At 47.3% G+C, this 72,089-nt stretch overlaps 1 long non-coding RNA gene across 2 annotated transcripts; it reads left to right on the top strand.

The window, feature by feature from the left end:
• The first annotated feature begins 23,435 nt into the window (after nt 1-23,435).
• LOC144095023 (uncharacterized) lies at nt 23,436-51,360 on the top strand. 2 transcript variants are annotated; one of them, XR_013306671.1, is made up of 2 exons: nt 23,436-23,525; nt 51,075-51,360. It is a non-coding gene; the product is annotated as an uncharacterized LOC144095023 (long non-coding RNA). The 2 variants fall into 2 exon arrangements; XR_013306670.1 differs by having other exon boundaries at nt 51,072-51,360.
• Nucleotides 51,361-72,089: the final 20,729 nt, after the last annotated feature.

Below are 72,089 nucleotides of genomic sequence, written 5' to 3'. Positions count from 1 at the left end.
TAAATACATGCAGTGGCGAACAGTAGAACTCACAACACATCGCAAGCATGCAGCTAGAGAAACAAGCCATGACAGTGCATATATATGGGTATAATGAATTGCACATAACAGGCTTCGAGGTTACACTGTTTAGCTTTATTTTCCAGCTGCTCCAGATTTACTCAGTTTCTACTTAAGCAAGGAAATCTGATGTGAAGGAAAGTGTATTAGCAGCGGAACACCATCAATACCTGTTGGATTAAATAAAAGTTTGTTTCCTATGCCAAATTTAAGCCAGAGATGGTTGCTAATTTCAAATCTTTCCAGTGCACGTGCCACAGTGAACAAAACAGAGCCATGAAACACGACCCATACAGAGAGCTGCTAAGACTAATAACCACAAGCACAGACGTCTTAGCACAGGTGCGAGATGAATCCATCGCATAACAAACCTGCCATGTTGAAGTTTCTCAGCATCATGACAGACTTCATGTACTAGCAATTTCATTTCAACCTATTGAACAACCAAGTATAATATCAACTTACCGCAGGCACGAACATTGCTTCAACAGACTTTGGTTGGCAAACAATTTTTCCCAGCAGCTTTAAAATCCGGACAGTGCGTATGTCGGCAACCACAAAGCGGAATCATAATATTTTGACCGGTGAAATAATATGTACTGTTTAAACATAAAAGAACCCAGAGTAACAAAAGGACATCTAGCAGTCCTCATGTAATAACAGAAAAATGATCTGCTGTGTTGAAACTGATTGCAGTAAAGAATTAATTCCCACTATTTTTTACAGAATAGAAAACCAAACACTGCCATGGAGTCCAATCCGAAAATATGACTACAGCAACAAGAATGTTTTCAAAAATAGAAGTGGGACCCTTGATAGCTCAGTTAGAATGCTGCACTACGTGTTACGTATAAGTCATGAGTTAAGTCCCACCAGTGGCATTTAGTTTTTGGATAGAGTTGCAAGATTATCATCTAAGATGATTATACAACTAATTTCCAATTTCAATCAATACTGCTGTACATATAAAGAAAGAACACAGCACTTTGCTTGCCTTAGCTACAATTTTTGGTTGGTTTATGGGGTTTAACCTCCCAAAGAGCATAAGGCTATGAGGGACGCCGTAGTGGAGGGCTCCGGAAATTTTGACCATGTGAGGTTCTTTAATGTGCATTGATATCGCACAGCACACGGGCCTCTAGAATTTCGCCTCCGAAATTCTACCACCGCGGCCGGAATCGAACCCGCGTCTTTCGGGTCAGCAGCCGAGCGTCATAACCACTGAGGCACCATGGTGGCTTTCGCCTTTTTTTTCGTGTGTACATTTAACTGGCTCGCATTAACCAGTGCAACTGTCTGCTCAGCAACACAACGTCTTATAAGGCAGTAGTTTTTTCCTAGCATCTGCGCCAGTGCAAGCACATGTATCTATAGGACAGCCATACACAGCTTTCCGAGAAGCTTCGCGGATGAAAAATTTTAGTGAAAAAAATTGACAGCTATTTCTCTAACGAGCACGCACGAAATCACATGACAGGATAGGTGCCTACTGAAACTCTTTGTTGAGGTGCGCACACTATTCATTACAAGCCGCATGCCCATGCATGACATAAAAAAGTGGACAAGCAAAAGAAAGCGAGCTTGTTACCACAGCTGGAAATGTGAACATGCAAGCCTACCACCACCAGCAAAGTAAAGCAAACTCTACAAGAACACAGCAGATTGAAAATAGCTGACAGGGTAAACAGATTTCTTACAGAAGCAAGACGTTTAGAATCAATGTGTCTATAAGGCTTACAATAGGTTCAATACTGCTATAGTTCACTTAGTTGCAATACAATTACAATTTGAAAAAAGGAACGAAAAGTCTGGCACACTAGCAATCTCTTCAGTAACTCGCCAAAGGCAAAAAGAAGCACGAACACTCACGGTTGAATTTGAAGGTTACTCTGGCATCAGCCCTGTCAGTACTCAGTTTATTGAGCTTTCTCCACCGAGAAAATATGGCCATAGGTGCTTTCGACACTGCTTACGTTTTAATGCAGTAGGTCCAAAACACTAACATATCATAGGCCGGAACACAGGCTAAAACACTCACGTTTCTGGTGTCTCAGGCGCTCAGCAGCATTTTCAGCTTCATGTGCAGGCAATAACTCCTTTCTTTTCACACCAAGGCTGCTCCTCAGGATCAAGCCCATCACAGTCTGAATGCCAGCTTCGTTGGGTTTAGTTCCATACTTTTCGATCGTTGCCGCCGCGGTGGCTGAGTGGTTATGGCGCTCGGCTGCTGGCCCGAAAGACGTGGGTTCGATCCCAGCCGCGGCGGTCGAATTCGACGGAGGCAAAATTCTAGAGGCCCGTGTACTGTGCGACGTCAGTGCACGTTAAGGAACCGCAGGTGGTCGAAATTTCTTGAACCCTTCACTACGGCGTCTCTCATAGCCTGGGTCGCTTTGGGACGTCAAACCCCCTAAACTAATCTTTATACTCATTACATTAAATTTATTAGAAGCTGAAACACTGCCAAATATTTTGCGCAGACGTGCTGTAACTGCAAAAATTGTCATCTGAAAAGAATTCATTTAAATAAGTACCTGCATGCAGTTGTGGCTGCAACCTCGCAGCTACGAAAAATGTCTAGGGGTAACCTAATGCGACAATCCGCAAACCTGTACAATGCAAGGTATAAAAACTAATTTTCCCACTGTAATTTGAAAGATACTAGCTGCACACACAATTCTATTGTCCTGAGACTATGTCCACTGCAAATCAAGGGCTTCTACCAACAACCTCTTAGTAATGCCCACCCTGCGCCAGCTGGTGCCACTTGATCATCGCAAACGAATCTCATCCTTCCACCTATCTGTTTTCAACTCTCTACTGTGTCTGCCTTCTCTTGGAATCCACTTCGTTACTCCATGAGAGCATTGGCTATTCACTCTGTGTTACATGCCCGGTCCATGTCCATTTCTTATTTTTGTTAGAATATAGTCAACTCTTGTTTGTTCAGATACCCGCACAGCCCACTTCCTGTTCCTTAATATTGCGCCTAGCATTTATAGTGCCGTAGCAGTGCTAACCGCATTCCCGGATTTCAGCCATATGAGTATGAATGTATGTTTTTTCTGAATCCTGAAAGGGGAAAGTTTAGGAAAAGAAAGGTGCACGAGTGCCAAGAGTATGTGTGGTGAAGCGCATGTTAAACTGCGTTTCTCAAGCTCTGCTCGAGATATTGTAGTCTTCATCTCATTAAGCCGTTGATATGCGTCCATGCTCAGAGAGCGTGAAAAATTAACGGGTTCCTGAAAAAGGGTTTCAGAAACCGGCTTTCAAATACCTGCACATTGTAGACTAAATGCCACTGAGCGTGTACGCTGTGTACAAATATTTAGAAGTGAGCCGGTTATTTATAAACAATATTTAGAAATCCCCGCTTTCGCGCCTTGCGGCGACCGTGGTGCCATGCGTTCGCGCAGAAACCGGGCTGGCTGCATTATGCCGCACTTTCTACATCAAACAGCTAGTTCACTTTTTATTGGCTTGCGAAGACCCAGAGGAAAAAAGCGGGGTCCACGGCCTGCATAAGACCCTTGCGTGTCTCCATTTTCACACCCTCCTGTATTGCCTACCATGGTGGAAGAGGGGGCAGGGAAAAAAAAAGTTAACTCTTTCTTGGGCGGAGGGCGGTGCCTTCTCCTTACGGTGTACGAGTTAAAAAGGAAAACACGGAGCCTGTTTATATCGTCCATATCTCTGGTGTTGTTTTACAGCACCGCAAGGGACAAAGGACAAGACAAGTGCACAGGCCCAGCGCCGTGTCCGTGCACTTGTCTCGTCCTTTGGCCCTTGCGCTGCTGTAAAACAATGTTACACTAACTTGCCCAAGCTTCTACAATCTCTGGTGTTGGGTGACTACGTGATGAGCAAAGAAAAATTCTCGAAGCATTTGACAGCGGCAAGTTCCACAGCAGCGTACCCATCGTCACAAAATGCATTGCTACGATGAATCTCAGATATGCGCAGTGGGCAACTTCCTCTGAGCGGGCCGCTGAGCTGTCAGCAGGCTCAGAGATACGCAGCAAAAATGAACGTTGACGCTTTTAGAGCGTCTGAAGAATGGTTCGCACGCTTCAAAGAAAGACAGGGATTGGTCTTCAGGAACGTGTGTGGTGAGAAGGCAGCGGTAGATGAACGTTGCATCACTGATTGGAAGTCGACCGAGCTTCACCGATACCTGGCTCGTTACGAACCTGCCACCGTCTTCAACGCCGGTGAAACGCCACTTTTTTTTCAAGGCCTTGCCGAGCAAAACGATCACGTTCAAGGGTGACCCGTGAGTTGGAGGCAAGAGTAGCAAACAAAGGGTAACTGCGCTCCTTGCCACAAATATATTGGGCACGGAGCGCCTACAACTTCTTGTAATACGCAAATCAAATCACCCTAGGTACTTTAAGAACATTCGCTGTCTGCCCCTAGAGTACAGAGCAAATAGAAAGGTATGGCTGACCACGGATACTATTGAAACTTAGCTGCTGCAGCTCAACCGCCCCCTCTCCAACAAAAGCCACAATGTTTTGTTTGTCGTGGATAACTGCAGCCCACACACCAATGTGACGGGGCTGGAACGCATCGAGCTTGCAATCCTGCCGCCAAACACAACGGCTGCTCTCCATCTACAGCCGCTGGACAAGGGCATTATCCAGCACGTGAAGACCAAGTACAGACGGCATGTGATGAAAAGGATGCTACTCTGCAAGCAAGCAGAGCGAGAATACGGCATAGACGTCCTCAGCGCGGTTCATATCTTAGCACATGTCTGAAGCAGCACGTCGACAGATGTCGTTGCGAACTCCTTCAGACACAGCAGGTTTCTCCGCCCTGACGGCTGTGATGTAGATGTGCCTCCCGTGGACGCTGAAAGGATGGGTGACGAAGCGACGGATGACAGGAGCTTGGTGTCTCTCCTGCCTGCTGATGTGCGGCTTGCCGACTACATTGCTATTGACGATGGTGTTGCTGGCCAGCCGACTGACGATGATATCTTATCGGAAGTGCTCGACGTGGAGGAAAATTAGTGTTCCGATGAGGACAATCGAGATCAGCCGCCGCGACGTCGCACTGTGCAGGAGGCCGCCGAGGCTCTAGCCGTTCTAGAGGAATTCTGCGTACTAGAATACCGCGACAGTGAGCGTGCGCACCACCACCTGATGAGGTTTAAAAAGATCGTTCTAGCACCGATTCCGGCGACGAAGCAAACGAGAATAATTCAGTTTTTCAAGCAATAAAGATAAATTTATGCTGCGTACATTTTTTCTCGTTTTCATGGTACATTCGAAAATCCGAAATTCGGTTAACTCGGACATTTTTCCCAGTCCTGTGAGACCCGGGTTAACGAGGTTTTTTTGTAGGCCTACAGGAAATGAAAGGCATGGCAGAGTATATGTTTTTGCCAGACATTCGCTACGCCAAAGTGCAGCCTACATATGTCTGAATAGGTAGTGGTTTGCCACAGCAAGAGAAAGCGGTGCTACTACACGACATTGACCACCTTTACTAAACCGTCAGTAAATCCTCATTTACATAATGGCTACTGAGCAGTAATTTGTTTATTTATTTAAGATACCCTCAGGGTACAGATGTACGTTACAGAGGGGAGGGGCGGATACAGTTTATACAATGTAAAGACAGAGTTTAGATAAAATGTATGCAAAGTGAAGTTAGCACATGAAGAAAAAAAATAAAACAAAAGAATAAAGAATGGCAAGGTACAAATTGTAATTTCTAAGGCGGCATTGGTGTCAAAAATATAACAGAAATATAAAAATGCAACATGGAGAATAGTACACAATGAAGATAGACAATTAAAAGGCATTTAACACTAGGCAAAAAAGAAAATTTCCAACGCGGATTTAAAGTTTCCTTCTCCAGTTATACCTGTTAATGATGCAGAGAAGTTATTACAATCATTACATGCTCAGGGAAGAAACGAGTTAGAATGTGCAACCGTGTTTTAGTGTGGAATGTTGACCTTTTGATTGTGGTTACGGCGATATGAAATGTATGATGGGGGTTGAATCCAAAAGGAGCGCAATGTTGAGTTATGGTGGTATATTTTATGAAAGAGTGAGAGGCGAGATAGCTTTCTAAGATCTGATAATAACGGGAGATGCAAGTATGCTTTCATATTAGTAACGCTGGCTGTCCTTTGAAAGTTATACAACATGAACTGGGCTGAGCGATTTTGCACTGCCTCAAGGGAATGTATGAGGGTTACTTGGCCACGATCCAAAAACGATGATGATGAACGTCCCTAAAAACTCCACAAATGTCGTAACACATTATATGGACCATATACTGCACCTGCGAAATCGTAATATCCCGCCACTCATATCCCTAACTGCCCCAAAAAAAGTTGACTTAAAATCTTAGCTGACGCAACACCCTACCTCCTCACTGGATAGCGTCACGGTATATGCGCATACAAAGCAATAAACGCGCAAGAATACAATTTCAAAGCCAGCAGTCAGAGTGAAATGATGATAAAATGCACTATAACGGCGCCCTCACGTTAAGCTTCACTGACGAGCGTGAAATTGAACAGCCAGTGTTTCGGTAGTTTTGAATTTTTTGAAGTTTGAGCAAACGTTAGTCCTGAAAAGCGACCGGCAGCGCAAGCGGGCCAGGTAAACAGCACACAGTTCGAATTTTATTTACCGGAACTAAGTTACAAATTAATTAAATTTTTATACGTAGATTTGCCAGGAATGACCACAAGCACAGTGCGCACACTACCAGTCATGCTCGCCCGTCATACGCAGCAGGTATAACTTTGGTTGGGTGTGGTGTTGCTAAGAGTGGCATGACGGCGCCCCTCGTCAATCGCACCTTTCAGAGCGGCACACAGCGACGCAGCTGCGCCGAACACTCTAAATCTGTCTTGCACACGTCCGCGTGCATGCTGGTGGTCTGGCGCAGCACGGAGCGCAAAATATGCGCATAAATTTTTTCACAAACCCACGTAATAAGTTTGAACTGCGCAAACTGCACGAGTGAATCTCGTAACTCAAAGGTGAAAAATGAAACACTGACCAGAATTTGACCGAATATACATCACTCCAGTTGGTTTGGGGCGCTGGAAGTGTTATTTCTGGGTACCTTAGAAGAGCTTCCAAACATTTGCCTATTCGCTACCACCCTTAACAGTGGAATCATTTCTAGAAAAGAACACACAACTGAAACATTATCTCTACTACAAATGACAGGCTTAATTTGAGAGACACGGGACAGGCCTTTGCCCTGCAGTGCGTGTAAAAAGGCTGGTGAGGATGATGACCACACCAGACGTTTTGACAGCAGTAGTCAAAATGCTCAAAGCAGTTCGAAGGTTCCTCCAAGAGTGCGAATTAAATGCTACAGCTTTGGACATTTCTTTTGTTCATTAAAGAGGTAAAAATTGAGTCTTGTCGTAATGCTGTAGTAGTAAAGTATAAATAAAACCAGCAGATCTTTAGTTTTTGTTGAAGTACAGCTTTGCTACAATGCACTCATTCACTAGAGCCAGCTAAAACTTGAGAAAGAGGCTAGTATCTCTCTTAGTGGACCGCCCAACCAATGCTGACCTATTGTGAACTCATAATCACCTTGCATAGCCCAGCATAGCATCACAGGTGGCTGGTAGGTGTGACAGCTGACTGTAACACCATAACAGCAGAACAATTAGTTGGGAGGTCTTCTTTCAGATGCATTTGCCATTTTCTCCTAGAGACGTCAGACTTTACGCAAGCACACTTTCTATGAACAGCGGAATAATAAAGCATGTCCGCATAAAATTAACAAAAGATGTGAATGAAATGAAGAAGTGCCTGCTCAGTTGCTGACGATGTTATAAATATAATGAAAACAAGAACCAGTAACAATTTTTCCCTGCCGCTTACATGGCCACTCCCACAGGTGTCTACTAGCTGCGGGTAGCGCGCCACGTGGTCATGCTCTACATTCTGGTAGAACATTCTTGAAGGGTACCTGCAAAAATTGTCGTGATATCCTTGCATAACTGACCTGAATGAGAGCAGAAAAATGTAGAGGTGTGCATTACTCAATATAAGCTTGCTTACAGTGTATGTGCAGTCATTTCTTGAAAAAGGATATCGACTATCCTTGTAGTGACGTAGGTGCCTAGGGGACTGTCACCTACCAAGGCAGCATTCAGAGAGCCGAGGTCAGGAAAAGGCTCTCCCATCGTCGTCTCCTTCACTAATAGGAGCAACAGCAGGAAGCCAACCATGAAAAGCTAGTGAGATAAAAAGGTAACAACGTTCCAGCGGCTCAGTCTAACAGCAGTAAGAGGCCCATTTGCAGCATCCAAAATATCTTGAACTAAGACTGTTTGCGTAGTTCATTTACTGGTTTCTCTGGCCGGGGGGGGGGGGGGGGGGAGGGGGAGACAAAAACAAACCAGTAAATTACACAAATCGCAGCACCTGTACGTCTTGGTTTTTAGTTTGTTGTGCGATAGCATAAGAAGCTCAATGGCACTAATGGTGGTGCGTACCACACCGCCAGCCATGCAGGCCGGCAGGCAGCAGTTCTTTAAGCTACTGAAATAATTTTTTTCCACTGGTTGTCTGTTACTGATAACACACATTTGTAACTGCTAATTCTCTATATTGATCTAAATCTTATTACATATGTAAGCATGCACTGTTCATGTTAATAACAGAAATACAATATACTCTGGCTTGCATTTATGGGCAGAGAAATTTTTTCAAATAAACAACATATTGTCGCCGATAAACGTAGGGCGGCACGAAAAAGTTTTTTTTTTAATCCGAAGGCCAGAAGCCCAGCAGCGCGCGTTCAAACGGGAACGTCCTCTTCTTCGCTCCCACACGAGCCCAGTAACGCCGCTCGGCCGCATGGCGGCGCTCGCAGAATGTGAGTAGTGTGGCATTGCCCCCCTCTTTTCAAGAGACATCACCTCGATGCCTCCGGCAAGGGGGATAAAGAGTGCGGAGACACCGAAAGTGCGATGGCGTGTGGTGGCAGCACTGAATGTGAACTCTGGGAGGGGCAAACGGGCGTAATACGGTTTCATGCGGGACACGTGGACGACTTCAGACTTGGCCGGGCGAGAAGACCGGACAACTCCTTGCGGGTACACTTCATAGCTCACATCGCTGAGTTGACGTAACACCTCGTAGGGACCGAAGTAGCGCCGCAGAAGCTTTTCAGAGCGACCGCGCACACGTATAGGGCTCCATACCCATACGTGCTCGCCGGGTTGGTAAATCACCTCCCTGTGGCGGAGGTTGTAACGCCGGGCGTCAGTTGTCTGCTGGTGGCGAATGCGTCGTCGAGCAAGGTGGCGAGTGGCTTCTGCATCGCGAACGAATTGGTCAGCGCCTGGGACAGACGAGGGGGTACAATCCGGGAGCAGCATGGCGTCAAGCATGGTCAGGGCATCTCGGCCATACACCGAACAGAAGGGGGTGAGGCGCGTCGTTTCTTGAAGGGCGGTGTTGTACGCAAGCGTGATGTAGGGAAGTATTTCGTCCCAGTTGCGATGGTCAGCGTCGACATACATAGACATCATATCTGTGATGGTCTTGTTCAGCCTCTCATTAAGTCCATTCGTTTGAGGATGGTAAGCAGTCGTTTTTTTATGACTGGTGCCACTAAGACGGAGGACCTCGTGTGTAAGAGCCGACGTAAACGCGGTTCCCCGGTCAGTTAATACAACCACGGGGGCGCCGTGGCGAAGCACGATGTGGTGAACAAAGAACTGTGCAATTTCAGCCGCGGTGCCACGGGGAAGAGCCTTGGTTTCACAATAGCGGCTTAGGTAGTCCGTGGCAACAACAATATACCGGTTTCCCATGGAGGACACCGGGAGTGGGCCCAGTAAGTCCATGCCGACTTGTTGGAATGGGATTTGCGGTGGATCAATTGGCTTCAGAAGGCCGGCCGGTTTTGTCGGTGGTACCTTCCGTCGTTGACACTCACGGCAGGTTCGAACGTAGCGTTATACGACCGCAGCAAGCCATGGCCAGTAGTACTTGTGGCGGAGGCGTCCCAATGCTCTGGAAAAACCGAGGTGGCCAGAAGAAAGGTCGTCGTGGCATGCAGCGAGAACTTCCTTACGAAGCACGGTTTGGACAACGAGGAGATACGCAGTGTCGGTCAGACCGTAGTTTTTCTTGTAGAGGACTCCATCTATTAAGCAAAACGACAAAAGTCCGCGCGAGAAGAGTCTGGGCGGAGACGGAGCGGTTCCTTCGAGGCACTCGATTAGAGGCAGCAGTTCGCAGTCGGCCCTCTGGTGGTGGGCAAGGTCGGATGTGGTTACAGCGCCGAGAAAAGCAGAATCGTCGTCGGACTCATCTGGTGGGCACGGAAGAGGAGCTCGGGAGAGACAGTCTGCATCGCTATGTTGCCGACCCGACTTATACACGATGGTGACGTCGAACTCTTGCAACCGAAGGCTCCACCGTGCAAGTCGCCCCGATGGATCTTTGATGTTCGCAAGCCAGCACAAGGAGTGATGATCTCTGACGACTCGAAACGGGCGGCAGTACAGGTATGGACGAAATTTTGCAATTGCCCACACAACAGCGAGAAACTCCTTTTCCGTTGTGGAATAATTCACTTCGGAACGGGACAATGTGCGACTTGCGTATGCGATCACGCGTTCCACACCGTCTTGCCACTGCACAATCACCGCACCGAGGCCCACATTGCTGGCATCTGTGTGCAGTTCCGTGTCTGCCTGCTCGTCGAAGTGGGCAAGGATAGGCGTAGATTGGAGGCGGGCCTTAAGCTCTATGAAAGCATTTTCCTGATCTTGGCCCCAGAAAAAGGGTTCGGAGTCTTTTGTCAGGCGAGTCAGCGGCTCTGCGAGCTTGGAGAAGTTTTGAACGAACCTCCGATAATAGGCGCAAAGCCCCAGGAAACGCCGCAAGCTTCATTTATCTGTTGGCTGGGCAAATGCAGCAACGGCGGCGGTCTTTTCTTGGTCAGGGCTAACGCCCTGAGCAGTCACAATGTGGCCAAGAAACTTGAGCTCCCGAAATGCGAAGTGGCACTTTTCAGGCTTGAGAGACAGACCCGCAGAACGAATTGCTTCGAAGACGGCACGCAAACGTTTCAGGTGCTCCTCGAACGTGTCGGCGAAAATCACGACGTCGTCGAGATAGACAAGGCAGGACTGCCACTTCAGGTCAGTTAGTACGGTGTCCATCATACGTTGGAACGTAGCAGGGGCTGAACACAAGCCGAAAATAAGCACCTTAAATTCGTAGTCTGTCAGGAGTAACGAAGGCGGTCTTTTCTCGGTCACGTTCGTCGACCTCGATTTGCCAATAACCGCTACGAAGGTCGAGTGACGAAAAGTAGGTAGCATGGCGGAGGCGGTCTAATGAGTCATCAATGCGCGGCAGTGGATAGACATCTTTTTTGGTAACGTTATTGAGGCGTCTATAATCTACACAGAACCGTAGGCTGCCGTCCTTCTTTGCGACGAGAACAACAGGTGACGCCCAGGGGCTCGTCGATGGTTGTATGACGTCGTCGTGGAGCATTTCGGCAACTTGGCTGCGAATAGCATCGCGCCTCTTCGACGAAACACGATAAGGACGCTGACATAGCGGTCTCGGGTCAATGTCGACGATAATACGGTGCTTAGTTATTGGCGTCTGGCGAACCTTGGATGTTGATGCAAAACAGTCGCGGAAAGAGTCAATAAGGCTTTCCACGCGGCGTTTCTGATAGGTCAGAAGGTCAGGGTTCACGTCGATCCTAATGGCTGTTGCAGTGTCCTGTTCAGCTATTTCGGGAGCCGTTGTTGATAAGGCACATTGGCCGGCATGTTCGCCATGTTCTTCAAAATGGGCAATCACCGTGTTTTTCGTCAAATGTTGGGGTTCACAACTAAAGTTGATCACTAAGAGCGTGGTACGCGCGTGAACAAGGTCGACAAGGGCGCGAGCAACGCAAACTTGCCGAGACAGTAGCAGCGACATATTCGCTTCGGCAATGCCCCGAGTACCGGAGCTGGTATCACACTGGACTGTGACAAACTTGCTTGCTCTCGGCGGTATCGTTGTGTGGTCATCAGAGATGCGTAATGGGGCTCTGTGCGGCTCGGGGTCGGTATCAACGGCTCGCTGTGTCGAAAACGATACCAATTGCTCGTGCAGGTTGATGACCGCCCCATGCTCTTTAAGGAAGTCCATGCCGAGAATCAGTTCTTTAGAGCACTCTCGTAGCACGGCGAAGGAGCCAGTGAAAGTTGCACCGTGGATCTTTATACGGCTGGTGCAGACGCTAAGCGGCGTTACCACATGGCAACCAGCTGTGCGTATCTGCGGCCCATGCCAAGGTGTTAGAACCTTTCTGAGGGTTGCGGCTAGGTTACTACTCATGACAGAAAAGTCGGCTCCGGTATCGACGAGTGCAGATACGTCATAGCCATCGGCGGCAACAAGAATTTCGGCGGCGGAAACAATTGTTTGACAATTTGTCGGCGAGGTTTTTGGTGCCGTCGTCGATGGGGTCGTCGCTGAGGTAGTCGGAGAGGTCGGCGGTGGGATCGTCTTTAAGGTCGGCGGGTGGGGTCGTCGCATAAAATCGTCGGATGGAGGCTGTTCACTGTCTGCGGCAGCGGCGGTCCAACCCCCAGAGGACGCCGTCTTCAGTTTTCCCGACGTGGGGACGTACCTCTGAACTGGCCAGAGGATGACGGGCGGCCGGGCGAAGAGAATCGCCTTGGGGATGGCGATCGGGCCTGGCGTCGCTGCGAGGTCGAAGATTGCACGTTTTCAGCAGAGTACTGTTCGATATCCCGTGGTCTTTCACCGTAGCGTGGTCGAGGTGAGTCAGGTGAAAACCCCCTTAAACCCATCCTGCGGTAAGGGCAGTGGCGGAGGATATGGCCAGGCTCTCCGCAGTGGTAACAGAGCGACCGATTGTTTGGCGTACGCCAAACGTGCGCTTTGCTCACGGGGGGCCTGAACTCCTGCGGCACGGAGGGTGCTGTTGCGATTGGCTCCTGCAGGTATTGCACAGGAGCGATGGGGGAAAAGGCTCGCATCGCTGGCCCGGGACATCGTAGCGCCTCGCTGTACGTCATAACAGAGGGCGCCGGGTGTGGAGCTGGGGGTGGCTGCACAACTCGTCGGATTTCTTCGCGGACCACGTCCGTAAAGGCAGCGACGCTGACCTGTGGAGCTTCAAAGCGAAGTTTCGCCAGTTCCTCGCGCACCAGGCTTCTTACAATTTCCCGAAGGTCCTCGGCGGGCAGCGACGTAGGCATGTACTGGGACTGGGAAGAGGCTGCTACAGTAGCCTGACGTCCGTAGTGGGCGCCCCGTTCCTGTAAAGAGCGCTGATACCCATTGCCTCCTTGGTGAAGTCGGACACTGTTCGTGGCGGGTCACGGACCAGTCCGGCAAACAGCTGCTCTTTTACGCCACGCATTAGATGTCGTACCTACTGGGCTTCAGGCATAGCAGGGTCGGCCTGGTTGAACAGTCGCGTCATGTCCTCGATGAACATCGCGACGCCATCGTTCGGCTGCTGTGATCTCGGGTGCAGGGCGATTTCCCCTTTCTCTTTTCTTTCGCTGCTGGTAAATGTCGCTAGCAGCTCTCGACGAAAAGCCTCCCAGGTGGTAAAGGAAGCTTCGTGGTTCTCAAACCACGTTTTGGCCGAGTCCTGCAGCGCAAAGTAGACGTTGCGCAGCTTGCGCTCGCCGTCCCACTCATTGAAACCCGCCACTCGGTCAAAGCTCGCCAACCAGTCTTCGACGTCCTCAAACCTGTCCCCGTGGGACGGTGGCGGCGATCGAGGTGCGTGAAGGACAAATGGCGGGGCACTCCCGGAGTGCTGACTGGTCTGGCTAGCCGCGGTGGATGTCATGGCCCTTACCGGCGCTGTCAGTTGGGCGAACTCGGGTTGTAGGCCTCGCAGGCGGCGGCTCGCTTTGTGGAAGGGTGTTGTGTCCAAGCGTCGCTGATCAGCGTCTGAGTTGCCCTCGGGTGAGCGTTCATGGAACGATACCCAGCACCTCCACCAAAATGTCGCCGACAAACGTAGGGCGGCACGAAAAACGATTTTTTTTAATCCGAAGGCCAGAAACCCAGCAGTGCGCGTTCGAACGGGAACGTCCTCTTCTTCGCTCCCACACGAGCCCAGTAACGCTGCACGGCCGCATGGCGGCGCTCGCAGAATGTGAGTAGTGTGGCAATATCAACAGCTATTACAATGCTACACTGCACTCAGTTCTGCATCGTCTATTCCTTGCATATCTGATAGCAACGGAGAAGTTCTGCTCCGCTCATTCCGGGAGCAGCCTGTGCATGCGAAGTGTGCACCTGCGGAACCGGTCAAATCATTAATGAAATGGCGCAGTTTAATCCTGTGCACCAAGTTCACCATGCATATCCACACTAACACCATATGGCTAGAGATTTCGAATGTCCAGTGAAACACTGAATCTCTTCAATTTTATTTTATTTTTGGGGGTGCCTTGACAAACCTTTAGCAATATCAGGCTAAAGTAATTTTCTAACCACTGACACTTCTCTGGCCAACCAGCCTGAAAGTGGAAACCGTTTATTCCGCGCATCAGCCAAAGCTACAGCATATGGACACTAGAAGACATCTGCGCTCCTCGCAGAGAAATTGCTTCTGCTGACCACTGCAAACACAAGGCCACGGCATCCAATGCGTGTCTTCGCTTAAGAACAAAAACATTGTATCAATGGTTTGAAGCAGCTTCTTATGTGCTGCGTGCTTATGTAAGCTCTCGAAGCTATAGGTTGTATGCACGACGGACATCGAGAGTGGCAGGCAGGCAACCGCCACTATGCATTCTGGGCAATGCACCATTTTGAAGCAATACCACGCAGTCAGGCAAAAGAGCTCTTGAGGTCCGCTTTAAAAGTAGTGCTTACACTAAAACCACGAAGAAGGCAAAGCAGGCGAACAACCTCAGCGGCCTTGGATTCTTCGGAATTCCGTCGTTAACAATCTTGACGGCCTTGCTGCTCGTATCGACTGTGTGAAGGCCGATATAGTTTTTGGGACTGAATCGTGGCTAGACCCTTCTATTAGCGATAGTAAAGTGTTTCTCGATGACTTCACTGCGCATCGAAAAGACAGATCCCCTGTGAATGACGGCGTCTTTCTTCTAGTTGGACTCTCATTAAACTCATGTGAACTATGTATAGCTCATGACGCTGTGGATTCAGTATGCTGCAAAATTACTTTGCAAGACAGGTGTTCATTTGCAGCCGGTGCCTTTTATTGGCCACGAAACTCGACCGTCGACACGCTTCAGATTTTATGTGCTATCGTTGCCGAGCCCTCTATTCACACTTATTTCCTCCGCCAATTACGTGGCACACACACCGCCGTTATTTATCCTACACAATATTTTACCAGCAAAGAAAATTTTAGAGTACAACTTTCTACTTCTTATGAAAGACATGACCTCCGACCATAGTGAATCCCTCCTCTATCTTGCATACTTACAAAAAATGGACCAACTCAGATATACACGTCAAAGAATAATGAACGGTTCCTCAGATTGGCACGAACTATGGGAGGCAAATGGTGCATTTCTTACTTCCTAACACACTTAATTGATAGGAATGGTGGTGTGAAAGTGCCGGCTATAATAGAAATGTTTTTATGAGAAATTTTCTCAGTCGTATGGAGGATAATGACAGTTTTTTTCCTTAAATATTGTTTGTTGTGCATTCTTGAAAATCCTTACTGTGTCTCCTTATAACGAAAAAATTTCGCCTCTCTTTCTCTCTTATTTCATAGTGAACAACTTTATTTGTATTCATGCCTGTTACTTAAAAGTACCTACTAACGTTGTGTTCTAGACGTCTCATCATGATTTCATAGATTGTTCTTCTTGCCTGTCATAATATATGATGTACACTTTAAGTTAATTGCGAAAAAAATTATTGTTTCGTCTCTATTACATTGCGAAAGTGCATGGCTTATCCAAATTCACCCTGTGCTTTATTATGTTTATGAATTTCTGTATGCTCTCTGCTGCCTGATAATGGTCCCTGGGCCTAGTCTAGCTACTCTGAAGTAGCTTTTTGCCTAAGGGCCTTTTTCTCTTTTAGAGAAAAAAAGAATGTGTGTGTTGTGTGTATGTGTGCATGCATGTATGTATGTAGGTTACTAACTTCCCTGACCTAAAGTGGCGCGACAGCTCTTGTGAGCACACAGCTGGTGGAAGCTTAAACTTGGAGATGAAAAGTATTACTGTTCTTTTGGTCTAATCCAGTATGTAATTGATCCAACTAGTGAAACTTGCATATTAGATTTAGTTTTTGTAACTCGCCAAATTTTCTGGATTTCGTACATGTCATTCTGGGAATAAGCGACCATTACGATGTAGTCGCAAGTATTAAAGCAAGAATTATTTATTTATTTATTTCAAAATACTGCAGGCAGCAGTGCTGCCCAGTCAGGCGAGGGTTACAAAAGGTAAGCTAGCAAAGAACGCTCAATGGTAATAATGGTAGTACATTCAACAACCGAAGCAGGCAGGCGATTCCATTGTTCGATTGGCGCATGGGAAAAAAGATTTTTGAAACTGCTTAGTCCTGGCATTGTATGGCCTTATCACTTTTCTGTGGTTCAGCCTTGATGATATTTGTGGTGCACAAAGTAAATACGAATCACGTGGCAAACCTGTTTTGTTATGGTTTTATGTTGTTATGTTTTGTTTGGGAATTTACATTCTATACTGACCATCAGCCCTTGCTGGGAATCCTTGGCCAGGATAAACCAACGCCTACTTTGGCCGCACTGCGCATGCAGCGTTGGGCCATGATACTCGTTGCCTACAATCATCGGCTCAGGTATCGCAAGGGCAAGAACCTGGAAGTAGCGGACGCGCTGTCCAGATTACCGCAGGCAGAGAAGGCAACTGATCTCGGAAGAATGCTTAGCAGTATTCGAGAGCCTGCCGTTAAATGCTGCGGAAGTTGCTAAGGCCACAAAGCGGAACCTGACATTGAGCCGTGTGTCTGAGTACACACTGAATGGTTGGCCAAATCAATACCCTGAAGAAATGAAGGCATATCACGTGCGCTGTTATGAGTTGTCTCTTGATCAAGGGTGCTTAACATGGGGCACTCGACAAGTAATACCGGATCAGCTGCGGGAACGTGTATTGGACTTGCTTCATGACGAACATCCAGGCAGCACACGCATGAAAATGCTAGCTAGAAGCTTTGTATGGTGGCCTGGTATGGATCAAGCTGTCGAGATGTACGCCCGAAAGTGCAAAATCTGTCAGGCAGTTCAACCAGCTGCTCAACCCGTGCCGCTCCATCCGTGGAGCTACCCGTCGAGGTGTTGGGAGCGGGTTCACGTTGATTTTGCTTGCAAACATTCTGGTGTGTTCCTTGTTTTAGTTGATTCTTTTTCCAAATGGGTGGAAGTTTGGCCGATGTTATCATCGTCTACCACGAAGACAATTGAGAAATTAAGCAATGTGTTTGCGGCCTACGGGCTGCCTGAAACGTTGGTCAGCGACAACGGGCCGCAGTTCACATCTACAGAATTCTCGGATTTCCTGGATAGCAATGGTGTGAAGCATGTCCGTACCCCGCCATATCACCCCGCGTCCAATGGCGCGGCTGAGCGCACCGTGCAGACGGTCAAACGAGCGCTGTTAAAGCAGGTCATGGAACGCGACGTCACTCGCGTGCGTTCGCTTCAGGAGTGTATTGATAGTTTTCTTTTTGCCTACAGAAATACGCCAAGTTGTGTGACGGGGCAAACACCGGCGCAGTTGTTTCTAAAGCGTCAACCGCGCACGAAGCTTTCTTTGCTCAAGCCCAGCTTTGTCGGGGACATGCAGCAAAAACAAATTGACATGAAAAAGAAGCGTGACGTGGCGCGTTGTGCTGAGCGCGTGTTTTGCGAAGGTGATCGCGTGTACGTGAAAACGGTACGCGGGGAACATGCCTCTTGGGAGGCAGGTGTGGTGCACCAAGTTGTGAGTGCTGTGACGTATATTGTGGAAGTGCACGGGCACCTTCGATTCACCCACGCTGACCATCTACGGCCACACCATGCGGACCCTGCGGCAGCCTCAGAGCGACCATTTGCAACAGAAACACTGAATGGACGGTCGCCACTCAGCGGTCCTCTGCTTGATGAGGGGGCACAATCATCTCAACTGTCAGCAGGAGAACAGAATCCGACCCCTCTTCCACCGCCTCTAGTGGATGACGCAGTTCCAACCTCTGCTAGTGCAGACCTGCCACCGCAGCAAAGCCCAGGGCGGCTACCAGCATCAGAGCCGACGCCATCCACTGCGAGGGAGGAGCCACCACTTCGTAGAGGCACTCGTTTGCGCAAGCAACCGGACTGGTTCACACATGAGAACTTTAAGTAGAGCCTGTGGGGGGGAAGAAATGTGGTAGCGCGACGCTGTGCTGTGACGTTATCGCGGCCTGTGACGAACCATGATTCCGTGCTCTGTTATCACGCCGCTCGGGCCTATATATATATATATATCCTGTGTGCGTTTGAATAAACGTTCTTCGCTCGTCGTCCACGTCTGGCGTCAGTCATATCACATTGAATCTTCAGATCAGAATTGTGAGAATAAGCTTTCAAAACTGTTAAGCGAACATCAAAGACAAAAGTATTTGGAATGTTGTCTACCATTTGTAAAGCCAGAAAACATTTGGTTTGGCATTGACACTAAAGGAAAAAAGAGATTTGAGATTTGTTGAGAATAAGCTTTCAAAACTGTTAAGCGAACATGAAAGATAAACGTATATGGAATGCCGCCTGCCTTTCGTAAGACGAGAAACATTTGTCTTGGCATGGACACTAAAGGAAAAAAAGTGCCGTTCACTTATGTTTCCTTACTCAAAGTCCTAGAAAATTCACTGGAAAACTCTTCTGGCGAGAGTAAGCCTGTCAATACGCCACACTCTAGAGAATACCTGGTCAACATGTTTTATGCAACAGCTTTAAAAAACCACTTGTACTTCCATGGTGATTCTAAGATGCTGTTTATACAGCTCTATACTGATCAGTCTGAGGTGTGTGACCTGCACGGCAGAAGAAGGGGAAAACAGAAATTAATGGCTGTATATTACAAAGTGTTGAATACTTCTATGGACATATAAAAACTTTCATCCATGCATTTAGCAGTCCTGGCTGAGGAAAATCTTGTTGCAAAGTATGGCCAAACGAAAACACTGGAACATCTTGCAAAAGATGTAGCACAACTAGAAACACATGGTTTACTGTAAATGGGGAAACCTGAGAGGGTCGGTGTTTATTGTAACGGGAGATAATCTTCCCCTGTACCGTTTCGGTTGTTTCAGATGTATTTTACGCCATGGCAGAATATGTCGTCACTGCATGGCACTCCACCACGAGATTGGCATCAAACGTAGGTCATATGACTTCCAGGAACGAACCCCAGCTTCGCACAACTACCACTTAAGCTTGCTTTCTCGTGGCGTCAGCAGCTTGCCTCTCTATGGGGTGCGCACTGAATGGGCTGTGCATTTTGTGGCTTCAGACCAACGGAACATCTTCCACCAGACTTGATGCAAGATCTGCATGAAGGGGTTATATTTCTGTTGCTGAAGGAAATTATTTCCTCATTTCTCAAGGAGTGCACTTTCAGCGTAGAGCTGGTAAACAGTGTCATTGCGTCGTATGTTTACAGTAAATGAAAAGTCTAATAAGCCAGAGGAAGTGTCAGCAAGTATGATGCGAAAAAATGGGGCATTCAAAGGAAGTGCCACTAAGCTATATTGTTTGTTTCGGAACATGCCCTTCTATGTAGGGGAGCGCATACCAAGAGACAACAAACTGTGGAAACTGTACCTTTTGTTCAGAAATATTGTCGATTTAGTCATGAGCAAACGAATTACAGTGGAACACGTTGTCTGCATTGAACGCTTCATCCTATGCTTTTCTGTAGATTTCAAAGAGGTATTCCCAACAGCACTTCCACTTTGCAAATTTCACTTTCCGATCCACTCTCCTAGGTACATTATTTTGTATGGGCCTCTTGTGCGGATTTGGTCAATGCGTTTTGAAGCCAAACAATGGTATTTTAAGGACCTTGCAAGGAAACTGTGAAGCTACAAGAGTATTAAACCTATTCTGGCACAGCGCCACCAGGCATACGAGGTGTATCTGCAATGTTGTCACAACGATTCTATGAATGCGACCACTAGAGGAAGCAAGCCCTTGTTTTATGATCATCTTCCTTGTGATGTGAAAAATGACATGTCTGGAAATTCAATGAACTTTTAAACCACTTTTTCTTTGTCTTCAATTAACTTTGGTGGCACTATATATGCAGTTGGCAGCGTTATGCTGACAGACTCGTCTTTAGACCTGCCAACTTTTACCATGATCAAAGCAATTTTTTCGTCGAGTCGGTATATTTTGCTCCACGTACAGATTCTTGACGCAGTTGAGTTTGATTAACATTTTCATGGGTATGTAATCGGAAGAATGCCCGAAACAAAGATTTTGAGTGATCTATCCAGTTATGAAATAGACGTTCTAACCTTTCATGATTTCGAAAGCAGGCACTTCGTTAGTGCACTTCATGCTCTGATATATCCACACCTCGGACACTGCTTTGTCCATGCATTTCATTTTGTCTTGTATTTATTGCAGTGAGTAATGCCTGAAGTACTTTGAGGCTATTATTTTCCTTTCTTTGGCTAGAGCATTTTTGATGTTTTTGGTTCATGTTTCTGTAATAATGTTAAAGTTATAATAATGTGTGCTGAAAAATTTGCGATAGTTTTTATTTGTTTGCTTAGTGCATTTAATTAACATGAATGTAGTGATGTTTTTGTGCGGATGTTATGACATCGTGTTTTGCGAGTCCTAAATTCTTATAATCAGGTAAGATTAGCGAAAACAGTAGCAGGCACCCTTAAAAGCAGCCACACTAGACTGTGTCATCGACTGAAAGCATACCTGCGAACCTGGTAAGATAAAAAATCGGAAGATTTTTTATCCGCGCCAAAGGAGAAAAAGGGGAAGGGGAATGTTCATTTTTCTTGATGTCAAATTCGTTTCTTGATGGCATATTCAGGCGTATAAGATCTCAAAAACTTCAGCAACAACCGCATTTAATTACTTTCATATTAAGGCTTCAAAAAAGAGGCGCGAAGCCCGCGCGTATCTTTGGTGCTTTTTCGAACCGATGTGGACCTCTATATCTGACCTGCCAGCATGCGAAATGTCTGCATCACATGCACACGTGGTGCAAAACCCGAACTTCTCCCCTTTCTTCTACGGCACGAAACCTGGGCACTTCCTGATACACGATCTCAAAAACACTTGGGAGTACTGTCGCGTCTTCGACACAGCCATATCACCGCGAAGCCGCCACGATGATGAAACGACGTAGTCACAACGCACCGTACGTGGCAGCTCGCTACACAAAAAGAAAGACAGGCGGCCAGTCTAAAATGGAAGTCAAATTCCGCGAACAAAGGCCAATGCGGCAAGGTTTCCGTTGGCGATACAATGTTGGCGGTATCCCGGCTTTGGATATGGATTCGTGGCCTCCTGAGAAACGACAGACGTCACTGCAACGTGGTAGCTGCTAATGATAGCCTGAAGATATCGCCGCCTCTCTTGGCGGCGCTATATATCGCTAATTGATTTTAATGGATATAGTATTATATATATTGCACATAAATTTTTCCCGTAACATTTCAGGCAAGATTCGTAAAGTCGTAAAACGGGTCAAAATTCGTATATTTTAGGAAAAATCGGAAGCGTTGGCATATATGCTGATAGCCACACACGGAGACAGAGATCGTTTCACTTACTAGTGTGATGTCGCAGGTGGCTGCCAGGTGCAAGGGGTTAAACCATGATAGCATAACAACCGTTCGTTTCTCCTGGCTAGGAGGCATCCTCAGTGCTGAATGGCAGCTTATATCTGTACCTTGACAAAAATGGCCAGTCTGCAGTCAGGGTGCTGGCTGACATGGAAACGTTACTTGGCTGTTGCTGACATGAGGTTGTATGTGTGAATTGCCTCAACCACTTTGCAACACTGCACACTGTATGTGCAGAGCGAAGCAATGCGTTTGCACACACAAAACGTCATGCACATTCAATCTTATTTAGTGCTTATAGACACAGAAGTGAATGCTTAGGAGCAGCTGCCTTCTTGTCTCTTCATGTATATGTCCATCTCATCCATCCTTCAAACATATTTTGGTTTTAAATGCTCGATTATCGGTCCATGCATCCTCTGTGCTTTTCTTCTTTTCGGTTCATGTCATTTCGCAGCTAGTGCTCCTTTTAGAATCGAAAGTGTGGCATTTGAGGGTAAAGTATATATGCATGCGTCATGAGCTGCTGAGATTGCAACTCGACACACCTTTGCACCCTTTAAACTGCAACACCCTTGCACCTGTGCACACTTGCAGGGTGCATGGGTACTTTGAAGGTGCGAATGTGTACATTGCACCCTTTTTCAAAAAAAGGAAAAGATGAGGGTGTAGAAAGGGTGCACCAAGGAGTATTGCATTGCACCCTGAAGGGTGCAAATTTTCTTACAGTGCACCCCTGCCTTATTACACACGTTTTCACTATTTCTAAATGAAGACGTATCACATATGAAATATTTTGGCAATAAATTCGGTGCATGACTAGTTTGAATATCTATAAAGAAGAGTCAAGATCATGAGCATAAAAACTGGGCTCATCCTCTTAATTTCAGTATCCACACTGGTATAGATAATAATCATTGATTTTTTGGTGGAAAGGAAATGGCGCAGTATCTGTCTCATATATCGTTGGACACTTGAACCGCGCCGTAAAGGAAGAGATAAAGGAGGGAGTGAAAGAAGAAAGAGAGCAATAGGTGCCGTAGTGGAGGGCTCCGGAATAATTTCGACCACTTGGGGATCTTTAACGTCCACTGACATCGCACAGCACACGGGCGCCTTTGCGTTTTTCCTCCATAAAAACGCAGCCGCCGCGGTCCGGGTAGAACCCGGGAACTCCGGATCAGTAGTCGAGTGCCCTAACCACTGAGCCACCGCGGCGGGTAACACTGGTATAGATAAACTTGCGATTTTAGTATTTTCGCCGCCTAATCCATGGACCATTGTATTTTAAATGGCAGGCAAATTCTGAATGTGACCTGTGCACTTGTAAGCGCATTATTCACTGCTAGTTCAGTAATTGATGGGGTATGGAGAATTGGGCCGAAAGAGCGGCTCTCAAGCGCGTGGTGTGACCTTCGATTTCAGTTTTTTCTATGAATAATGAAAAAGCACCCAAGGGCAAGTGCTGGCGTCCCAACTCGCCGCTTGCCTGCCACCGACAAAACTATCCGACAGGATTCTGCTCGCGTGGACCCATTGAAGAAGACGAAGAAAAGTTTCATACTGGCGCGAACGGCCGCTGCTGAAGAAGAGATGCTTCCCCCTCTGATGCTGCTGCTTCTGCAGCACACGGTAGCCGCATGGGTGAGCGACACCACGCTGCATCGCAGTAAAGCGTAAAAGTGTCGGAGAAAGGGCAGTTTGTCGAACGCCTTTAGAAGCACGTAGCAGGCTCATGGTCGCGGAAGAAGGCAGGAGGAAACCTGTGTTGTCAGACTCGGCGGATTCAGGACGCCGGAATCATAGGTGTAGTTCCCGCGATGGGTCGACCAAGGGTATGTTGGGTGTACCAAGAGTCTATCTAGATTGGTTGTCGGCCACGCCGCATAGTGTCGCCGATGGGTTAGTGACGTAGAGGCTAAAGGAAAGTGACTTTCAGTTGGGGTTGACGCAGCGAGCTATGGAAAAAAAACTGATAGTCATAATATTAAGAGACAAGAAGGTAGAGCTGATGAGGGAACAAATACGGTTTAACGATATCCTGGCCTGAGGCAAGAAGGAAATATGTGCAAGGCCAAGCATATAACCTCTATTAGCGTAATGGACCGGATCTACGAGAAGGCGGCGTATCAAGCGGCGGCAGAAAATCAGGTACATGGAAAGGATTAGGCATGGATTAGGAACGTTTCATCAATATGTCTCCTCTCCATGTCTCCTCTACTCTTCCAATTACCTGTCCAAGCTTATGTTTGCAATCCTCTCCTGTTCGCATGACATATGCTTTCCATTGGAATCTACTCAGATGCCCTAAGCGATCATCTCTTGTCTGCCGTCCACACCACGTGCCCTCCTAGACTTAAACTTTTGTCCCGTGACCATCTTTCGAAAATCATTCACACGATGGGCGAAACTGGTTCCTTCCTGACGCGGACACAGCACCACATGCCCTGACATCACAGGGTCCGCTCTATCCGCGGACGGCGCAAGCTTCGCAAGCCAAAAACGGGCGCGCGAGCTGCACACTGCTGCCTAAGCCGCAGGCTGTGCGCTTTCAGAAAGTCAACTCTTGACAGTACGCCCTCAACCAGGAGCGAGCTCCCGGAATGATCTCAAATGCTCGAGTATTTGCTTTTCTCTTTCGCTAGGATGGGGGCACTTTTGTGCGAATACTGCAGTGTGGCTGGCGCGCTTCCTTCACTTAGCCATTTCCTTTGTGCAGGTGTAGTTTTGGGGTGCCGCAATTGCCTCGCTAGGGAGGAAATTCAGAGGAGGAGAGCGGAAAGCAACGAGAGGGCAATGGCGTGACAGGGAGAGGGTTGCCACAAGTGGTTCCCCATCCGTCCGCACCGTCGTCCGGTATTGCTTTCCGTCATGTAGTGTTGTAGAGTTTTTGTAGTGCGCTCACACGGCGGCTGCGCTTAACGCACTGCATGTGGACCCCGACAGATGGTTTCAAGACCAAAGATCGAATATGCCGCCATCGTTTGGGACCCCCATGCAAAAAAGACATAAGAGAATTAGAAAAAATACAGAGACGTGCAGTACGTTTTGTATTTATATACTCAATAGAACTGATTCTCCATCTTCGTTAATGGCAGCAAATGATATTAAACCACTACACGTCACACGCAAGATAGCCCGCCTAGCCTTCCTCCACCAACTAATTCATGGAAAACTAGGCATTTCTCCAAACCTCTATGTGCAGTTTTCAGAAAAGCGTAGAAATCGTCGACATCATGATCACGCTTTAGCGCCATACTTCGCGTACATCAACGGTTTTCAATTTTCTTTTTTTCCGCGATCGATTGACGAATGGACGCCCTGCCTCTACGCGTGATATCGGCTGTGGATTTTGACAAGGCACCCTTAAGTTATATGTACTACATTTGAGATATATTATTTATTTATTGAATACTGCGGACATGCTGTATGTCTAAGCGGGACATGGAAATATGTACAGCCGAAAAGCAAAGCAACTACGATTGTACAAACAATATAGATGCCACAAAATAAACAATGCAAAAACACCATTGAAAATGCGGTTACAGTGCAGCTAATAAGCCAGCAGTGGATATATCAAGAATGATTGGAAAGCAACGGAGAGTTCTGCGGTAGAGCATTCCATTCAGAAACTGTTCTTGGAAAAAAAGAAAACTTGAAGGTGTGCGTGCAAAAATAGGTTCCAGGTTATGGGTGTGCTTGTGGCGAGAGGCTCGTCTAGAATCACTAGCGATGTTATTTTCGGGTCGAATACCAAGTCGAGAAAAGTATAATGAATGAAGGAAATTAAGACGGGCTTTGTTCTATCTGCAATGGTTCTAAGTCTGCAAGTTTCAGAATGACGCAAGGAGAGTCTAAGCGCCTGTAACGGTTGATATGTACTACATCAGACAATTTTATTGTTCTGTGTTTTACGATGCAGCTGCTCTTGTATTGAGTGAATGTACTTTCCTGCTTTCCCTGCCTGGACTCAAATGAGTGTCTGCAGTATTGTGGAAATAAAATAAAATAAATGGGTGACCTAGGGGGCGTGGGCGATGTTTATTTATTTATTTATTTGAACCTCAAAGGTCCCTGGCGGGACATTACATGAGGGGCGGGCGCAAGAGCGACGGATACAATGAATGTTACGTTGGAATCATGACGATGACATGGCTTCCTCGATGGCTGTCTTGAAATGGGAAGGATCAGAGATTAACGCTAAGTCGCAGGGAAGGTCATTCCAGTCGGGAGCTGCGTGCAAAAAATGTCTTCTTGAATGTAGTACAACGGGCACGATACGGGATGACGCTGTTTGGATGGCCTGTGCGGGGTGTTTGGCGTACTTGTAGAATGATCTTACTGTCACGGGGTGAACAATGGAAAAACCTGTGATAAAGGCAGTGACGTGAAATTCAGCGACGGGAAACGAGAGAAGAAAGTTGTAGTTGGAACTTCAAGGCGGATATGCTAGAGTATCGCGAGTAGTTTGAAAGAATAAAGCGAGTGGCACGATTCTGAACAAATTCAAGAGCTAAGATAAGGTTAGACTGATGGCGGTCAAATATTGCGCAAGCATATTCAAGTTTTGGTCCCACAAATGTTTTATAAGTTAGTAATTTTAAGGAAAAAGTTGCCGTGCGCAGGTTACGACGGAGATACCCAACTGCTCGATTAGATGACTTTATTATGTGGTTAATGTGGCAAGACCATGATAAGTCACTAGAAAGGTTAATACCAAGATACATTAAAGAGTGTGTGGAAATCATGGTAGTACAGTTAACCTTATAAGTGGGAGGAGTATAATTTCGGCGGTGGTGAAAAGAAAGTTGTACACTCTTTGTAGTATTTAGGGACATTACCGACGTAGTGCACTGTAGCAGAGCTGAGTCACTCTGACGTCACCCTGACAGTACCCTAGCATCGTGACCTATTACGCCAGGCTCCTGTCTGTTTATGAACCCCTTTCTTATCGGCAGTAAACGCTGTTCTTCACTGACTGCCGGCTTGCACACATGGTGGCAGCGGTTCCTAGACAGCATGTCGACGCCAACGTCTGTTCCGGCGACTCTTCTTCCGCCACCGAAGCCCTTGGACACACCAGGCAAGGCTTGGCTAGGATGGCAAACGTGGAAGAGTGAGTTCACATTGTTGTCTATCGCTACCCAGCTGAGCAAGCACAGCAAAGAAGTGCAGGCAGCCACACTGCTGGTGACGGTTGGTGAAGAAGCCAGAAAGGCGTACAGCACGTTCAAGTTTGAAGCAGGAGAAGACAAAAACGACGTCGGCGTCCTGCTAAAAAAGTTCGTAGATTTCTATAAGCCCGAAACCAACCAAACCTTTCACGAATTCCGCTTCGGCTCAAGAAACCAAAAGGAAGGCGAAACATTCGGTGAATGGCTCACAGAACGATGAATACTGGCAAAAAACTGCGAATTTGGAGAGCTTGAAGTCCGTATGCTGCGTAGCCGTATTATTTTGAGCATTCTCGACAGAACATTGCAGCAAAAGTTGGTCGCTGAGAACCCGTCCTATCAAAAGACGGTCGATATCTGCCGCGCCCTAGAACAAGGGAAAGAACAGTTCCGCGAGATAAGCGAAGCGGCAGGAACCAATCATGAAACAACAGTTTGTGTAGCAGCCGCTAAAAAAGACGTCTGCAATAGAGGCGGTTATCTGACGAAACGTAGCGGAATATGGCCCGCGAATGGTAAAACTTGCAAGAAATGCGGCAGGCGCAGCCACTTCGCACAAGTCTGCAAGTCGTTGCCGCATTCACGAGGCGCAATTCAGAGAAGAAAAGATTTCCGGGAGCTGCAGGCAGAAAAAGACGAGGATTGCTTCTTCGAATTTTTGACAATGCACACGCTCACTACAGACAACTGGAGTGCGATTGTGAACATTGAAAGCACACCAATGAAGTGCAAATTAGACAAGGGGGCAAACTGCTGCGTGATTTCAAGAAAGTACGTTAGACAACTATCCGATAAGCCAGACCTGGCCTACCTGGTCACGCTTACAGCATTTTTTGGGCACAAAACCACTTCCCGTAGGAAAGTACGGCTGTTGCTTTCCGCAAACTACAAAGATCACGAATAAACGTTTTTCATTGTGGAGCAGGACGTGCCTGCAACACTGAGTGGTACAGCAGCCCAACGTTTGGGGTTTATCAGCCGCTTGCAGAGCAATCAGCATTACCAACTCTACCCACCAGCATAGCCTTATGCAGAAGTCTTCAAAAGGCTCGGCCAGCTAAAAGACTTCGAGTTGGATATGAAGCTGAAGCCTGGTGCCGCAGGTGTCGTCGTGCCAGCTAGAAGAGTTCCAATAGCCCTTCAAGACAAGGTGAAACTAAAGCGCATGACAGAGCAATCCGTCATAAAAAAGGTAACTGAGCCTACTGACTGGTCTAGTCCCATGATAACAGTAGTGAAAAAGGACAAAGTACGCATTTCTTTCGATCCAACAGAACTGAACAAGTCGCTTTTGCGAAAAAACTATCCGATGCCGAAAATAGAGGACGTAGTTCCGCGATTTCCCGGGGCTGTGTTTTTTTCTACTATAGACGCCGCATCAGGATTTTGGCAGATTAAATTGGACAAGATAACCTCAAAACTCTGCACAATGAGCACGCCGTACGGCTGCTGCCGGTACCTTCGCATGCCTTCGGAATCGCAATTGCTCCAGAGATTTTCCAAGCAGCAATGCACAGCTTGTTGGAAGGATTACCATGCGTGGCGGTAGTTATGGACGACACATTTCTCGGAGGGAGAACTAAAGAGGAACATGACTACCACTTGACACTCCTGTTGACACACTGTGAAGTGAACAATCTTAGGCTGAACCAGAAGAAATGAGGGTTTTTGCAGCCCCAAGTGCGTTACCTGCGCCACATCTTCACTGCAGAAGGCCTACGAGTTGACGCACACAGTTCGAGATGTACTAATTTTGCTGACACTTCTTGATGCGCCGGGAGGGCGGAGGGATGTTCGCTGCGATCACAATCAGGACATTCTTGATCTTGAGGGGACACCGAAAGCAAACGATACAATGGACTTGCGTGATAGAGTGTGTTCAGTACATGGCCATGATATGGCGCCAACTTCAACGACTTTCCTGATTCTGTGGCTTTTTGAAGGCCAAGATGAACGATGTAGCGCCCATAGCGGAAGCCAACAAATCCACGTTGATGCGAACGACCCCCCGATTTCGCTGACACTTCTTGATGCGCCGCGAGTGCGAAGGGATGCTCACTGAGATCACAATCAGGACAATCTTCATCTTGAGGGGACACCGAAAGCAAACAGTACAATGGACCTTCGTTACAGAGTGCGGTCAGTACATGTCCATGATATGAAGCCAACCGCAACGTCTGTCCTGATGCCCTGGCTTTTTGAAGGCCAAGATGACGGATGTAGGGCACCTGGCGGAAGCTAACCAAGCTACGTTGATTAGAACGGCCCCCTCAATTTCGCTGACGCTTTTTGATGTGCCGGGAGGGCGCAGGGATGCTCGCTGGAATCACAATCAGGATATTCTTGATCTCGAGTGTACACCGAAAACAAAAAATACAATGAACCTCAGTGATAGAGTGTGGTCAGTACATGGGCATGATATGGACTCAACTGCAACGACTTTCCAGACTCCTTGGATTTTCGAAAGCCAAGATGAACGATGTAGCGCCCCTAGCGGAAGCCAACCAAGCTACGTTGATGACAATGGCCCCCTCGATTTCACTCTCCTTCTTGATGCGCCGAGAGGCCAAAAGTATACTCGCTGTGGTCACAATCAGGATAATCATGATCTTGAGGGGACACCGAAAGCAAACGATACATTAGACCTAATTGACAGAGTGTGGTCAGTACACGCACATGGTAAGGCGCAAACTGCAACGACCTTCAAGATTCCGTGGTTTTTAAGGCCAACATGAACGATATAGCGCCCATAGCGGACGCCAACCGAGCTACGTTGATGAGAATGGCCCCCTCAATTTCGCTGACACTTCTTGATGTGCCGGGAGGGCGAAGAGATGCTCGCTGCGATCACAATCAGGGTAATCTTGATCTTGAGAGGACACCGAAGGCACACGATGCAAAAGACATGCGTGAGAGTGTGGTCAGTATATGGCCATGATATGCCGCCAACTGCGACGACGGTCCGGATTCCGTGGTTTTTTGAAGGCCAAGATGAACGATCTAGCGCCCCTAGTAGAAGCCAACCAAGCCACATTGATGAGAACGACCCCCTCAATTTCCTTGACACTCCTTGATGCGCCGGGAGGGCGAAGGTATGCTCGCTGCGATCACAATCAGAACAATCTTAATCTTGAGTGGACACCGAAGGCAAACGATGCAATAGACCGGCGTGACAGAGTGTGGTCAGTACATGGCCATGATATGCCGCCAACTGCGACGACTGTGCGTATTTCGTGGCTTTTTAAGGCAAAGATGAACGATCTAACGCCCCTAGCAGAAGGCAACCAAGCCACATTGATGAGAAGGGCCCCCTCGATTTCGCTGACACTTCTTGTTGCGCCGGGAGGGCGAAGAGATGCTCGCTTCGATCACAATCAGAACAATCTTGATCTTGAAGGGACGCCGAAAGCAAACGATACAATGGACCTGCGTGACAGAGAGTGGTCAGTACATGGCCATGATATGGCGCCAACTGCAACGACTTTCCGTACTCTGTGGAGTATTGAATGCCAAGATGAACAATGTAGCGCCAGTTGCAGAAGCCAACAAAGCCACGTTGATGATAATGGCCCTCACGATTTCGCTGACACTTCTTGATGCGCCGGGAAGGCGAAAGGATTCTCGCGTTGATAACAATCACGACCATCTTGATCTACAGGGAACAACCGCAATCAACGAATCAATGGACCTGCGTGACAAAGTATGGTCAGTACATTGTCTTGATATGACGCCAACTACAACGACAGTCCGGATTCCGTGGCTTTTTAAAGGCCAAGATAAACAATGTAGCGCCCCTTGCAGAAGCCAGCCAAGCTACTGTTGATGAGAATGGCCCCCTCGACTTCGCTGACAATTCTTGATGCGCCGGGAAGGCGACGGCATGCCCGCTTCTACCACAATCAGGGCGATCTTGATCTTGAGGGGACACCGAAGGCAAACGATGCATTATACCTGCGTGACAGTGTGGTCAGTACCTGGCCATGGTATGCTGCCAACTGCAACGACTGTCCGGAATCCGTGGCATCTCGGAGGCCAAAATGAACGATGTAGGGTCCCTGGCGGAAGCTAACCAAGCTACGTTGATTAGAATGGCCCCCTCGATTTCGCTGACACTTCTTGTTGTGCCGGGAGGGCGAAGAGATGCTCGCTGCAGTCACAATCAGGATATTCTTGATCTCGAGGGGACGCCGAAAGTTAACAATACAATGGACATGCATGAAGAGTGCGGTCAATACATGGCCATAATATGTAACCAACTGCAACGATTTTTCCGGACTCCGTTGCTTTTTGAAGGCCAAGTTTAACGATGTAGCGCCCCTAGCAGAAGCCAACCAAGCTACGTTAATGAAAATGGACCCCTCGATTTTGCTGACACTTCTTGATGCGCCGGGAGGGCGAAGGGATGCTCGCTGCGATCAGAATTAAGGACATTGTTGATCTTGAGGGGACACCGATAGCAAACTATACAATGGACCTAAATGACGGAGTGGTCAGTACATGACCATGATATGGCGCCAACTGCAACGACTGTCCGGATTCCGTGGCATCTTGAAGACCAAAATTAACCTTTTAGCGCCCCTAGCGGAAGCCAACCAAGCTACGTTGATGAGAATGGACCCCTTGATTTTGCTGACATTTCTTGATGCGCCGGGAGGGCCAAGGCATGCCGCTGCGATAACAATCAGGATATTCTTGATCTCGAGGGGACGCCGAAAGCAAACGATACAATGGACCTGCGTGATAGAGTGTGGTCAGTACATTGCCATGATATGGCGCCAACTTCAACCACTTTCCTGATTCTATGGCTTTTTGAAGGCCAAGATGAAGGATGTAGCGCCCCTAGCGAAAGCCAACAAATCCACGTTGATGCGAACGGCCCCCCGATTTCGCTGAGACTTCTTGATGCGCCGCGAGTGCGAAGGGATGCTCACTGAGATCACAATCAGGACAATCTTCATCTTGAGGGGACACCGAAAGCAAACAGTACAATGGACCTTCGTTGCAGAGTGCGGTCTGTACATGGCCATGATATGGAGCCAACTGCAACGTCTGTTCCGATGCCCTGGCTTTTTGAAGGCCAAGTTGAACGATGTAGGGCACCTGGCTGAAGCTAACCAGTCTACGTTGATTAGAATGGCCCCCTCGATTTCTTTGACACTTTCTGATGCGCCGGGAGGCAGAAGGAATGCTCGACGCAATCATAATCAAGGTATTATTGATCTCGAGGGTACACCGAAAGCAAAAAATACAATGGACCTGCGTGACAGAGTGCGTTCAGTTCAAGGCCATAATATGGAGCCAACTGCAACGATTTCCCACATTCCGTTGCTTTTTTAGGCCAAGTTGAACGATCTAGCGCCCCTAGTGGAAGCCAACAAATCCACGTTGATGCGAACGGCCCCTCGATTTCGCTGACACTTCTTGATGTGCCGGGAGGGCGAAGGGCTGGTCACTGCGATCACAATCACGACAATCTTGATCTTGAGGAGACACCGAAAGCAAACAATACAATGGACCTAAGTGAGAGAGTGTGGTCAGTACATGGCGATGATATGGCGCCAACTGCACCGACTTTCCGGATGCCGTGGCTTTTGAATGCCAAGATGAACGATGTAGCGCCCATAGCGGAAGCCAACCAAGCTACGTTGATGAGAATGGTCCCCTCGATTTCGCTGACACTTCTTGATGCACCTGCAGGGCGAAGGAATGCTCACTGCGATCACAATCAGGATAATCTTGATCTTGAGGGGACACAGAAAGAAAACAATACAATGGACTTCAGTGACAGAGTGTGCTCAGTAGATGGCCATAATAAGACGCCAACTAAAACGACTTTCAAGATTCCGTGGCTTATTAAGGCCAAGATAAACGATGTAGCGCCCATAGCGGAAGCCAACCAAGCTACGTTGATGAGAACGGCCCCCTCGATTTCGCTGGCATTTCTTGATGCGCCGGAGGGCAACGGGATGCTCGCTGCGATCAGAATCAGGGTAATCTTTATCTTCGGGAAACACCGACGGCAAACGATGCAAGAGACCGGCGTGACAGAGTGTGGTCAGTACATGGCCATGATATGCCGCCAACTGCGACGACTGTGCGTATTCCGTGGCTTTTTGAAGGCAAAGATGAACGATCTAACGCCCCTAGCAGAAGGCAACCAAGCCCCATTGATGAGAACGGCCACCTCGATTTCGCTGAAACTTCTTGATGCGCCGGGAGGGCGAAGGGATGCTCATTGCGATCACAATCAGGACAATCTTGGCCTTGAGGGGACACCGAAAGCAAACCATACAATGGACCTAAGTGACAGATTGTGGTCAGTACATGGCGATGATATGGCTCCAACTGCAACGAATTTCCGGATTCCGTGGCTTTTTGAAGGTCAAGATGAACGATGTTGCGCCCCTAGCAGAAGCCAACCAAGCCACGTTGATGAGAACGTCCCCTCGATTTCATTTCATTCCATTTCATTTATTTAATCCTTAAAGACCCGAATGCATTACATAAGGGTGGGCTTACAAGTGGTTTTGTGTATATGCACTCATGATGAAAACATAGGCGCAATGAACTTATCACTGGAACTGTAAACAATAAAAAAAGGATAAAATAAGGAGGATCAAGCGGTTACAAAAAAGGTAAGCTTAAAAAATGAAAAAAAAACACACAAAAATATAGAAAAAAGTACAGGGCATTTAAAGGTTCACGTATTCTGAAAATGGCTAGTGAGTTTCGCACGAATTGTTTCGCGATCGTTGCATGAAACTATGTCGTTTGACAGTGCATTCCAATGGGTTATTGCGTTAGGAAAAAAGACTGCTCATTGCTATGTACGGCTCTTGATGCTGGCTATGGGGTGGTTGTGGCTGATGCGAATGGAAGTTCGGACCGGTGGTTTCAGCAGGGGGTGCTTTGACGTCGGATGGTAGAAAAAGCTGTGTAGTAGGCAAATGCGTGAAATAATGCGTCGTGACTTAAGTGTGGGGAAGGAGATAGAACATTTGAGTGCAGTGATGCTAATTTATTTTGTGTATTGAGAGGTGATAAAACGGGTCGCGCGGTTTTTGACGGCCTGAAGTTCGGCGGTGAGGTAGACTTGAGAGGGATGCCAGGTGGATGATGCAAATTCAAGTTTGGGACGAACAAATGTTATGTAAGCAGGTTTTTTTTTTACTTCGGGAGATGCTGACTTGAGGTTACATCGTAGATAACCTAAGACACGGGAGGCATCGGAACATATTCTTTGGACATGGTTTACCCTAGATAGTGAAGATGTCAGATGCAATCCGAGATACTTATATGACGTTGTTGGGACAATCGGGACTTTCAAGATTCCGTGGCTTTTTAAGGCCAAAATGAACGATATAGCGCCCCTAGCGGAAGCCAACCAAGCTACGTTGATGAGAACGGCCCCCTCGATTTCCCTGACATTTCTTGATGCGACGTGAGGGCGACGGGATGCTCGCTGCGATTAGAATCAGGGTAATCTTCATCTTGAGGGGACACCGAAGGCAAACGATGCAATAGACCGGCGTGACAGAGTGTGGTCAGTACATGGCCATGATATGCCGCCTACTGCGACGACTGTGCGTATTCCGTGGCTTTTTGAAGGCAAAGATGAACGATCTAACGCCCCTAGCAGAAGGCAACAAATCCACGTTGATGCGAACGACCCCTCGATTTCGCTAGCACTTCTTGATGCGCCGGGAGGGCGAAGCGATGCTCACTGCGAACACAATCAGGGCAATCTTGATCTTGAGGGGACACCGAAAGCAAACAATACAATGGACCTTCGTTACAGAGTGCGGTCTGTACATGGCCATGATATGGAGCCAACTGCGACGTCTGTTCTGATGCCCTGGCTTTTTGAAGGCCAAGATGAACGATGTAGGGCACCTGGCTGAAGCTTACCAAGCTACGTTGATTAGAATGGCCCCCTCGATTTCTTTGACACTTTTTGATGCGCCGGGAGGGCGAAGGGATGCTCGATGCAATCATAATCAAGGTATTCTTGATCTCGAGGGTACACCGAAAGCAAAAAATACAATGGACCTGCGTGACAGAGTGCGTTCAGTTCAAGGCCATAATATGGAGCCAACTGCAACGATTTCCCACATTCCGTTGCTTTTTTAGGCCAAGTTGAACGATCTAGCGCCCCTAGTGGAAGCCAACAAATCCACGTTGATGCGAACGGCCCCTCGATTTCGCTGACACTTCTTGATGTGCCGGGAGGGCGAAGGGATGGTCACTGCGATCACAATCACGACAATCTTGATCTTGAGGAGACACCGAAAGCAAACAATGCAATGGAGCTAAGTGAGAGAGTGTGGTCAGTACATGGCGATGATATGGCGCCAACTGCACCGACTTTCCGGATGCCGTGGCTTTTGAATGCCAAGATGAACGATGTAGCGCCCATAGCGGAAGCCAACCAAGCTACGTTGATGAGAATGGTCCCCTCGATTTCGCTGACACTTCTTGATGCACCTGCAGGGCGAAGGGATGCTCACTGCGATCACAATCAGGATAATCTTGATCTTGAGGGGACACAGAAAGAAAGCAATACAATGGACTTCAGTGACAGAGTGTGCTCAGTACATGGCCATAATAAGACGCCAACTAAAACGACTTTCAAAATTCCGTGGCTTATTAAGGCCAAGATAAACGATGTAGTGCACATAGCGGAAGCCAACCAAGCTACGTTGATGAGAACGGCCCCCTCGATTTCGCTGGCATTTCTTGATGCGCCGGGAGGGCGACGGGATGCTCGCTGCGATCAGAATCAGGGTAATCTTTATCTTCAGGAAACACCGACGGCAAACGATGCAATAGACCGGCGTGACAGAGTGTGGTCAGTACATGGCCATGATATGCCGCCAACTGCGACGACTGTGCGTATTCCGTGGCTTTTTGAAGGCAAAGATGAACGATCTAACGCCCCTAGCAGAAGGCAACCAAGCCACATTGATGAGAACGGCCACCTCGATTTCGCTGAAACTTCTTGATGCGCCGGGAGGGCGAAGGGATGCTCATTGCGATCACAATCAGGACAATCTTGGCCTTGAGGGGACACCGAAAGCAAACCATACAATGGACCTAAGTGACAGATTGTGGTCAGTACATGGCGATGATATGGCTCCAACTGCAACGAATTTCCGGATTCCGTGGCTTTTTGAAGGTCAAGATGAACGATGTTGCGCCCCTAGCAGAAGCCAACCAAGCCACGTTGATGAGAACGTCCCCTCGATTTCATTTCATTCCATTTCATTTATTTAATCCTTAAAGACCCGAATGCATTACATAAGGAGGGGGCTTACAAGTGGTTTTGTGTATATGCACTCATTATGAAAACATAGGCGCAATCAACTTATCATTGGAACTGTAAACAGTAAAAAAGGATAAAATAAGGAGGATCAGGCGGTGAGAAAAATGGTAAGCAAAAAAATGAAAAAACACAAATATACAGGAAAAAAAAAGTACAGGACATCTAAAGGTTCACGTGTTCTGAAAATGGCTAGTGAGTTTCGCGCGAATTGTTTTGCGATCGTTGCATGAAACTCTGTCGTTTGACAGTGCATTCCAATGGGTTATTGCGTTAGGAAAAAAAACTGCTCATTGCTAAGTACGGCTCTTGATGCTGGCTATGGGGTGGTTGTGGCTGATGCGAATGGAAGTTCGGATCGGTGGTTTCAGCATGGAGTGCTTTGACGTCGGATGGTAGAAAAAGCTGTGTAGTAGGCAAAGGCGTGAAATAATGCGGCGTGACTTAAGTGTGGGGAAGGATATAGAACGTTTGAGTGCAGTGATGCTAATTTCTTTTGTGTATTGAGAGGTGATAAAACGGGTCGCGCGGTTTTTGATGGCCTGAAGTTCGGCGGTGAGGTAGGCTTGAGAGGGATGCCAGATGGATGATGCAAATTCAAGTTTGGGATGAACAAATTTTATGTAAGCAGGTTTTTTTTTACTTCGGGAGATGCTGACTTGAGGTTACATCGTAGATAACCTAAGACAAGGGAGGCATCAGAACATATTCTTTGGACATGGTTTACCCTAGATAGTGAAGATTTCAGATGCAATCCGAGATACTTATCTGACGTTGTTGGGACAATCAGGACTGAGTTAATATTGTATGAATGGTGAATAACTGCGCGTTTGCGAGAGAACGACAACAGTTTGCATTTATCAAGGTTTAAAGTTATCAGCCATGTTTCGCACAATGTGGCTATTGTGTCGATATCTTTTCGTAGCAGGTGACTATCGGTGGGAAACGAAGGGGTCTGGATATTACACAGTCATCCGCGAAAAGTCTTAATTTGGTGCTTGTGTTTAATGGAAGATCGTTGATGTAAATGAGGAATAGCAGTGGGGTTAAGCCGGCACCCAGGGGGACACCTGATGATACATCTGTAAGGAATTAGCGGTAGCCATTGCATGAAGTGAATTGCATGAGCCCATTTAAGAAATGATCAATCCAGGTTATAAGGTTATGAGGAATGCCTAGGGAGGAGAGTTTTACGAGCAGGTGCGAATAAGAAACACGGTCGAATGTTTTGGAAAAGTCTAAGGAAATGGCGTCTGTTTTAAGGTTATTGTCCATAAAGCGTCGGATGTCTTGAGTGAATTCGGTCAACTGTGTTTCACAGGAATAGTGTTTTCGAAAACCGTGTTGGTGGGGATAAAAGAGGTTAATTGAATCTAGATGGCTCTTTAAGTTTGACGATATCACATTTTTAAGTAATTTTGAAGGAATGCTGGTCAACGAAATGGAACGATAGATGGAAGGATTTGTGCGGTCACCTTTCCTAAATATTGGAATGATTTCAGCTATCTTCCAGTCATCGGGTACTACTCCGGATTCCAATGATTGGGTAACAAATTAGATGCAGGATTAGGTTGAGACTGAACTAGTTTATTTCAGGAGTTTACCATTTCTATTATCGGAGCAAGCTGATGATGAAGATTTGAGAGAACTGATTAGGTTCGCAATTCCTGCCGGTGTGACTGTGACTTGTGGCATGTGTATTGCAGCGATGGCTGGCAAAAAATTTTGACTGCTAGTTGCTGAAGAGAGCACTGAACAGAAGTAATTTTTAAGAACTGCCGCGTACTTATTACTCTCAATGGGCTCACGGTCAGCGTCAAGAAGCTCAATTATACGGGATCGCAGTTTGGGGGGGGGGGGGGGAGAGAATACGCCAGAATTTATTAGGGTTTGTTTGGAGGATAGAATGTAAGTCGGAAGAAAAAACTTTAATTTGGCGGAGGCAAATTTTTTATTGTATTGTTTAGCAGATTGATGGTATCGCTCCCAAGTTTCAGACAGGTTATGCAAGTTACCCTTACGATAAAGACGCTTTTTTCTATTAAGAAGCCTTTTCAGGTCTCTGTTGAACCATTCGTTGTTGCAATCGGAGTTTGCAAGGAAGGACGGGAAGTGTGCGTTTTTCAAGGTCAGCATTGTAGTTTTAAAAAGTTCTGAGTTGGCACTGACCGAGCGAGAAGAATAGGATTGAACAAAAGAGTTAGAAATTCTGATAATGCGAGGTTGATGGCATCGAAATTAGCCCTTTTGTAGTCGGTTATTAACTTTTTCGTTGCGGACCGCAATGTGATGGGCAGTTATAGGCGGATGTAAATTAGGTTGTGATCACTAATGGCTGGTAATATGGTTATGCCTTTAACAACATCGGAGGACGTTGTCAGAAGTAGCACAAGAATGTTACATCCTTTTGTAGGCCATGTAATGACTTGGTGTAGGTTTTAGTCAAGTGTTAGATCAACGAAGCGTTTTGATTCGTTGGAAGGTGATCTATTAGGCACTGACAGTAAGGGCCCCCTAATGTTCGGGAAGTTATTGCCGCCGAATAAATAGATGGCAGAATTTGGAAAGTTATCTTTGATGTTGTTCAAAGCACGGCACAGCGCGTCACAGAAGGATAAATCACTATCAGGTGGCCGAAACATTTTGATGCGCCGAAAGGCAAAGGGATGCTCGCTGCGATCACAATAAGGACTATCTTGATCTTGAGAGGGCACCGAAAGCAAACGATACAAAGGACCTGCGTGACAGATTGTGGTAAGTACATGGCCATGGTACGACGCCAACTGCAACGACTTTACGAATTCTGTGGAATATTGAATGCCAAGATGAACAATGTAGCACCCCTAGCAGAAGCCAACAAAGCCTCGTTGATGAGAACGGCCCAATCGATTTCGCTGACACTTCTTGATGCCCCGGGAGGGCGAAGGGATGCTCGCTGCTACCACCGTCAGGGGATCTTGATCTTTAGGGGACACCGAAGGCAAACGATGCATTAGACCTGCTTGATAGAGTGTGGTCAGTACAGGGCCATGATATGCCAGGAACTGCAACGACTCTCCGGGTTTCTTGGGTTTTTAAAGGCCAAGATGAACGATGTAGCAAACCTAGCGGAAGCCACCCAAGCTACATTGATGAGAACGACCCCCTCGATTTCGCTGACACTTCTTGATTCGCCGGGAGGGCTAAGGGATGCGCGCTGCGATCACAATCAGGACAATATTGATCTCGAGGGGACACCGAAGGCAAAGGATGCAATAGACCTGCGTGGCAGATTGTGGTCAGTACATATCCATGATATGGCCACCAGCTGCAACGACTGTCCGGATTCCGTGACTTTTTGAAGGCCACGATGAACAATGTAGCGAGCCTAGTGGAAGTCGACCAAGCTACGTTGATGAGAATGGCCCCCTTGATTTCGCTGACACTTCTTGATGCGCCGGGGTGGCGAAGGGGTGCTCGCTGCGATCACAATCAGGACAATCTTGATTTTGAGGGGACACCGAAGGCAAACGATGCAATAGACCTGCGTGACAGAGCGCGGTCAGTACATGGCCATGATAAGGTGCCAACTGCAACGGCTGTCGGATTCTGTGACTTTCTGAAGGCCAAGATGAACAATGTAGCGCCCCCAGTAGAAGCCAACCAATCCACGTTCATGAGAACGGCCCCCTCGATTTTGCTGACACTTCTTGATGCGCCAGGAGCGCGAAGGGCTGCTCGCTGCGATCACAATTAGGACAATCGTGATCTTGAGGGGACACCGAAAGCAAACGATACTATGGGCCTGCGTGATAGAGTGTGGTCAGTGCATGGCCATGATATGGCGCCAAGTGCAACGACTTTCCGGATTCCCTGGCTTTTTGAAGGCCATGATGAACGCTGTAGCACCCCTACTGGAAGCCAACAAAACCACGTTGATGAGAAAGGCCCCCTCGATTTAACTGACACTTCTTGATGCGCAGAGAGGGTAATGGGATGCTCGCTGCGATCACAATCAGGACAATCTTGATCTTGAAGGGGCTCCGAAAGCAAACGATATAATGGACCTGCGTGACAGTTTGTGGTCAGTACGTGGCCATAATATGGCACCAGCTGCAACGACTGTCCAGATTCCGTGGCGTTTTGAAGGCCAAGATGAACGATGTTGCGCCCATAGCCGAAGCCAAAAAAGCCACGTTGATGAGAACGGCCCCTCAATTTCGCTGACACTTTTTGATGCGCCGGAAAGTGAAGGCATGCTCGCTGCTACCACAGTCAGGGCGATCTTGATTTTGATGGGACACCGAAGGCAAACGAAACAATAGACCTGCGTGAGAGAGTGTGGTCACCACGTGGCCATGATATGCCGCCAACTGCGACTGTCCGGATTCCGTGGCTTTTTGATGGCCAAGATGATCGCTGTAGCGCCCGTAGTGGTAGCCAACTAAGCTACGTTGGTGAGAATGCCCCCTCGATTTCGCTGACACCTCTTGATGCGCCGTGATGGCGAAGAGATGCTCGCTGCGATCACGATCAGGACAAACTTGATCTTGAGGGGACACCGTAAGCAAACGACACAATGGACCTAAGTGACAGAGTGTGGTCAGTACGTGACCACGATATGGCGCAAACTGCGACGACTGTCCGGATTCTGTGGCATCTTGAAGGCCAAAATGAACGATGTAACGCCCCTAGCGGAAGTCAACCAAGCTACATTGACGACGTCGTTCTCCCGGAAGGGACGGCGGGAGAGGCGGCATGCGGCGCGGGGCTGCAAATGAGCCGTGGCAGACGCGGCTGTGCTTGACTGAGCCAACGACGCCGGAATGCTCGTGTTTCGAAAACGACCTCGTCTTACCCTAAGTGCTTTTCCTTATTGGTTTAACCTTCTTTAAAGTGCAGTGGCAGCCTTTCGTTCTCACGGAGCGCCGTGAAGTGCAGGTGACTGATGTTCGACGCCGCTTGGGGCCCCATTTGGGCTTTTCATCTCTGCCGCAGGAAAAATACGGACCATTACTTGCCAGAATTGGCGAGAGTGTGTTGTTGGGGACGTATTGGAAGGTGGATCGTAAAGACTGCACACGTTATCGATATAAAAGTGAGATGACGCATTTTTAGTGAACTAAATTCCCGAACTAGCGACCTGGGGACCTGAGACCCTATTTGTGCACCTATCTGGCATGTGATCAGGCAGCTCCTGATTCACTCTAGAACTCTGTAAATATGTAAATAAACTATTTTCAGTTTCTTCACCACCTCGAAGAGCATCTCGTTTCTACATCAGCCCTTAACAGCAGTCTCCCGATCCAGATCCTATGGACATCGACCTTGACGAGAGACGGCCCAGGCGAACCAAGGGCCCGAAGCTAACTCCTGGTGGCAGCGGTCGGATCGAAGCGCAATCTCCCAAAATTGGTGGCCTGCTCTGAGATAGAAGTCCCATCTCTAACAATGCCAAAATACAAACTATGAAGCATTTTGACGCAGCAGACAGCCCATGTATTGTGTTTTTTCTGGAAGATGCCTGGTCATCGATTTGTGAGGATGACGTAAATGCGTTGTGGGCGAGTCCTAAATACTTCTGCGATTTCTGCGTGTGAAACTTTGTACCGTAAAACATAAAGATACTAGGTTTTACAAACCCTTGGCTAACCCGAGAACTAATACAAATAAAACAAAAGTCAAGCGCTGCAGGAAGAAAAAGAAAGTGGGCTCGGCGAGGCGGCGGGGATCATGTCACTAACGCAAAGATTCCTTTGGGTTACAGGCGCGAAAACAGACAGACCACAAGGTAGAAAAAACGGGACTTGTGGTCTGTCTGTTTTCGCGCCTGTAACCCAAAGATGTACCAACTTTCCCAGCAAGACGTTCTTTTAAGCAAACATTCCTGCTTACTGTCCAGGTTTCCCTGTTTGCCACAGGGTTTTTAAGCACGTGTCGCCACATGGGATCGTATAACAGCAAAGACGGCTCCGCCGGTGAAAGCTGCCCTTTACCGGATCAGGACTCCTGCCTGAGTTGCGCAGCGTTCCACTTCAGGATTTTGCGCATGAGCGACGTCTCCAGCATGGGTTATAAAAGATTTTCCCCAGCGTTACTTCACGAGTGGGCTCAGCGAGGAGGCGGGGATATTGTCGCTTACGCAGATTCCTGCTTACTGTCCAGTTTAGTAGTGTTTGTTCGTACAGAAGTGACGAAAGGTGTTTTGTCGTTATGCCGAGCCCACATATGGCTTTGACCCTTTCCTATGAGCGTTTCTGTACACCGATGCTATTGCTTTGCGGAGACATTGAGCAAAACCCTGGTCCAGATCCCTCTGTCACGGAAATTCTTCATCAACTTGTTATAGGCCAGCAAGCCATACGCAGTGACTTGGCCAATGTTATCAGTAGCATAGAACAGACAGAAAATCTCTTGCGAACATTGGTGTGCGCGTGAACGAACTCGAGGGAAACGTGAAGATAATAGCCGCCAAGACGAAGGAAATAGATGGCCTACATGAAAGCTTAGCAGCAGTCCAAGCATCGTTAAAACCACAGAGTGCAAGGTTGGTTGATCAAGAAGATAGAAGTCGCAGGAGCAATTTGATTGTGCTTGGCATTAAAAAAGAAGAAAACGAGACTGCAGAAATATTGCGCTAAAAGTTGATCGACGAAGTTTTCTACGATAAACTTTGACTTACGTGTACTTCTGTTGAACGGATTCACAGGTTGGGTCACCGAGGTGCGAATTCAAAAGTTATCTTATAATTTCAGGATTGCTTAGAAAAACAACAGGTTTAGAGCAGTGTTGGAAAGCTAAAGGGGACCGGAATGCCTATCCAAAACGATTATTCTGCGGTGACAGTTAAAAGGCGTAAATTACTTTGGCTTAGCGCAAAAAATGAAGTTGATAGTGGCAAAAAGGTTTCCCTTTTGCATGACATACTGCGTATTAATAACACCTACTACGTGTGGGATAATACTTCGAATTCACGTGTTCTAGTGCCTGTAAGAGGAGGCGAGACTTCTGAACGATAGCGGTTGCAGGCCCAAGCACATGATCTATGCATGTTGTCCCTCAACGCCAAAAGTATTAAGAATAAAACTGACGCTCTTGCACTACTACTACTTTCTTACGAGCCACGCGTTCTTGTTCTTTCAGAAACGTGGTTGCATGGTAAAATAAGTAATGACGAGATTATTCCCACTGGCTATCACATCTTTATAAGGGATCGCAGTTCAAGGGGCGGGGGTGTCGCAGTAATTGTGAAGTCATTTTTGCGGGTCACTTTCCTCGACCAAATTCCTGATCATGAAAGTCTGTTTTTAAATGTGTCGTGTTTGGGTTTGACCTTTTTATTATGTGCAGTTTATTGAGCTCCTGACGCTAAAATCGCATTTCCTGAGAGCTTATATGATAACCTGCTAGCCAAGCGTGAAACTAATGTGATTGTGACAGGGGATATCAATTTACCAGGCTTGGACTGGGGGAGTTTAGTTTACGGGACCTGTGTTTATCATGATGTGATTATGGACATTATGTTAGCCTTAAACCTTAACCAAATTATGTGTGACTGCACCCGTAAAAATGGTCTGTTTAATTTGTTTTTATCAGTGATTTGTTCCCTAATGGTGAATTTAGTTCCATAGTATTAACGAGGGGGTAGCAGCTATAGTAATTAGGCTGAATAGGAGGTACAAGCTGAAACTGGTGCGGGCCTACGCACCCACATTCAGCCATAATGACCAGACCGTTGAAAGTTTCTATGAGGACGTAGAATCGGCAATGAATAAAGTAAAATCGCAGTACACTGTGCTGATGGGCGATTTCAATGCGAAGATGGGCAAGAAGCAGGCTGACGGCCTCGCGGTAGGTGACTACGGGATAGGCTCTAGAAATAGCAGGGGAGAGTTATTAGTCGAATTCGCGGATAGAAATAATTTATTGATCATGAATACCTTTTTCCGCAAACGAGAAAACAGGAAGTGGACCTGGAAAAGCCCCAATGGTGAGATTAAAAATGAAATCGACTTCATACTATGCGCTAAACCTGGCATCATTCAGGATGTGGCCGTCCACGGAAAGGTGCGTTGTAGCGATCACAGAATGGTAAGGTCTCGAATTAGATTCGACTTGAAGAGGGAACGGAAGAAGCTAGCGAAGAGGAAGACCATTAATGAGTTAGCCGAAAGAGGGAAAGCACAGGAGTTTAGGATAGCGCTCCAAAACAGATATTCGGCTTTAACTGAGGAAGACGATCTTGATGTTCATACAATGCACGATAATCTGACATCAATAATTACGGAGTGCGCAGTAGAAGTAGGCGGCAGGACAGTTCGACAGGATACCGGAAAGCTATATCAGGTGACGAAAGACATCATTAAGAAGCGCCAAAGCATGAGGGCGTCTAACCCTACCCACAGATTTGAACTAACAGAGCTATCAAAGATAATAAATAAGCGCAAGCCGGCCGACATAAGGAAGTTTATTATGGAGAGAATCGAGCATGCTCTAAAGAAAGAAGGTAGCCAAAACGCAGTGAAGAGGAAACTAGGCATAGGTAAAAACCAGATGTATGCATTAAGAGACAAGCAGGGCTATGTCATTAGCAATATGGATAAGATAGTTAACGTAGCCGAAGAGTTCTACGCAGACCTGAACAGTAGTCAATGTAATCAGAGCGTCAATGTGAAAGACAGCAGTGCACAGCAATGCGTCATCCCGCCAGTAACGAAAGATGAAATAGAGAAAGCCTTAGAAGCAATGAAAAAAGGAAAAGCAGATCGGGAGGATCAGGTAACAGCAGATCTGTTCAAGGATGGACGGGACATCGTCCTAGAAAAACTAGCCGCCCTGTATACGCAATGCCTTATGACCTCGACTGTACCAGAAGCTTGGAAGAATGCAAACATTCTCTTAATTCATAAGAAGGCAGACGCCAAGGACTTTAAAAATTACTGTCCGATCAGCTTACTATTCGTTGCCTAAAAAGTATTTACTAAGGGAATCGCTAATAGAGTCAGGGCAACGTTAGACTTTAATCAACCAAATGATCAGGCAGGGTTTCGTAAAGGATATTCCACAACAGATCACATTCACACTGTCAATGAGGTAATAGAGAAATGCGCAGAATATAACCAACCTCTCTATATAGCTTTCATTGATTACGAGAAAGCATTCGACTTGGTAGAAACCTCAGCCGTCATACGGGCATTTCGTAATCAGGGGGTAGAAGAGTCTTATGTCAAAATACTGGAACATATTTATAGCAACTCAACAGCTACTATAGTCCTCCATACAGTCAGAAATAAAATTCCAATAAAGAAGGGCTTCAGGCAAAGAGACACGATCTCGACAATGCTGTTCACCGCTTGTTTATGGGAGGTATTCCGAGGCCTGAATTGGAAACAGTTGGGAATAAGAATAGATGGAGAATACCTTAATATTCTGCAATTCGCTGATGACATTGCCTTGCTGAGTCACTGAGGAGGTGTACTGCAAATCATGATCAATGAGTTAGACAGGCAGAGCAGAACGATGGGTCTAAACATTAACATGCAGAAAACCAAGGTAATGTTCAACAGCCTAGCAAGGGAACACAAGTTCACAATTGGCAGCGAGAGCCTGGAAGTTGTGACGGAATACGTCTACTTAGGGCAGGTAGTGACAGCTGATCCGGATCATGAGAGGGAGATAACTAGAAGGATAAGAATGGGGTGGAGCGCATATGGCAAGTTCTCGCAGATTATGAGTGGCAGTTTACCAAGTTCCCTCAAGAGGAAAGTGTACAACAGCTTTATCTTACCGGTGCTCACCTGCGGGGCAGAAACGTGGAGGCTAACGAAAAGAGTTCAGCTTAAGTTAAGGACAGCGTAGCGAGCCATGGAAAGAAAAATCATAGGTGTAACGTTAAGAGACCGGAAGCGGGCAGAGTGGGTGATGGAACAAACACGGGTTAATGACATCCTAGTCGAAATCAAGAGAAAGAAATGGGCTTGGGCAGGCCCTGTACGGCGAAGGCAAGGTAACCGCTGGCCCTTAAGGGTAACGGAGTGGATTCCACAGTGAAAGTAAGCGTAGCAGGGGGCGGCAGAAGGTTAGGTGGGCGGATGAGATTAAGAAGTTTGCAGGCAAAGGGTATATGCAGCTGGCAAAGGACATGGTTAATTGGAGAGACATGGGAGAGGACTTTGCCCTGCAGTGGGTGTAGTAAAGCTTATGATAATGATGATGATGATGCTGAATTGAGAGTTGAACCTGGTGTTTCGGATCACAATTTTTTGTTTTTTTTCTTGTCCTACTTATCAAGTTAAAAGTGCATGAAATTTGTCTGTTGCCTATGTCCAAGATTTCGATCGCTCTGAAGACATTTCTATTATTGGCTATTTGGATGATGTGTTGATGTGTAAAAATTAAGGTGGCACACACAGTTTATGGGAACGCCTCAAGAAAGGCATTTTATTTTGTACCCCGAATTTTGTACCTCGGCGGAAAATTAGAAACAATCGTCGGAGCCCCTGGGTGAGTCGTGATATTCATATGAAGCGGAGACTTAAACGTCTTAGGCGACATCCTTCTTTATCTTTTCAGTATTTGCAAAAATTAAAACATGAATTAGCACAGGCACAGTCGGCATCAAAATCCCATTATTTTAAGGTCACCCTTCCTTCACTCATAAAACTTATCCGAGCAAATCTTGGCGAAACCTTGGTCAACAAAAGGAAGCCTCCAAAGAAATTAGAAGTGAGGATGGGAGTCTCGTCACTAATGTGAAGGATATAGCTCAATAGTTTAACAAGTATCTTCAAAGTGTTTCCGGGAGCTTTTCAGATAAGGTCGTTGATGCACCCAAACAACCCATCGATCCTAACGTAGTTCCTGTTATTTCCACAGAAGGGGTTCTCTCTTTGCTGCGTAAAATAAGTATTCGGAAGGGCCATGGTCTGGACGACATTCCAGATGCCTTTTTAAAGCGTTACGCGCTCCAGATCTCGGAGCATCTGGCTAAACTTTTCACTTTGTCTCTACAAACTAGTGAATTGCCAGAAGATTGGAAGAAGGCTCGTGTTGTGCCAATTCATAAAAAAGGGGACATGTTACTCGTAACTAATTACCGACCGGTATCTGTTATTTCCATATCCTCGAAGCTTTTAGAGCACATCGTGGTCGGGTTAATAATTGACTTTTTAAATGAAAAAAATATTCTGTCATCTTTTCAGCAAGGATTCGTGAAGGGTATATCGACCATCAGTCAACTAGTTACGACTATTGATGATTTTCTTAGAGTGCTGGATAACTCGGGACAGATTGATGTTCTTGTTTGAGATATGGCTAAAGCTTTTGATAAGGTGCCTCATTCAAAGCTCGTTTATAAATTAAAGTTACTTGGTATTCCGTTTTATCTTATTGAATGGGTCTGAGCATATTTAATTGGTAGAACTCACTGTGTTGATGTGAATGGTACTCTTTCTGTATTCCTTCCTGTCACTTCCAGTGTTCCCCTGGGTAGTTTGTTATGACCTTGGCTGTTTTTAATATATATAAATGATTTAATAGATACCATTCCTCCGTGTGTGTCAATAAGATTGTTCGCAGATTACTGCGTTGTATATAAAGAAATAACATCAATTGGAGACCATCAATTGCTTAAAGAATCTTCGCTCAAAATATGTCACTACTGTAAGGAATGGAACATGGATTTAAATATAGATAAAAGTGTACTTCTCAGAGTTACGAAGAAAAATATGATAGTCATTATCAATATTGCCTTCACCACAGCCACATTACCGAGGTTTCACAATATAAATATCTAGGAATTACTCTTAACAACCGATTAACCTGGGGCGCTCATATTTCTGAGATCTGTTCAGCCGCTTTCTCTAAGCTTTGTTTCTTGTGACGTAGATTATAACATACTCCTAAAAATAATAAGCTTCTGGCTTACAAAACTTTTGTCAGGTACAAACTTGAACACGCTTCTGAAATTTGGGACCCGCACACCAAGAAAGATATCTATCAATTACAGCTCATCCAGAGGAAGGCAGCACGTTTCATTTTTTATAAATATAGAACGTATGACTCTCCAACACAGCTCATGAAAGACAATAGCATTTTGTTGCTCCGTACACACAGAAAACTTAGCCGTATTTCATTCCTTCATAAAAGTATAGCTGGTAAGCTTAGCATTTCTCCCCCTTCATTCCTCAAGCAGTCCACTGCTCGAAGGACCCGCCATAGTAGGGAGCACTCCTTACAGCCTCTTTTTGCCAAAACAAAGGCATTTAAGCACAGTTTTTTCGCTCAAACAATAGCAGATTGGAACGCTCTACCTGAATCGATTTTTAACTCTCCTAACGTGGAACAGGCGCTAAAGCCTTTTTTGCTCAGCTAAAGAGGAAGTGACTATTTTTGTCCCCTTTTTTCAGCATATATTTTTTCTCTTGCTATGTTCATCTTTTTGGTTGCGTTTTTGCTACAAGAAATGTTTTCACGTGGTGTTGTGATTTGTGTTTTTTCATGCCCCTCCTGCTTGGGCCAATGCTGGCCTGCAGCATCTTGACATTAAAAAATAAATAAATAAAAATGCGTCAATAGTTACAAAAATTAAGCGCCTCCTTCAAGAAGGGGTTGCAAAACGCCAGAGACAGGTATTTTTCCAGCCACTTGGTCGTTTTACAACAAAAAATCCTCAAAACTTCTTTCAGTACCTTTCGAATAAGGACAATAAAATGTAACGGTCGACCGGGAAGTCGGCACGGACCAAAAGGAAATGGCAGACGGGTTCAACTTCTATTTTTAAAGCGTATTTTCCAGACCTGATGCGAGGATTAATAACACGTCATTCAGCGATGGCACAGGAAACATTACCATCTCTTTGGAAGGTGTTACCGAACTTCTATAACGATTGGAATAAAAAAAATCAGCAGGCCCTGATAATATTCCCGCAGCATTTTTATAAAGGTAGCGAAAGTTTTGGGTTGATTTCTCGTTACAATATTTCAAAAAATCTGTACAGTCAGGCGTCGTACCCTATGACTGGCGTGTTGCGCTTGTTGTATCCGTAGAAAAGAAAGAAAATCCATCAGTAATCAATTTTTATCGCCCAATATCTCTAACCTATATTCCTTGCAAATTAATCGAGTATAATATAGTTAAATACCTTAGCAGTTTTTAGACACGAATCAAATATTTAGGAACAGGCAACATGGCTTCCGGGAACGTTTTTTCACTACTACTCAACTAATTGATACCGTACATATTCTAACAAAAATGTCGACAGTTGCGGTCAAGCATATATAATTTTTATTGATTTCTCCAAGGCGTTTGATAGGATTCCTCACTCTAAATTTATAACTAAAATGAAAGAAATAGGTATGCCTGCCCATATCATCTCTTGGGTTATGTCATATTTACAAAATAGAAAACAATATGTGGAAATTAATGGCAACTGCTCCCGCTTCATAGATGTTCATTAAGGTGTTCCTCGGGGTTGTCTTGCGTCCTGTGTTATTTAATATTTACATTAACTACCTCTTAGGTACTCTGGAACTTAACACGTCGGCCAGGTTATTCACCGATGACTGCATTATTTTCAAAAGCATTAAATCTGAATCTGATCAACTTGTCCTAAATTCGAACTTGCAGCTTCTGGCAGACTGCTGTAAAAAGAGGGATATAACAATAATTATGACAAACACGTTTATTTATGTGCTACGAACAAGATCAACAGCATGAAATTAAATATGGCATTGGCGAAAATACAATTAGTTAAGTTGAAGAATATAGATACCTGGGCATGACTATAAAATATGATCTTAAATGGTCATCCGATATCTCCAACATATGCTCCTCTGCAAGTAAAAAGCTAGGCTTCTTAAAATTAAATTATGCAATTCTTCAAGCGCACTTATCAATCAGGCGTACAAACCAATTATTAGACCTTCTCTTGAATACGCCAGACTATTATGGGACCCTCACACCACAATCAACATTTCAAAATTGGAAAAAAAAAACAGATTAGCAGTAAGGTTCATATATAACCGGTATAAGCGAAGGGACTCTCCGTCCGCCATGTTACATCAAGCAGCCCTTGAGCCATTGGCTGCAAGAAGAAAGGCTGCCTGGCTGCGTTTTTTTCACTCTTTGTATATTTCAAACCTAGGCATTCAGCCACAGGACTACTTAAAACGGGACACAACCATACCTTCACGGAACAAGCATAGTCATAACATCAAGCCCGCATGAACTTCTACGAATATTGATTTTTCCCGAAAACAATTTTCCATTGGAATTCCCTGCCTTATGATTCACCTCTCCTTTCCTCAATCATTTGAGAGCCTATACATCTGACTGTATGGTTAGAAATGATTATTATTTATTAACTCTGCACATTGTGCTTCTTTGTCTGTGTGCCTGTGTTTGGGGAATGTATTCTCACAAAGTGTATTTTCTTTGTAACCTTGTTTATATTTATTCTATTTTCTTGTAAATTTTAACTTCAACATTTTTGCTGATCATCAGGCGTAGTGCTTACTAACAAATGTATGTACCCTCTCCTGCTTGGACCGATTCGGTCTGTTGTATTCTGTAAATAAATAAATACATTCCTACTTCTGCAATTCAGGGTGGTTGATGCAGGTCTTATTGTAATTGTACTCTATGTTTGCTATGCCAATAACTCCAAGATGTCTAGAGAGACACAGTTACCCATTGGGTAGTTGTGGTGTGACTGTGCAGCAGCAGCCCCCGGTAGACTGCGAGGTGGAGGGCGCTCTTCGGCGGGCCCTCCTCGACAGCCTGTCTCAGGGCTACACGCGCCACCGCCGGGGTCCCCTTCAGCGCGAGATTGAAGCAGCTCGCCGGAACCGTAGCCGCCTACCGGAGCCTCGGTCGCAGGCCTTCGAGCTGCGGGTGCGCGCGGCCCTCATGGACAGCCTCTGCTACCCGGCCAACTGCCGACGCCGCTGAGGGGTTTGGGATCTAAATACTCTTCCTATTTGTGTATTGCATTTTAGGGCAAATTCATTCATCCCTGCTAAGCCTCTCCCGTGTGTGTGTCGTAATGTGGCTGCTGCGACTCGGGCCAAGTGCTTCGACGAATACTGAGCAGCCACTAGCGGAAACAACCGTTCGTCTCTTATTAGGACAACAAAGCAGTTGCCAAGAATGTTCACGAAAAGGCAGTGACGTGCCCGACCAAGTGCTCTAACGGGTGACTGATCACACAGCGTACTGCGAAAGAACGTTATAGAGTATACACACAGATCAAAGTACAATATGTATTTTCACTATAAACAAAATTTATAACTCACATAAATCACGTGATTTAAAGAAATATCCGAAACACGTGACTGCAAGCACACAAAACGGTCATTCACCAATGAACCGTATTTACCATTTAAAACTCTTTTTGAGAACGTATATACATTAGGTCTATTTCAGCATCAGAAAAAAACCGTTTCGTTTGCTCTGTGCCAGCAGTGCCACGCTGGCCCTGATCGTGCTTTTGATCTTGTCGCCAGAAACGCCTCCTCTACTACCACACTTCCGTACTTCCCGGCTATATTGACACAGTTGTCGGGTGACAGCAGTCACCTTCGTCGTCGGCAGCCATCGCTGCGCAAGCTATTAAGAAGCATCTCCCGTCCGCTCCAGTCTGACCTCGTTGTTTGTGCCACCACGCGCCTCGCTTCACTTTTTTGCTTTTGCCATGCAGGATCTTTTTTCTCTCAAAATTCAGCCACATCGTTTTGTCTAGCTACAGAACTTCTGTTGTTTCGAGGTACTCAAGTAACACTTGTTGCTGGGCTATTCGGTGCATAGTTCTACGTACAAATGTTAGCGCAAAAAACGAGACATTCACAGGAAAGGTGGACTAGACAACGCCCTTTTACTGACAACTGATTGCTTTATTGAAACAAACACGTAATATATAGGCACACTGTCGCACCACCTATTAGATGCAGCAAACGTCAGAATGATGTAAAGGGTCATAAAAGCGATAAAAGAGACAAACACTAAAAATACGACGTAGCTAAAGACCAGAAAAGCAGCGGGAGAACAATAAAAGGCATGACACGTGGTGTATAGGAAGAAAGAAAAATGATTGAATGGCATCCGACAGGTAAAATCCTTGATAGTGTTTGGTAAGCACTAGCTTAATGCAGAAAGGGACGAACACACAGGACGTAGCGCCTCTAACTGTTTATTGTCTGAAGAAAATTGTGTATATACACATATCAATGTCATATCTAGCGCACAAGAGGGAAGAACACAGCGCGCTAACAAGAGTAATTAGAACGAAAAAGCTTTGTGGTCTTTCTGGGGAGCTCGCCTTCTTATCACTCTTGTTGTCACGATCAGCCCTTCCATTTTCTGCGCCAGGATATGACACTGATATGTTTATATACTCAAGTTTCTTCAGACCGTAAACAGCTGTCACCTAAGCAGCACAGGTAATTGTCAAATATTGGAAATGTATTGGCAAAAGCTGGTCCTACGAAAAACCAGTGTGAAGCGAACCTTCTTCAATATTGGGCCAATTACCTGCGCTGCTTGGGATATATAAATCGTCCTGTGTGTTCGTCCCTTTTTCTAGCGCATAGCAAATATTCTCAAGGATGTATTTCCGACTAGGCTCCGTAGTTTTTCTTGCGCCTTCGCGACAAGGTGGTTCCAGCTCATTCATTCTATGTCAATTTAGTAAGAGTAGCATGTTGCCGGGCATATTAGCCTTGCATAATATAAAACAAGTGGGCGCAAAACGGGAAACATGATGACTTACAGTCGCTTGTCCGTCATCCTACGTTTCTTCTCGGTCCTTGTTTTGGACCCCACTTCATTCATATCATTAATTCAGTAAAGTGACGTAAAAACCAACCCTAGCCCAGAAAATATTTAAGGCGTTCTCGTATACTTTAACCCTTTTAGGCACCATTTTTTGTTTCCATAAAAAAACAAATAATTTTCTGCCTATCTTTTATATTGTCACGTAGTTGTGACGGCAGTCGAAGCAGCGATGAAGACGGACGAAAGGGTCTTCTAAAAGAAAACTTTATTGGGCTGACTTGCACCCAAAATGAACTGAATATTTCGGCGGCGGCGAAGCGACAAGCGTGCTCGGCGGTCGTCGAACAGAATGCCCGCCCCTGTCGGCCGCGCTCAATTTAAAGCTGATAGCGAACTTTCGAGATAAAGCGTGCAAAATTACTAGAACATTCCGGAACAACGCAGAATCTGCTCTGCCTGGCTATGATCAATCGAGGTAAATCTAGTCGCGTCTTGCGTCGGAAAGAAAGCGATAAGGTGGTGTGGCGGCAGATTTGAAAAGCGAACAAACATTGCAAATATTTGCGGCATTACTCCCCTCTCAAAGAAGCGTCGACCCGATGCATTAAAACAAATAATGCAACTAGTAAGAGAAAAAAAGCGGATCTTGCGAAAATAGAGCATGGAAATGCAGCGGCCTTTATCGCGAATAATACGGCTTCAGACGGACTACATGGACAACTTCTGGTCGCACGCGGCGTCGCTGGGATGCAGTCATTCGTCAGGGATGACTTCATAATCCAGTTCACCTAGCCGACGAAGAACCTCGTACGGCCCGAAATAGAGGCGCAAAAGCTTTTCACTCAATCCACGGCGGCGAATGGGCGTCCACACCCAGACTTGGTCACCTGGCTTGTATTCCGCGTTGCGTCTTCGTAGGTTGTAGCGTCTGGCATCGAACCGCTGCTGATCTTTGATCCGTAATCGGGCAAGCCTTCGAGCTTCTTCTGCGCGTTGAAGGTAGGAGGCAACGTCGACGTTCCCTTCATCTGTAACGTTGGGCAGCATGGCGTCTAGCGTGGTCGTGGCCTCCCTGCCATGAACGAGTCAAAAAGACGTTATCTGGGTGGTTTCCTACACTGCGGTGTTGTAGGGGAAGACGACGTAAGACAGGATGGCATCCCAGGTTTTGTGTTCGGCATCGACACACATGGCGAGCATGTCGGCGATGGTTTTGTTCAGGCGCTCGGTCAGTCGGTTGGTATGCAGTTGTCCACCGGTGGCTGGTTTGGCTGTAAGCAGGATGGCTTGCGTTAGTTCCGCCGTGAATGCTGTTCCTCTGTCCGCGATGAGCACATCGGGGGCGCCGTGTCGAGGAAGAATGCATTCCACGAAAAATTTGCCGACTTCTGCTGCTGTTCCGTTGGGTAGGGCTTTCGCCTCGGCGTAGCGGGTCAGGTAGTCGGTCGCTATGATGATCCACTTATTTCCAGATGTTGACGTTGGAAAAGGGTCAAGCAAGTCCATGCCAATCTGCTGAAAGGGCCTTGAGGGGGGTTCAAAAAGGTTCAGAAATTCTGCTGGTCGTGTGGGAGGAGTATTTCGTCGCTGACAATCTCGGCAGGTTTTCACGTAGTGTGCGACATCGGCAGACAGTCGGGGCCAGTAATACTTGTATTGAATGCGGCGGAGGGTGCGAGTAAACCCGAGATGTCCAGCTGTCGGCTCGTCGTGTGAAGCCTGTAGAACTTCTTCGCGGAGACAAGCAGGTACAACAAGAAGGTAGGCTGTTTTGCTCGCTGCAAAGTTCTTCACGAGGACCTCATTCTGCACAAAGAAGGATGACAGTCCTCGCTTGAATGAAGCGGGGGGTGAAGAAACCTTGCCTTCCAGGTACTCGATGAGGCGTTTTAGGTCGGGGTCCGAGCGTTGCTGCTGGGCAAACGAGCTGGGGTTGATGGGTCCCAGGAAGGCGTCCTCATCGTCGTTCGGCGGCGGTGTATCTACAGGGGGCTTGTGAGAGGCAACCGGCGTGAGAGTGCTTGCGTCCGGGCTTCTAAACGACGGTGACGTCAAAGTCCTGGAGATGCAGACTCCATCGAGCGAGTCGGCCAGAGGGGTCCCTCAAATTGGCAAGCCAGCACAGCGCGTGGTGATCGCTGACCACCTTGAACGGTCGTCCGTATAGGTAGGGGCGGAACTTTGACGTAACCCAGATGATGGCAAAGCACTCCTCAGTTGTCGAATAGTTAGCCTCGGCCTTGAAAAGAGAACGGCTAGCGTATGCGATAACTTTTTCCAGCCTGTCGCTTTTTTGAACGAGAACGGCCCCTAGGCCGACGCTGCTTGCGTCGGTATGAACTTCAGTATCGGCGTTTTCATCAAAATGCGCGAGGACCAGTGGGGACTGTAAACGACGTTGAATTTCCTTGAAGGCTTCTGCTTGCGGCGGTTCCCATTTAAACGGCACGTCTGCTTTCGTCAGGCTGGTCAGGAGCTCGGCGATGCGGGAAAAGTTTTTCACAAATCGTCGGTAATATGCGCACAGTCCGAGAAATCTGCGCACTGCTTTCTTATCGGACGGTAGTGGAAACTGTTCAATAGCAGCGGTTTTCTGCGGGTCCGGGCGTACTCCCTCCTTGCTAACGATGTGGCCTAGAAAGAGTAGCTCTTCGTAGATAAAGTGGCACTTCTCTGCTTTCAAGGTTAGGCAAGACGACTTGATGGCGTCTAGTACTGTTCGAAGTCTTTTGAGGTGCTCTTCAAAGTTCGAGGCGGAGACAATGACGTCATCTGAATATACAAGACAAATTTGCCACTTCAGGCCTGCCAGAACTGTATTCATTACTCGCTGAAACGTCGCTTGTGCGGAACAGAGACCAAATGGCATCACCTTGAACTCAAACAGCCCATCCAGAGTAATGAATGCTGTCTTCTCGCGATCTCTTTCGTCGATCTCAATTTGCCAGTAGCTGCTCTTGGGGTTCATCGATGAGAAATATTTGGCGTTGCAGAGGTGGTCCAGTGTGTCGTCGATACGGGGGAGGGGGTAGACGTCCTTCTTTGTTATGTTGTGCAAGCGGCGGTAATCCATGCAGAATCGAAGTGCGCCGTCCTTCTTTCTCACTAGAACAACCGGTGCCGCCCAGGGGTTGTTTGATGGGTGGATGGCGTTGTCGCGAAGCATTTCTTCGACTTGCTCCCGGATAGCTTGTCATTCGCGCGGTGACACACGGTAGGGGCTTTGACGGAGAGGTCGGACGTGTTGATTCGTTATATAGCGATGCTTGGCAATTGGCGTCTGTCGCACCTTCGGCGATGTCGAAGAACACTCACTGTAGCTTTGAAGCAGATTGCGGATCTGGTCTTGTCTGTTCCGGTGCAGGGCTGGGTTGATGTCGAAAGTGGGCAAGTTCTCTTGGTCAGGCGAATCTTCTGCGGAGGAGTCGGAAAGGGCGAATGAGTCTCGTATGTCAGATATTTCGTCGAACAAAGCAATCGTCGTTCCTCTGTTAATGTGCCGGTATTATTCGCTGAAGTTAGTCAGCAGTACTTCGGCCTGGCCATTGTGGAAATTTGCGATGCCTCTTGCGATGCTGATTCCTCGGTCTAGAAGTAATTGCATGTTCCCCTCGATGATGGCTTCAGAGTTAATGGCTTTCGTGGCGCCTACGGTCACGAAAACGCTTGAACGGGGTGGGACGCTCACTTCTTCCTCCAGGACACTCACGGCAATGTGATTTTCCCGAGTTTTCATCGCAGCGATGGCTTCGTCCATGGAAAGCGTGATCGGCTTGGATCGCAGGTCGATGATCGCCTAATGCTCATTAAGGAAATCCATACTCAAGATCACTTCGTGGGAGCATTGTGGTAGCACAACAAAGGTCGCAGGATAGTTTTGTCCCTTAACAGTCACTCGTGCTGTGCATAGTCCTGATGGCGTAATGAGGTAGCCCCCTGCGGTGCGAATATGTGGGCCGTCTCAAGTCGTGAAATTTCTCATCTGAGCAGCGAATGTTCCATTCATCACCGAGTAATCGGCTCCTGTGTCGACTAGAGCGGCAACTTTCCGGCCGTCGACAGTCGCTTCTAAGTCGGAGGTCCTGGCTCTTGCATTGCATGTCGCTCTCGGCGTCGGGTCCCGGCTTCGTCGTGTATGCGAGTCGCGGGTGGGGTGTGTGGTCGAAGCTCTTCTGGGTGGCGGCGTCGTTTTCAAGGCAGTCTGCATCGTGGTCGGGGTTCTCATTGTGTGCGGCGTCGGTTCAGCGAGTGCCGGTTCTTCATGCGGCGTCGCGGACGCAGCGTCTTCATGGGGCGTGGTCGGTGGAGGATCTTCGGCGCTCTTGAGCAACCTCAACTCCAGAGGTTTCTGCCTTTATTTTCATCTACGGGGGCTGGGAGACCTTCCTCGTACCGCGGCTGTGTAGCTCCGGCGTGGCGACGCAAAGCGCGAGGTTGACGGCGATGGTCAGCGCGAAAAGCGGTTCGGCGTGTACTCTTCTCGACGCAGGTACTCGTCGATTTACTGCGGACGTTGTCCGAAGCGTGGTAGTGGGGCGTTAATGGCTTATCCTGGAAGACCGATACGTCGGTACGGGCAGTGGCGAAGAATATGGCCGGCCTCACCGCAATGGAAGCACAACGGCCGGTTTTAGGAAGTCCTCCAGGCGTCGCATTTCCTGGGGCTTCAGCGTCGGTCATAGGCTGGGCGGGCGGGGGCTGGGAGGCGGCTTTGTGGAACAAGTGGCTCATCTCGGGGAAGACGTGGGGGTTCTCGTCGAGGCTGGAGAGTCATTACTGCAGCGGCGTAGGTCAAGGCCTGGGGTTCTGTGGTCGTGTGGGAGCCCAGTGCCTGCTGCACTTCTCGTATACCACGTCCATCAGAGTCGCTGCTTGTGGCTGTGGGGAGGATGGCAGTAATCGGCGTAAGTCCTCTCGGACGACTTAGCGAATAACTTCCCGCAAGCTGTCGCTGGTGGTGGCCGGCGTGTCCGAACGGGTTGCACAGGCAGAGGAAGGGCGATTGTACTGCCTGGCTTGGACGTCGAGGGTCTTCTCAATCGTGCAGGCTTCTTGCATGAATTCCTCGACTGTTGTTGGCGGCTGTCGGACGAGGCTGCCAAAGAGTTGTTCTTTTACGCCGCGCATTAAAAACTGAACTTTCTTTTCCTCGGTCATCCCGGAGTCCGCGCGGCGAAATAGCCGCTTCATCTCCTCGACGTAACCGCGGACGGGCTCATTCGGAAGCTGGATCCTGGACTCGAGGTGTCGTTCGGCTCTTTCTTTCCTCACGACAATGGTGAATACCTTCAATAGTTCTCTCTTGAATAACTCCCATGTCGTAAGGGACGACTCGTAGTTTTCGTACCACGTGCGTGCGGAGCCATCCAGCGAGAAGAACACGTGTTCAATTTTTGCCGCGTCATCCCACTTGTTAAATGACGCCACGCGCTCAAATTGATCCAACCATTCTTCAGGGTCCTCGCCTAGGGATCCATTAAAAGTTGGCGGCACCCGCGGCTGCTGTAGTATGATCGGTGTCGACATCTTCGGCGAGGTTGCGGTGCTCGTAGCAGCGTCTTTTCGCTGTCTGGTGCGGTCTGGCAGTTTCCCGAACTCAGGCTCCTCTCCCTGGAGACGTCCGCTGGCTCGCTGAGCTGCTGGCTCGTCCTCGGGTGCGAATCGCTGAGGGCTCGCTTCACAAGTCGCTTCACGACTTGAAGGGGGCGTCCGGAACATGGACGGCCACCCAGCACCTCCACCAGATGTCACGTAGTGGTGACGGCAGTCGAAGCAGCGATGAAGACGGACGAAAGGGTCTTCTAAAAGAAAACTGTTTATTGGGCTGACTTGCACCCATAATGGACTGAATCACTCGGCGGCGGCGAAGCGACAAGCGTGCTCGGCAGTCGTCGAACAGAATGCCCACCGCTGTCGGCCGCGCTCAATTTAAAGCTGATAGCAAACTTTCGAGATAAAGCGTGCAAAGTTACTAGAACGTTCCGGAACATCGCAGAATCAGCTCTGCCTGGCTGTGATCAATCGAGATAAACCTAGTCGCGTCTTGCGTCGCAAACAAAGCGATAATAAGGTGGTGTGGCGGCAGATTTGAAAAACGAACAAGCATTTCAAATATTCGCGGCAATATTCAGACCTAGGAAAGGACAATGTGTTTGTTTTCCAGCTCACTTTTTACAGATATGTGCAAAATTTCTTACTAAGTGTCACTGTGCTTGGAAATAACGTCGAAATTCCAGGATTTTTTGGCGAACGCGACAGTAATAGTGGAATAATTATCTGTTTCAAAGATGCACAGTGATTTTGAAATTTAATATAAAAAAATTGATTTTACAACAGGTGACAAAAGCTGTGTGCGCAAAAATTGTGGATCGCTGGATCACTGTTTTGTGAAATATTTATTGCTGCTTTCGCTATGTGGCTTAAAAAACAACATATTTGTGGCATGAATAATGCTAAGTTCTCTTGAAACATAGAAATCACTGCTAGGTCCAGAACATTCTCAGAATAAACTGTGGGTTCGCTGTGTACGTAATTGTGTAAAAAGTGCCTTAAAGGGTTAAGAGGGTTGGCGGACAAACTACAATCATTGCCAACGTAGAGAACGTCAAATCACGCTTCACTTAATCTCGCCATGTATGACCTGAGTGGATGTATAATCCTGCGAGGAAGAATTTCAGCAGTGCACGTCTTTTAGTACGGGCTTTACTGTTCAATCACCTGCCACTAAAACCGCTGCATTGCTGACGACGCTATAACTTGAACTGACGACTTACAACAGCGCTCTAGGCGCAATAGTCTAATGTAAAGCCATCACCCAAGTGTCCTTGAGGTATCTGTAAAAAAAAAATAAATAAATATTTTGCGTTCTACCGGCTACTCTCCGAACCAGACATTTTTCCACGCACAAGTAGTGCTGGTTTTTCACCTCCCTCATCTTTTTTAGTTAACTTTCGACAGTAAAAAATTGAGCGTCTCAACGTCTTTGTTCTCATTAAGGTATCCGGAAACGCCCAATAATTTTAAGGTTCTTCATCATCATCATCATACTATGTGCGCTGCAGGGCAAAGGCTTTTCTTATGTGTCTATAGATTAACCCGGTCCTTTGTCAGCTGCAGCCACCGCATCCTTGCAAACATCTGAATCTCATCCACCCACCTAGCTTTCTGCAGTTCCTCTCGACTTCGGCTAGGATGGCATTAACCCGCATACTGAAGACGTTGGCGCGGAACAACGAGGACAAGCGAGACAAACAAAGACGAGCTCTACTCATAACTTAAGGTTTATTCCTATTCAGGCACAGGGAGCAACTCACGCGTGAGCTCATGGAAGCCTTTCATATGCGCATCAGTGGCGTTAAGTGCATTAGTCAGACTTCCGTCCGCTTCTCTGATAGGGAGTATATGTTCCTAAGCAAATCATTGGGATTCACGGAGTAACATGTGGTGTTCCTGACGTTTGTTTGTTTTTGTTCTGGTTGTTTTCACTATTTATTCGAGCATTGTATGAGATAAACCTTCAGTTGTGAGTAGCGCTCGTTTTTGTTTGTCTCACTTGCCCGCGTTGTTCCGCGCCAACTTCTTCAGTATGCATATCAACCAACTAGCCAACCTTTCTGTTCTCCTAAGCATTAAGCCGCGTTTGTTCCCCCGCCCACTCCGCCAACTTCCGGTCTCTAGACGTTACACCTATCATTTTCCATTCCATAAGTCGCTGTATGGCCCCTAACTTAAGCTGAGTCCTTTTCGTTAGACTCCACGTTTCTTCCTCTTATGTGAGTACCGATAGGATACAAGTGTTTTGTACTTTTCTCTTGCGGGACATTGTTAAACTGCTTTTCATGATCTGAGAGAACCTTAAATTTCGTTCCACCCTAATCTTATTCTTTTAGTGAATTCCCTCTCATGATCCGGACAGGGCTAATTGGAGAGACATGGGAGAGGCCTTTGCCCTGCAGTGGGTGTAACCCGGCTGATAATGATGATCCGGATCAGCTGTCACTACATGCCATTAGTATATTTAATTTTGACCAAAGAGATAGGCCCCTCTACTACAGCACGCTCCTCTTCAAATCTTGGAAACTCTTCGAATAAGCGACTGAAACCTTATCTTCGATTTACGCGCCCACGCTACAGCTTCCGATAACATTCAAAGATAGCCACAATATTAGCAGGACCATAGGTGTATGTGCAACCTCCATATTGAATATACTATATTTCTTTACACAGAGCAGTCTGCCTTTCTTCATTGAGGGCTCGACGAGATGGTTGCTCATCCAGAAACCTACGGAACCTAGACTTGCCAAGGCCCATTTGCACCTCTCCCCTTGAAACTGCTGAAGCACTGCTTTTACGGTAGTGATACCGTCTACATAGGCACTTGGGCTAATCTTCTCTATGCCATGTATCTCAACTAAAGTACGCCTGAACTCACGAAAGTGGTTTCTGTTCAGCAATGCAATCGCCGCAGCCTATCACGCCTCGTATTAAAGTACAACACGGTATTGGGTTGGCGATAGTGAACTACGTGCCCAAGTTCTCAATCTCATATCAAAGGTCACGGCGATTAGTTAAGGACGGCTCTCCTATGCGTCTTTGAATATTACTTGGTCATTTCGTTCCGCTGCGGCGTGGGCTTCTATTGGCTGGATGTCCGGTGGATATTAAAATTTTATTCGACAATAAAAGAATGTTGCGAGGAGGTCACGTAAAAGCCTCTAAAACCTCACCCCTACCTGACCTCCTTGTACGCAGAGCAGCACAACGGCGTGCGACGAAGGCACATGTGGTGAGTAAGGTACATCACGTTCAAAAAAAAGTAAAACAAAGCAAGTGAGAAAAACAAGACATCGTACATTATCATAGAAAACTCGCACGCAGTTCTCGTGATGAAAATGTGAATTTATCACTGTTTGTCTCCACAAACATCAGATTGAAAAGCGTGGGTAATGAATATTTTAAAATCGTTTTTCCATAATTTGCTCGGCATCTGGTCACGCTCGATGGTTCCAATTATCTCACGCTGTAAATTTTGGAAGTTTTTCGCAATCCAACAAGGTGAGTTACAGGGCCATTACATTTCATTGAACATACTTTATATAGGCGACATAGTTTCTAAATGTACAGTAACGTTAATTAAAGACGTTGTGCTTTTTTTAAAAAAATCTGCAATGTGAGGCCGATGCGGAACTTTACAGCCCAGGCGCAATACTCGGTTTAGCAATTGTTAAAGCTTGGTAATGTTTGCTGCTTTTGTAGTGTATCATAATAGAAGCGCACAGTTTAATCAAGAAGAAAACAGCTTGGGGTTCATGGTGGTTGGTGCTTCACGAAGTGGTTGGGTGGGTGGTGTTTCTGGAAGCGAAGGTGACTTAGAATGGGGAAAGGTAGCAGGTGGCTTGTGATTTCTACGAGTGAATCTGGCGCCAGTAGGCGTCACCAACGAATGACGCCAGATTTCTGGATAGACACCGCTGTAGAGCTTACAAAGCAATAAGGTGCGGTTAAATTCAACGTGGAGTGTCTTATATCGGCTTAAAGGTGGCGCATATTCTGCTATAGTCATAGCTACAAGGTGTGTTCGGGCTGTCCGAACTCGGCTGGAAGTCTTCGCCAAAGCTGCAGTCAGTTCCTTTTAGTCGCGAGCATTAAACACAAGCAGTTCAGAGTTACGTACGAAGAGGAGATTGTGCTGGAAAAACTAGCCACCCTGTTTGCGCAATGCCTTATGACCTCGAGGTTCGAGCGTACTGGAACCTTTGATGAACGCTAAAATTATCTGAAACTTTAAAAGAGGAGACGACAAGGACTTGAAAAAATTACACACCGATCAGCTCACTGTACGTTGCCTGCGAGGTATTTACTGAGGTGACCGCTAATACAGCCAGGACAACCTTAGACTTCAATCAACCAAATGATCGGGAAGGCTTTCATAGAGCATATTCCATAATATATCATAATCACACTATCAATCCGGTGACAGAGAAATGCGCCGAATATAACCAAACACAACATATAGCCTTCATTGATTGCGAAAAAGCAAATAATCCCTTTTTAGTTGATGTACGTGTAAGGAGTCATAGTGCTCATTTGCATTTCTTATTCTCACGTACTAGACACACTTGTGTGGAGCCATTATGGGGATTCGTGACACCTTCAATTTCTTCAATTCGCGCTTTTCTTTAGACAACCTTATAGCCTCTCGAGAAGGCAGGTGACTCAGGCACTTGCAGAGTATTTGCTTCCTAATTCGTTGTATCGCCAACTTCTACTGGAGTTTGTAGACACCAGTGTTTTAGAACGTCTTAAGGCAATATGCATTTCTTATGCCGCAAAAAAACATTCTTTTGTAAACTCCACACATGGATGCGGCTAGTCAAGGCACGGCTTCATGCTTAGGGGATATTTGTGCCATAGATGTTTAATCGCAGCCTGTATAATGCGCCTAAGACCACTGACCATTTTTTTCTGTGCAGTGATGCTATGTTCTTCTTTGACGTAGTACAGCAAACACTTAAGAAGGACATTGAAATCATATCCTACACTTCCTTTCTTTCCTTTTAAAAGTAAGTGCTGTGGCATGTGATCTATTTATGCTGATGGGACTTTTTAGTTCTTGAGGAACCGCATGATGGACCACCGCGCTGAATCGACGAAATCTTTGTTCCGTGAGCAGTGGGCTCTGGTGCGGGAGTATATGCTGCACTGGAAGAGCTGCCTAGATGGCTCCCCTATTTAAATGCACCCGTGTGCCTCTCAGAATAATGATCTTTGGATTGGTAGGTACGTGCAGTACACAGCACGGCGTTTTGTGGCATAAGCATACAGAGTTTCCTTTTCGGCGCAATTTCCATGTAATAAAAGAACCGCGCCCATTGCATAATGCTGTCAAGCAAAAGCGAACGAAGTTGAACTATTCGCTCCACCACCTACTCGAATCCCAGTTGCGGCAATATTTAGTTTATTTATTATTCATTGATTAATGTGAAAGCATTACTTGGCTATATCGGCGAGTGCGTGTCCGCAAATTGTGTCGGCAGCCGTTGTGTCGTTCTCAGAGGAGTTATTATCTAAAGAACGATTGTAATCGATAAAGGATGATGTGAGGGCGATGTGCGAAAATGTTTGATGTCGATAGGGTCATTACAGCCATTTATTTCTAGCCAAAATGCCGAACAACCTTCAAATTAGCGCGGCCGTCAAGATAGTGAATGGGCGGGAAAACAACCGTGGACGGCAGAATAGTGAAAAAGGAGGAAAGAAGTAGAAATAGTTTTTGAAATAAATTGAAATGTGTTCGATGAGTGTTAATTATTTGAACAAAAACTTTGATTGACATACAGTATTTAGTTACTTAATTAGAACCAAAAGTTGTAGTATTGCCGAGTACATGAACGGGAATATAATAGATGGACGGAAAAGCAGCCATGGCGCCATGTTTGGAAACCATAATGTGTGATTGAGGTGATAATAGAATGTAATGAGAGTAAATGTGATTACTTAAGGTAAATAATTACAGAAAAAACTCATACAATTACTGTGAGCGTGGTGGCGTGAACCAACGTGGCTGCTGTGGTAACACACGCTTTCGCAATCCTCCACGTAAGCAGACTTAAGTGCCATCAGAATTTTAATGCTGTCCTCTTGGCACGAACTCGCAAGTATCGCAAGATCTTGCTCTTGGGTTACTCATCGAAATTGTGCTTTAGCACCTACAACGATGAGCGGCCCGTGCTTTGTGTGCAAGCAGTGCACGAGCAGTTTAGTACCGAATGCCTGCTACGCTGGTTCTCTTCTCCTGATGCTCCGCTTCAACCCCGTGATTGGCGAATACGGCCTAAAAGGTGACCGACCACAGGGATCTACAGCCCTCAGGCGACCTTCCGCTTCGCGCTACCTGACGACAGCCATCTAACACCACCTGCGCTCGTTCTGGAGCAAGAATCCGCAAGTGCGACCCGCTATAGTGGAAGTCATCCACTGCACCACGTCACCTCTGAAACCTCTCTGTTCTACCAAGGAAATGTCTTCTGAGGTGTCTCATGAGGTGGCGGACGTCATCGCGATATCAAGGGCTTTAATCACAGCATTCTTGACCGCACCACGAAGCGCTGGCCATCGTCTACTCTGCCAGGCGCTCTGCACCATGCGGCAGCTTCTAGACAGAAGCAACGTCGTCTCGAACAGTGCGCTGTTGAGGGACGCGCTTGCCGCCACGGCCAGCTGGCCTCCCGATGCCGCTTTCCCTCCAATTGCGACCCTCTCTGTATCGCGGTAAGAGGCTCGGATCAACCACCTTACCGTTTCCATCCTCGCTCTTGTGGAGACTGTCCTAGGACCTCCCCTTTGGTTCGCTTTGCCGCGATGCACTCTCCGTGGTTAGTTACTTTAACTTGTTAACAAGGGAGGGCGCCGACTTTGCAGCGACACGAACACCACGGACGACGTGATTTCTGCGCGCGCATGTGCCCGAGAGTGGACACTCTCGGGCTGGGGCGCTAATTGCCAGCACACGTGTCGGTGTGACGCTCCACTCTCCACCAGCGGGGCGCAGCCTGTATCCTGTTCGCCGCATCCATCCGGCCAACTGTGGCGAGACCAATCAGAAGTCACCTCCCGCTACTGCTACCGTAGAGACTACTGCTCCCTCTGTAATGCGAAAGCCCCGAGGGTAAAATAAATCAAATGAAATCCTGGTCTGCAGGTTGCAACCGGGGTTCTCTTCGCGGCCCTGCGGACACGTTGTCTACGGGCCATGCGAGTTGTCCCAGCAGAGAACTTCACGCCGCCTTCGGAACGCTGCGGAAGCCTTGCGTGGACGCTCTCGGCGTGACCTTCATTGCAAGACCGGCCTCAAGAACATATGAAGACAAGAAGACTCCTCCATAGCATGTGCTTTCAGGCGCGTGGGTCTAATAAGGTTGCGGGGATGGGGGGACATTAACTCACGACCTACGCTTTGGTTCGCTGCCCCGCGATGCATCCTGCCTGGTTAGTCCCTTTATTTAACAAGGAAGGGCGCCGACGGCGCAGTGACACGAGCGGCTCGGACGGCGTGATTGCTGCGTGCGCTCGGGGGAAAGGACACTGTCTTGGACTGGGACGCTTTTCACGTCCGCGGCGCTCCGCTATCCACAAGAGAGGGGAGCTCGTGCAGAACCCCATTCTCCCGGATCTCGTCCCTTCCGGCCGCGGAGCATCCGCTTGCCCTAGCGTGGACGAGCATTCGCTCGTAACCTTGCTGGTGAGTCAGACGATTCCTGATTCCTAAGTGTATTTTGTTGCCAGCTGGCGTTATTGTTGCTATAGCAATAAATGCCTGCTTGTATCAGCCAGAGTGCCATTCCCTTGTTCCCTGAGAGCAAGACCTGCCGTGGCCGGCGTGCGCTCGGTAGCATATGCGATCACGGGGTGCATGGGGTCTGACGGTATTGAACTGTGCCAGCTGCGATTTATTAGAAGAAAACGTAATTATGCTTCTGTGAAAACCCCCCACTCTTCAGATTTCGACCCTGTTATGGCCAGCGTGGAACCTAGCCGCCGTTGCTATTCCCGCACGGACACCGCACGCGCAATCCTCGCCTCTCAGCTGGTATCATCGCGCCCACATTTCACCACGCATCTGATCGAGAATAGCAGCGAAAGATCACTGACGACGGCATGTGGCCGCCTTTTCTTGGTCATGGACCGGATTTTTCGCTTGCGCGTCCTCGTCAACATGTGTGCCGAGGGCATCGTTGTGCTGCCCAAGGCAGACTGCTGTCCAAGGCTGACTGCAGATGCAAGTCACTAGAACGTTCACTCCATGCGTCGAATCCCCATGTATGATCTTTGCTCCCAAACGCTTGACCTTGGACAGCAGCACACGTTATGGGGGCCTTTCTCCTCACCGACATCCATCAGGCCATTCTGAACTCTTACTTATTTGACCCAGGGGAGACATTAAGCGGACGCAGCTTGTCTGCGCTCTGTGGATTTCTCGTCCTGTGCGCGCAAGATCCATTCGCAGATCCACATTTATGTTCGGATCAGACGTATAACGTCGAGAACTACTCGAGGATACGCTTTGACCCCAAGAAGTGACTTTCTTGGCATTATGCGGGACTTTAAAGCCCAAGCCAAAACGTGGGATTGCTAAGCCTCGCAAGCACTTCGGCACCGGGCCCGGCGTCCGTTGCCGCTTTAGGCCTGACCAGTGAGCAGCTACTCCGCTACTGCTTCCACGATGGATGTGGACCACACCCATGGCTACGACCTTGAGTCTGGAGGATTCGGAAGTGTTCCGAGCAGCAGCAAACAAGGCGAGGCGAGCTTTGATAATTCACAGCCAGAACCTGGATGGCAGACGATATACCTCAGGGCAGGACAGCATGCACAAGGGCACTCGGCTCCGAAGGCATACGAAGATGACCCGAAGTCACCAGCAGCGGATCCCACGAGCCGCAAAAGGCCCCCGAGACTGCCTGACCTCGACAATTATGAATTTAAAGTGATTATCAAGCCTAAAGACCGTTCGGACGTAAAAATGTGTCCTGGGAGTGTACACCCACTTAATGTCGCGTTCGAAAAAGCGTTACGTGGCAAGACGCTACGCACAAAACCTTACATCAGTGTTATTGAAGAGCAAAACATCATCATCGCGGCAACTTCCAATGTCGAAGACGCCACAGTACTTGCGAAGATCGATCACATCAACCTAGACGGGAAAAAGTACCACCACAATGCCTACGTGAGAACACCGCAAGACTCATGCAAAAAGTGGTGCACGGGATTTACCCCAACGCATCAGACAGAGACCTAGAGAAAGTTTTTTTCCTCGGAAACCCACGAAATATTAGGCGTCCGAAGGCTCGGCATATCCAATTCGGTGGTGATACTGTTCAGTGTATACAAAGTTCCTTTCTTTGTTACGTACGGGTGCATCGAGCGCAAATGTTTTCTTTATAGGAAAACTAGACCGTTTTGCGTACTGCGCGAGAGGGAAGGACATAGACCGGACGTCTGCCCCAGCCCAGCTGAATCGAAATGTGACTCGTGCGGCAAGCTGAATGCCGGGGAAGCTCACGATTGCACCCCAACTTGTGCGGCATTCCAAGGGAATCACCACACTTACTCAAGGGAATGCAAAGCAAAGTTTCAGGATCCTATCAATAAGCCTAGGAAACATCAACATTTCGGTGATCAGGAAGAGAAACCGGCAACCTGTGGCACCAGCAAGAGCTACGCGGCAGCTGTACGCACCAGCCGAAAAGAGCAGTTCGAGAAGAAGGAATCCAGAAGAGCGGCCTCCAATTCTACGTCCAGGTCCATGTCAAGATCTAAGTCTAGTCAACGTCGCAACTCGTCAGGCCGATCCAGAACGGAAGAGTCAAGACATCGTAAAGTGCACGAGACCATCAGGTCGGCCTCCTTTGCGCCTAAGGCGGATCCACCGGCACAGGAGACACCACGCACTAGAGAACGCGGACCGTCTTCTGAGCAGCAAGAAGACTCAAGACACATCGAAAAGTGGGCTATGCTGGGTTATCTCTATCCCTCCCCGGAAACGCGATATTTAAGGAGTTTAACGACCTGAAAGCAGAAATTATGCAGCTAAAAAAACAACGAGGCGTTGCGAGCTGAACTTAAATTGGTCTGGCTGCAGTCACAAACAACTCCCGACAAAACACCCGAAGCCCGGCTAAATTCACAGTCAGTTTATGAGCGCGTCATTGCAGAGGTGACGGCTGACAGAGAGAAGCAGGATAAAAAAGTCCTACAAGTTATTCAGATGGTCAAAAACGAGCTCGCAAACGAGTCCTCCAACACTAGGAAATACATAAACTCCGCCACTGCCACAGTCCGAGACGAATTCAATTCTACACTCAAAAGGTGCAACTTCCGAAAAAGGAAATCCAGATATGCCGACAGGTACCCTCTTCCAGAAGAGGACGAATAAGGACCATGGCACATAGGGGACAGGAAACAATAATTTGGCAATCGAATTGTTTGCGATTCAAAAAGAGAAAAGCAAGCATTCAATTTTTCATCGACACGTCGGAGACGCCACCTGCAGTAATAGCACTTCAAGAAGCAAATATGGTCATCAGCATGAAGGGGTACAAAAATTTCCAAGACGAGCATAGCCTAGGAATACTTGTTCACAAGGAGTTTACCGCAACGCTGCAAGAACCGCTAGCCGAAAATATCGAACATGCTTACATTGAAATTCTTCCCAAACACAGGGGAAAACGCAGTTTGCACACACTAAACGTGTACAGTCGCCCCAGGGACTCATGTCGTCAGATAGCCACGGTATTTAAAAATTTTTTTCAAGAGAGCAGGAGGGCTATGACCCCCTCGTCATAGCCGGTGATATCAATGCGCCTCATGAAGCATGGGGATATCACTTTAACAGCCCGAAAGGTAGGAGGATCCTTGAGATCGCTAACAGAGAAGGGCTCACAATCTTAACGGATCCCCTGCAACCCATCAGAGCGGGTAATAGCGTCAGCAGAGACACCTGTCCAGATCTCACGCTTGTGAAAAACTGCCTGCAGGCCACCCGGTATAACAGTGGCGAGTCCCTGGGCAGTGATCACTTCATCGTCTCCTGCACTGTTCAGGGAGTTAAATGTCGGAAACCGTTTGGCAAGGCTAAGATTGTGAACTGGGACAAATGGAGGGAGGAAATCGCACTTCTCCCGGATGAAGATATCACAGATATTGAGGCATGGAAAGCGCTGCAGATGAAAACTGTCGCCGGGCACTCTACGACCGCGAACACCACGGAGGAAACTCCGGCAGTTGACCCGCACCTGTTACATCTGTGGGAAGCCAGATCTCTGACAAGGAGGTAGAAAAGGCAAAAGTTAAATCGCAAGCTGAAGACCAAGATTGCAGAACTTACGAAAGAAGCGAATGACTACGCACATAACCTCGCTAACCAAAACTGGCTCAAGCTGTGCGATGAGCTCAACGGTAGAATGGGCACGGCTAAAGCATGGGGACTCCTCAGATCCCTTAACGAGCCGAACTCAAACCGGAAAGAGCAAACAGACACGCTCTGTTACGCCTTGCACAGCCTTAAAGGGGAAAACGAAGCCCTCATTGCAGAACTTGCAAGGAAATTCCTCGTTCTGGGATCCTCGTACCCTCTCCCTGCGTACACCGGTGCACCCAATGAAGATATGAACCATGACGTAACAGTTGAGGAACTGAGGGCGGAGCTTGACGTCATGAGTAAGAACACCGCTCCTGGACGAGGCCAGATAAACACCAAGATGCTCTTTAATATGGATGGCATCTCCTTAAGAAATTTAGTGAAATACTTCAACGTACAGTACTGGAACAAGGGCCAGATCCCCGACTCCTGGAAAATGGCTTTAGTGCGATTTATTACCAAGCCCAAAAAGCCATGCGATATTGATCATTTACGACCGATCTTCCTGATGTTGTGTCTGGGTAAACTGTTCGAGAGGGTCGTGAGCACTCGACTGAAGCGACTCCTGAGGAAGAGTGATATCCTTCCTGACACGCTGTACGGGTTTAGAGAAAAGCTGTCTACACAGGATATTCTCCTCCGTATCAGAGAGGATACTCTGGACAACCCCGGCAGATGTCAGGTCAAGGCCATCCTGAAGCTCAATTTAAAAGGAGCAGTTGACAATGTCAGCCACCAGGGAGTACTGGATGATCTTAACAGCATCAACGGTGGTGACCGCACATATAATTACGTGAGGAACTTTCTCTCCAATAGAGAAGCGTCAATATGTATTGGTGATCAGACATCCTTTCCGTTCAATCTAGGTTCCAAGGGCTCACCGCAGGGAGAGGTCTTGTCTCCGCTTCTCTTCAACCTGGCCATGCGAGGGCTACCAGAGAAGCTAGACCGCATCCCAGGCATTGAGCACGCTATATACGCCGACGACATTACGATCTGGTGTTGCAGCGGTAATGAAGGGGAAATTCAAGATCGGCTTCAGGAAGCAGCGAATGTCGTGTGCCAGCAGGCGGCGAAGCATGGGTTAACGTGCTCCCCGAGAAATCAGTTACTGCTGTTCGACCGTGGCAAGAAGCAGAATACGGCGTTTTTGCCGTCCAATCCCTCTGTCGCCATTACGGTCCAGGGTATGAGCCGATAAAGAAAGAGATCAAGATCCTGGGAGCCATCATACCCAGCGGCAACACTAACACCATTACAATCCGACAGCTCCAAGCCTATCCCGAGCAAGTCTCTAGAATGCTACGCCGAGTAATCAAAAGATATAGGCTAAGAGAGAAGGAGGCCCTAAGATAAGTTCAGGCAGTCATTCTCTCTAAACTAACATACACCACCCTGTACTTACGGCTTAGCAAAAAGGAGAAAAACCGACTAGATGTTATTATTCGAAAGGCAATTAAGGCGGCGCTGGGACTCCCTTTATGCACATCCACTAAGCGCTCACTACAGCTGGGGATTCATAACACCATCGACGAACTGACAGAGGCCCACCGTGTAAATCAAATTGTCAGGCTCTCAACATCTAAGCCTGGCAGGAAAATATTACAGAAGCTGAGAATCAGTCCACCCACCCCGGGAATTCGCTGACAAGATCGACATGCCCACGCAGATGAGTTCACACATAACGACTCATCCCATACCAAAACCCATAGATTAGGAATACAACAGAGGAAGGAGACTAGCCAGAGCTAGACACCTCTTTAAGCGCTGGGATGAAAACAAGGACACGATCAACGTCCATGCGGCTGGACCAGTTAACGGAGTCGCGGCAATTGCAGCAGTTTCACCCCGGGAGGGTATCATTGCAAGAAGCCTTATCCAAGCAGTTGATACCACATCGGCTGTAAAAGCAGCTATCGCACTAGCGATATCAAAGAACAGCGGGGCAACCTTTATGTCCGACTCACAAGCAGCGGTACGCAATTACCTCAGAGGCCGCGTTGGCGCTCCATGTTGCGAAATTTTGGAAAGGTCTAATCCTTCCAACA

Source organism: Amblyomma americanum, chromosome 6 (genome assembly GCF_052857255.1).
Source record: "Amblyomma americanum isolate KBUSLIRL-KWMA chromosome 6, ASM5285725v1, whole genome shotgun sequence".
In the NCBI taxonomy this organism is placed as follows: Eukaryota; Metazoa; Arthropoda; class Arachnida; order Ixodida; family Ixodidae; genus Amblyomma; species Amblyomma americanum.
Note: the sequence above shows the minus strand (reverse complement) of the source record. Positions and strands in the feature narration are given on the sequence as shown.